Source organism: Rosa chinensis, chromosome 5 (genome assembly GCF_002994745.2).
Source record: "Rosa chinensis cultivar Old Blush chromosome 5, RchiOBHm-V2, whole genome shotgun sequence".
Classification (NCBI taxonomy): Eukaryota; Viridiplantae; Streptophyta; class Magnoliopsida; order Rosales; family Rosaceae; genus Rosa; species Rosa chinensis.
The window spans coordinates 1,474,871-1,544,608 of NC_037092.1; the positions used below are offsets into that span (position 1 = coordinate 1,474,871).

General features: G+C 39.0%; 9 protein-coding genes and 1 non-coding gene across 10 annotated transcripts; 4 read left to right on the forward strand and 6 right to left on the reverse strand.

The window, feature by feature from the left end:
* Window positions 1-1,893: 1,893 nt before the first annotated feature.
* Window positions 1,894-3,552, forward strand: LOC112167916 (putative pectate lyase 2). The gene is made up of 4 exons (XM_024305015.2): window positions 1,894-2,609; window positions 2,716-2,819; window positions 2,929-3,067; window positions 3,187-3,552. Exons 1-4 carry the CDS (start codon window positions 1,914-1,916, stop codon window positions 3,403-3,405), a joined length of 1,158 nt encoding a protein of 385 aa, XP_024160783.1. The 5' UTR covers window positions 1,894-1,913; the 3' UTR covers window positions 3,406-3,552.
* Window positions 3,553-4,124: 572 nt separating this feature from the next.
* On the reverse strand, window positions 4,125-5,462 carry LOC112167155. Its single transcript, XM_024304124.2, has 3 exons — window positions 4,606-5,462; window positions 4,482-4,523; window positions 4,125-4,382 (listed from the first exon to the last, which is right to left on the reverse strand). Exons 1-3 carry the CDS (start codon window positions 5,411-5,413, stop codon window positions 4,255-4,257), a joined length of 978 nt encoding a protein of 325 aa, XP_024159892.1. The 5' UTR covers window positions 5,414-5,462; the 3' UTR covers window positions 4,125-4,254.
* Window positions 5,463-5,820: 358 nt separating this feature from the next.
* On the reverse strand, window positions 5,821-5,900 carry TRNAL-UAG. Its single transcript has one exon. It is a non-coding gene; the product is annotated as a tRNA-Leu (tRNA).
* A 6,914-nt stretch (window positions 5,901-12,814) lies between these two features.
* LOC112165207 (probable WRKY transcription factor 31) lies at window positions 12,815-15,656 on the forward strand. The gene is made up of 6 exons (XM_024301657.2): window positions 12,815-13,305; window positions 13,412-13,516; window positions 13,627-13,803; window positions 13,925-14,269; window positions 14,445-14,558; window positions 14,664-15,656. Exons 1-6 carry the CDS (start codon window positions 12,997-12,999, stop codon window positions 15,363-15,365), a joined length of 1,752 nt encoding a protein of 583 aa, XP_024157425.1. The 5' UTR covers window positions 12,815-12,996; the 3' UTR covers window positions 15,366-15,656.
* Window positions 15,657-18,492: 2,836 nt separating this feature from the next.
* Window positions 18,493-22,600, forward strand: LOC112165703 (aspartic proteinase). The gene is made up of 14 exons (XM_024302313.2): window positions 18,493-18,584; window positions 18,931-19,320; window positions 19,409-19,469; window positions 19,804-19,898; window positions 19,999-20,111; window positions 20,205-20,373; window positions 20,491-20,530; window positions 20,676-20,740; window positions 21,091-21,204; window positions 21,291-21,355; window positions 21,533-21,689; window positions 21,780-21,899; window positions 22,123-22,211; window positions 22,328-22,600. The coding sequence occupies exons 2-14, from the start codon at window positions 18,937-18,939 to the stop codon at window positions 22,410-22,412; spliced, it is 1,557 nt and encodes a 518-aa protein (XP_024158081.1). The 5' UTR covers window positions 18,493-18,584; window positions 18,931-18,936; the 3' UTR covers window positions 22,413-22,600.
* A 3,127-nt stretch (window positions 22,601-25,727) lies between these two features.
* LOC112165981 (mitogen-activated protein kinase kinase kinase 18) lies at window positions 25,728-27,088 on the forward strand. Its single transcript, XM_024302721.2, has one exon. It carries the CDS (start codon window positions 25,805-25,807, stop codon window positions 27,071-27,073), a length of 1,269 nt encoding a protein of 422 aa, XP_024158489.2. The 5' UTR covers window positions 25,728-25,804; the 3' UTR covers window positions 27,074-27,088.
* Window positions 27,089-28,548: 1,460 nt separating this feature from the next.
* On the reverse strand, window positions 28,549-29,759 carry LOC112202665. The gene is made up of 2 exons (XM_024343667.2): window positions 29,530-29,759; window positions 28,549-29,061 (listed from the first exon to the last, which is right to left on the reverse strand). The coding sequence occupies exons 1-2, from the start codon at window positions 29,708-29,710 to the stop codon at window positions 28,565-28,567; spliced, it is 678 nt and encodes a 225-aa protein (XP_024199435.1). The 5' UTR covers window positions 29,711-29,759; the 3' UTR covers window positions 28,549-28,564.
* A 2,518-nt stretch (window positions 29,760-32,277) lies between these two features.
* Window positions 32,278-32,703, reverse strand: LOC112201433. The gene has a single exon (XM_024342310.1). The coding sequence runs from the start codon at window positions 32,701-32,703 to the stop codon at window positions 32,278-32,280; it is 426 nt and encodes a 141-aa protein (XP_024198078.1).
* Window positions 32,704-47,424: 14,721 nt separating this feature from the next.
* Window positions 47,425-59,526, reverse strand: LOC112201447 (filamin A-interacting protein 1-like). Its single transcript, XM_024342324.1, has 3 exons — window positions 59,400-59,526; window positions 58,529-58,984; window positions 47,425-48,410 (listed from the first exon to the last, which is right to left on the reverse strand). Exons 1-3 carry the CDS (start codon window positions 59,524-59,526, stop codon window positions 47,425-47,427), a joined length of 1,569 nt encoding a protein of 522 aa, XP_024198092.1.
* Window positions 59,527-66,898: 7,372 nt separating this feature from the next.
* LOC112202061 (B-cell receptor-associated protein 31) lies at window positions 66,899-69,113 on the reverse strand. Its single transcript, XM_024342962.2, has 2 exons — window positions 68,480-69,113; window positions 66,899-67,562 (listed from the first exon to the last, which is right to left on the reverse strand). Exons 1-2 carry the CDS (start codon window positions 68,772-68,774, stop codon window positions 67,192-67,194), a joined length of 666 nt encoding a protein of 221 aa, XP_024198730.1. The 5' UTR covers window positions 68,775-69,113; the 3' UTR covers window positions 66,899-67,191.
* Between the last annotated feature and the right edge of the window lie 625 nt (window positions 69,114-69,738).

The window sequence follows — 69,738 nt, forward strand, 5'->3', positions numbered from 1 at the left end:
GGTCTACAAAACAGACCCTTGTTGCTACTTCCTCAAATCATGCAGAGATTATTGCTCTACATGAAGCTGTACGTGAATGTGTATGGCTAAGGTCCGTAATTCGACACATTCAAGGAAGTTGTGGTTTGAAGTCTACCACAAATGAACCTACATGCATTTATGAGGATAATGCAGCTTGTATTGAACAAATGAAGTTAGGTTTCATCAAGGGCGACAACACCAAGCATATATCGCCTAAGTTCTTTTATAATCAGCAACAACAATCACTTCTAAAGATTGAAGTGAATCAAATCCGATCAGAGGATAATGTAGCGGACTTATTCACTAAGTCGTTACCTAAATCCACCTTCGAGAAACATGTGAAGAGCATCGGATTGAGAAAGTTATCCGAACTCCCACGATTATAGCAATTAGGGGGAGATATCGACATCAGGGGGAGTTATGATGTCTACATGTTCGATCTCGAAGAGTGAAGGACGTGTTGTGCTCTTTTTGTCCTTCGACCAGGGTTATTTTTATCCCACAGGGTTTTTGTTACCTGGCAAGGTTTTTAACGAGGCAACGGATGAAGCGTCACCACCAAGTTTGAAGCGGCACAAGGGGGAGTGTTGAAGGAATATCGATTTAGTGTGCCTTATCAAACTAGGAGTAGCAATAGGAGAGAAGGTTCTAGATTTCCCAATCCTACACGGATTAGTATTCCTTGTAACATTAGAACTAGCACTTTGTAATCCCTATATATAGGGCTCCTATTCTCAATAATAAGTACACATCTCTCTCATCAATCTCTCTCAAATACATTATACTTAAACATTAAGCAATGAAAAACAATATTGAATGAGTAAAACAAAGTAAGTTATTCGACAAATTCTCTATAAAAAAAAAATCAAGTCAAGAATAATCCGGTAAGAATTTGTGATTCACATAATTCTGATTGCTTATAGTTATGGAGGCAAGATATTTGTTAAAATGTATCAAGAAGACATGAGCAATAAAAAGATGTGTTGAATGAGTACGTAAAGAAAAGTAAGATAGTTGAAGTTCTATTCTCTATAATTAAAACCAAGATAATCACAATTGGTAAGAATTTTTGTCATCCACCTAACTCCGTCGATTGACCGATTCTCTACGGAAAAATCAATTTTTTTTTTTTTTTGGATGAACCTTGACAAAACGAGGATTATTTATTGAATAAAAAATTAATACAGAGAGGAGGAACTATACCAAACCTCTCAACAACATCAACGTACAGAAATGGAAATTAGAAAGACTCATTTGGTCCTGATTACAAAAACTATCATCCCACCAAACTAAATCTAAGGAAGTAGTTCCAAAATTTGCCAGTGCTTCTGCGATTTAATTCCATTCACGAAATGTATGAGTAGAAGTGTAGAACGAAATTGCATTTGAGAAATACAATGCAAACAATTCGATGTTGTACTTGTATAATTCTGTTTGTGCTCGACTTTTGCTTATTTTGGATTCTCTCCAAAAGCTTAATTAGTACTTCTTCTTACCCAACCATATCCACTGTATAGTTCTTATCTTAAAATGAACCTTGTGACTCGGAGAGAAATCTATATATTATATTTCTTGTAAGCCTCTTAAGAAGCATTCTTCGCTTTCTGTTCAAAAAGAAGCATTCTTCGCTTTTGATTATAAAACTGGGTGAGATATACAGGCATTACAAAATATTCAGTAAGTCAACCAAACCGGCCTATTTGCTCGTGCAACCACGTTTTGTGTTACTGTTGCCCCAAAGATCTTAGGCCAATCAACTAAATTAACAGAAACAAAATTCACCCCTAAATCGTGTGCACCATCTTCTCTAATCAGGCATTACCTACTTAATTCTCTATATATAGAAATAGATCATCCTTGTATCATAATTCTCTACCTTCACTCTACAAGCCATGGCCAACATATCCCTTCTCTTACTGCTTCTCTGTATACTAGCCTACAATGCTCCAACGTTACAAGCAGCCTATGCCTCAAGCTACTCCTACGACACCAAACCCACAACAAAGAATGTAGTCGACTCATGCTGGCGCAGCAATACCAATTGGGCAAGAAATCGCCAAGCCTTGGCTAACTGCGCAGTAGGCTTCGGCAAAGATGCCATTGGAGGAAAATATGGGCGTATTTACGTAGTCACCACCTCGTTTGATGACCCCATAAACCCTAAACCGGGCACCCTCCGGTATGGTGTGATCCAAACGCAGCCGTTGTGGATCGTTTTTGCCAAAGACATGGTTATCACCCTCAAGAATGAGCTCATTATGAATAGTTTCAAGACCATAGACGGTAGAGGGGCTAAAGTAGAGATTGCATATGGACCATGCATAACTGTGCAGGGTATTAGTCATGTCATTATCCATGGAATAAGTATTCATGATTGTAAGCCGGGGAAGTCCGGCGTGGTTAGGAGCACTCCTACACATGTCGGGCGGCGCCTAGGGTGCGACGGTGATTCCATTAGTATCTTTGCTTCTTCGCATGTTTGGGTTGACCATTGCTTTTTGGCACATGGCGCTGATGGCCTCATTGATATCACCCATGCTTCCACGGCAGTCACCGTCACTAACAACTATTTCTCCCAGCACGACAAGGTAAGCAATGAACTAGCATTTGCTATAGTAGCTAGTATTTCACTCCGGTATGATATAACCATGTGATTTATTTTCATTTCTGTAACCAAGTGGTGCCAATTTTCAGGTGATGCTGCTTGGACACAATGATAAATTTACTGCAGATAAAATTATGAAGGTCACAATAGCCTTTAACCGTTTTGGGGCAGGCCTAATTGAAAGGATGCCAAGGTGAGAGGGACTACTAGATGATTGATCGTAGTTACCGACACTAATTATCTACTTCACGTACTGTTTGATAGAGATTAGTCTTACTGGTGTGATTGCTTTGAAATAACAGGGTCAGATTTGGCTATGCCCATGTTGCCAACAATAGATATGATGAGTGGAAGATGTACGCCATTGGTGGCAGTGCTAATCCAACCATTTTCAGTGAAGGCAACTACTTCATAGCTCCTGAAAATCATGATGCCAAACAGGTATATTATCTATCACAAGTTCACTACAATAGGTAGTTTTTGCTTACCAGTGATGAGTACTAGTACATGAACATTTGATTTGCATGTCGAATCATATACGTTATGTTTCCGCGTTACAGGTTACGAAAAGAGAGGCCTACGATGGTTGGAAGAGTTGGAAATGGAGATCTTCTAATGATGTGCTTCAAAATGGTGCTTATTTTATTCAATCTGGATGGGGAAGTTGTTATCCAATGTACACTCGAACACAGAAGTTCAAGGTCTCTCCAGGATCGATGGTTCCTGCTTTGACTTCAAATGCAGGTCCACTGCACTGCATTGTTGGTAAAGCATGTTGATTTTGCTTTCTAGCTCCCAACTCGGCCGTTTATGTTTTCTGTAACTGAAGCTCTTTGTACATTGGCTTCTTGGATGTAAGAAACATGTTTTGTACATGTAGCACTTGACAGCAGTGAGAACAACAACTTGTATCTACTGATCTATTATCAATACTGACTTGATGAATGATGGTACTAACTATAGGGTCATGTGTCACACCGATATTGTCTCCACTTAACCATATTTTAGGTAATCTTAAAATGTTTTTGTCAATTAAGGAAAGCTTCCGCTTAATACTGATAAAGTAATCTGGGGTTCACATCCAAAACCAATTGGCAATGGATGGAGTGGCCCAAACCCTTATAAACACATAGGCAAGGTCTCATTTTTCCCATGTGGAATGTATATATTCTCAACACGCCCCCGCACGTGTGGCGAATTTTCAAGCCATACACGTGGACCACGTGGACAATTTTTGGGTGACGTGGAGCCCGTGTGGCTGTTAGGCATGTACACGTGGGTAACCTGGCTTTGATACCATGATAAAGTAATCTGGGGTTCACATCCAAAACCAATTGGCAATAGATGGAGTGGCCCAAACCCTTATAAACACATAGGCAAGGTCCCATTTTTCCCATATGGAATGTATATATTCTCAACAAATACATCTCACGAGTCATGATAGACAACCATTCTCTGATGTGGAACAATTGTGTTTTATCCACATCCTAACAATTAATACTATTCAAAACACTAGTAATAAATTAAACAAAAGAAAGCAGAGAATCATGTCGATGTGCAAAAAGAAACTAAATAAATCAGAGAAGATAAAGAAAGAAGCTGTATGATTCACTATGTTTTAGCGTCTTTTAGAAAAGCCTATTCTCATTGCTTTGAACCCCACATGTGACTGGTGCTTTAGCTCTAATTTTCCTGAAGTACCAAATTCCTGCCCCAATTCCAAAGGCTCCTGCTACTGAAACACCAGCAACTGTCCCTGCAACAAAGTGAAACATCCATCCAAGTTGGCACCTAAAATTCAACTTGTCAATGAAATCTGAAAACTTATAACAAATAAAATGATCAAATTAATCACCTGCAATTACTCCGTTCCTCGTATGCTTAGAAATGCTATCATCTGCACAATGGGAGATAAATTATCGACCGGTCTACTGTGAATCACAAAACATTAAGAATTGATACAAATGCCTCATACTTACCATTACAATAAGTAGTCACATTTCCTCTCTCACATAGGCACAAGAAACTCTGTGTTTTGGTGTCGAATCCACAAGTTCCACCACCTTTGGATGTGTCCTGGCAGTGAAGGCAACGTGTGGTAACTGGAATATCAAAATCCACCCGAATCCCATATTCGGGGACTTGATCATCAGGCTGTGTTTCACCGGTGTTTCTCCAATGCACACTAGTATAACTAGCACAGTACTTCAACATCAACCTTAGGGATTCAGTGGCTTTGGGATAGTAAGAACAGCAAGTACTTCTTTTCAATGCTGAGGCACACTCAGGTAAGTGCCTGCAAAGATAACTAGAACTGTCACATGATGAGTCACACTTTTCGGGGTACCTTTCACAGAACATAGGCTTTGGCTGAACGATCACATTTTCTTCACTACAATTGAAGAAAAGGTAGTCATTTTGAGAAGAGAGTGACAAATGTGTACTAGTGTCAAGGCTGAAAGGCCTAGTTGGTCGAAAACTGTCACCGTCTAGGCAATTCCACATGAAAGGATCGGTGACAAGAATGTGAGGATCGGAGTAGCTTATGCTCTTGACAGGGTACCTGCCAGAAGGTGTTCGGAGCTCAAGTTTACCCGGCTCAGAGCAGACAAGAAGGTGACTGTAATAAGGGCTGCCACAGCCTTCATCAATGCCGAAAGGGTAGTTAATCGGAATGTTACCACAAAAAGGTCTGCATGGGCTGGCTTGAGCTGCTGTGAGGCTGAGAAATTGAAAGGAAATGATTAAAATGAATTTGTAGGTGAAGGGAGAAGCCATTAGAGACATGAAGAGCTAGATAGGCTTAGTGATGGTCTCCCAACTTCCCCAGTAATAATTTGGGAGTTTAAGCAAAGGAGTTAGATGAGTAAAGCGATAGGTGTTCACTTTAATATCTTTCTCTTTTGCCCTTTTACTTTTGCTCCTCTGTTAAGAATTCTTTTTCAGTTGTTAATTGCTTTGTGCTTTTGCTTTGTGAAAATATTGGTAGAACAAATGGAACTAGTAATGATGGGCCGGGCCAGCGTGTGTGTTCAGGAAAGGACTGACTTGAGAAGTCCCAACCCATGATTTGATACTTTCTTGGGCTGGGTCTATGAGAAACAGCATTAGGCCCTTGTTAGAAATTTCTGTTTGGTAAATGTGATGGAAAAAAATAATAAATAAATAAATAAATAAAATCAAAAATAATTGTTTGACAGCTGTGGGATTTGAACCCACGCCCTTTCGGACCAGAGCCTAAATCTGGCGCCTTAGACCACTCGGCCAAACTGTCTTGCTGTATACGGAATACAACTTATTTAACTAAAACGAAAGACATACATGCATTAGTTCTTAGAGATTTGTGTATATTTGTCCCAAAAAAAAAAAAAAGCATGTTGTTGTGACTTGTGACTGATTCATGAAGGTGAAATTGTTGAAGGATCCTGGAACAATAGAGTAAACGGAACTGATTATAGCAATGCATGCCATTATGAAAGTTGTCACATCTTACATCTATGAGGTTAAGTAATTATAGAATGCCTTAAAAAACACGGTTGCGCCTTGTGGAAATGTAGAATACATCTTTCAATCTTTGGTTTTTCTCAGTCATTGAACAAAAAGTTTCATGATGTGTGTATTAGTTCTATTTTTTTCTATCACGTAAGTAACGTCATATGATAAAAAAAAATAAAATGAACATCCTTGTTTTTCATCTGATAAATGTATACGCACGCGGTTATACAAATTGTTTTTAGGTCAAGCAACTGGCTAGCGGTTACTATTAGGCAGACGCGGACAACTGTAATGGCATTGAAAAGTAGTGGTAAATTAGTCTAAATATGAATCGTATATATCATGGCGTAACCCCATGCATGCATCTAGAGACTTGAGACTGCTAGATCCATCTAGTAGCGTTATGATTGAATATACTTTAGTCTGCACATATGCTCCTCCGTCGTAGAAAATTCTGCCTAATTTTGCAGAAGAAAAAACTTTTGAGTAGAAATTTTTACACCGACGAAAGTATATAAACACAAAGTCCCAGTCTTCAAGTAGGAACGAATTGAAGAAGAAAGGGGGTCAAAAAGTTGGTCCTCGACTTTAAGAACATGTACCAGAATAATAATGGTACGTGTGAAAGGCATAATGGTAGTATCATCTAATGACTAGATAGAAAGCTAGTTGTGATATAAAGTCCACCGCCATTTGCCTAATTGTCTACACAAAGTCTACGTTCTTATTAGAAAGGTCCAACCAATACCCACTGGGGGTGTGGGATTCATGATCAAACTAATAATTCCCACTTTGCACCGATCTCATTGATAACGTACGTAATCGATCACTCAGTGATAAGTGCGTGAGTTTTGAACTTTAGTTGGAAAAAAATGGCCATTCGGATTGAGCCTTGAGTTAACTAGCTAGGATTAGTTAATTGGACAATCAAAGTGAATAGTCCATGCCAAAATGTTACCATTGGGCAATATTTTGATCACACTTTTTGCTACTGCAACTTAAGCTAAATACGTGAATAACTTGTATTGAGTGAAGTGAAGTACGTATGATCCGAATAGATTTCTGGTTGATAATCTAAAGTGGGCAAATTAAAGAGGTTATTTAAGACACTGTTGTTCCGGAATGAAATACAAGGCACCATTCTAGCTAGTTGTTCAGGTTTGTTGATTTGTCTGAAGGTTTATACTAGCAGCTGGGTTATAAAATTCCTCAGGACTTATGCATCTTTTGTATTCATATATAAGATGATTCACTGTGATGATCCCCCTCATGAAGTCGCCCTCCTTTGTTTCTAAATGTCCCCGGAAAACCCCAAAAGAAGACCTTAACATAAGTGAAACTCATACTCAATGGGGTTGAGTTTAGGTTACTCTAATTTAGTTTAGGTTATCCTAATTTTAACCTAGATATTGGATGTCAAACCAGAGAGGCAATAAACCAAAAATCCAGTCACGAACTTGTGAAACAGAAGAAATCTAGTTGAGCTGGTCGCTGTGACCACTGACCAGCTCCATAGCTATTTTTGCCCGAACCAAACTATATGTGACATGTACCTCATGGTTGACTGAACAAAGTTAATTTCAACTTGGAATATAGCTCAAAAATAGGTACCACGCTACTTGTAAGATATAGAGCCATGCCTATATTTATATTCTTAGGGTCAAATTAGATACTAAAAATAAATGAATCGATCTCTTTTGGGGTAAGATTTATCTATAGACATCGAAGTCCTTTTCTTCATTTTGATAAGATTTAAAACTGATGAATCCTCCACCAATAGTACCCCAAAGCTTGTTATCACTTTAAACAAAGGCCAAGGCCAGGTAAGTGGCTCTTCAATCAACCACATCTCTTTCAAGTATATATCTCTTTCAACTTCAAGCTAAAATTTCTTGATCAACTTGACCTCAACCTCATAATATAATTTGAATAAAGCCACCATATGACTAGCTAGTTGAAGATCCATTTTGGATTAGATCAGATTATACTATATATATATAACATCTAATTTAAGTAGCAAAGGTCTTTAATTATAAATTTCAAGCAAATCATTGAGGATATTTAGAAAATTACAGTAATTTTTTAATAACTGATGGAACACGACTCTATGAGTTGGGAGCTGCTAACGTCTACTGTACCTCTTAGCTCTAAACTCTGACAAATTAGTCTGTTGATTAGTAATTTGAGCAGAGTCTGGTGTTATGTAAAATAGCTTAATTTTTGGTAAAACAACTTTTCTGATTTCTTTCATAAGAAAGCATGGGTGTGGTGGCTGTGTCACGGGAAAAACTGATCATCTATGCTTGCACGTGCTCGATACTCCTGAAGACCAGTCCTCTTTCATAAGCTGAAAAACTGTAACCAGAAGCATGAAAAATGCCAAGAACAGTTCTTTCTTCTTCAAATTGCAACTTGCAAAACATCACTTGCATCATCAATGCAGGCATTTGACTCTAAATCGGGCAGCTTTCTCTAATTTTCCAAATTTTTCTTTTTCTTTCGGTGAAATTTCAATTTCTTATACATGTGCTGCTGACGATTGACGACTAAAATCAGAACTGTGTGCTTCTGATTAGTTGACAATGAAGGATGGGTTTTCTCTTCTTTATATTTTACCTGTACTATAATTTAATAATTAACGAAACCAATTATTTTGGTTGGTTTTATCGCAAACTATATAGCTGTAATTGTCATGGATTTGTCGGCCATAAATGGGTTTGAAATTTAAGAGAAATTTATTTGAACCTCTTTAGTAAACAAACAAAACTAAAATCAAAATCCAAGTGTAGTTGTTGCAAAAATAGACGTATATTACTTGCATGTCATATCAAGCACGAAGAAATATCAAGGTTATTTACCTAAGAAATCCTGGAAAACAAAACCCAGATATTCGAATCACTTGTGTGAAAATCATAATTGAATTATAATATGGCTTGCGCCAAATCGTTAAATTTTAACGATGTGCCGTTTATAGCATGGTTCTCAATAGCAAGTCTGCTTCTTCTATAAAATTTCTCTAAACCCTAGCTGTCCAGAGTCCAGACCTAACCATTCAACAAATTTCTACGTCATGGAAGTAAGCCACGTGGGAAGTATCGGATCGTCAACGCAAATCTTAGTCAACTCTGTCTTTTTCTTCAATGTTGATTTTGTTTTCCGATCGGTGTGAAAATATTTAAGTAATGTTTAGTTTATTGTAAGAAGGAAATGGGTATTTGACATTTGGAAAATGCCAGCTATTTTGGATCCTTACCTGCCATATGATGCAATCTTTTGTTTAATATTTCTCAATCGCTAATAATACATATCTAAATATCTAATCATATCTTTTCTATGTGGCTAACAAGAAAGGGGATTAGGGTAAACGCTCCAATAATTATACATCTAGTTTTCGATATACTGTCATCGAAATCACACCCATCTGAAAGAGAGTGTGTGGGGATTTAGTACTACTCAGACTAATCTTCATTCATTCGATACATTTCTATGATTGAACGAATTAGAATTAGTTGAAACTTTGCAAATACAATATATAAAAACAATAATTTTGATGGCAACAATACATTACAAAATGAAAAGGTTAAGTAGAGAAAGTTTGGACATGTACGCTTGAATCCAAATTGATATGAATTTCTGTATGTATTTTGCTATGGTCTTGACTCTGATTCCGCTTGTATATCTTTGTGTCGATGACCTAGCTTCTTAGTTTCCCATTGTATTATACATAGTTTCACACTTCCTATATATCTTTGTATTATTGTTGTACAATAACCTACGACTCACAAACCATCGATCAATTATAAATTTATAAAGTTGAAACTCGATGGCTGCAAACTCTACCAAAACAAAGAGAAATTAGGGCACGTACGTAGCGCGCTATAGAGAGAACCAAAAGTAATAGTACCATGTTTAAAACCTGTTAGCTACAACAACAAATATATATAATATAGAGATGACAACAAGTTATCAACTACCACCCTTGAATATATATGCAGTCTAGCTTTACTTCTTTCTTTGGGCGCCGTCTGTTTGAACTGGAACACCCTAAACCTAGTTACCTAGACCTTTCCTAATTAATACCCGACCCATGTAGAAGAGAAATTTTCCACGAATTCCTGAAGTTAGGCCAAACAGAAAGAATGCAATAAATGACATAATGAACAGTGAAAAGCCGAAAAGCGCATGCATGCATGGATCAAAAATCGAATAATCAATATTTTGGCCGACGACGAGGAAAGAAGAATCAGCTTTTCCACAAAGCCTACAGGAAAGGGAAGGGAAGGGAAGGCTAGGGTTTCAAAAGCTAGCTGGATGTTGAAGTTTCTTAATAACTTTCTTTAATTCTTCCCGAAAAGAAAGCGTACTGTGTTTGTCTGTTTGTCTCTCTCTCTCTCTCTGCGTGTTTAATTTCCACGGTCAAGGTAAGAGAAGGAAGCGGATCCCATTGGCCATCATGCTTATGTTTTTCTTTGTTGGGTATACGATGCGAAAACCCCAGCAGCTATAGTTTTCAAAGGAGACGTTAAGTAAATTAGCTAGAAAAAGAGTTGTGGAGACTGAAGCAAGAGAACGTCACAAGAAATTTGAAATTGGGTACACCGAGATAAAGTAAATGGATTAGGTGCACGAAAATTAATAATTGATTAATGAAAATGAGCTTGCTAGCCGTACTTGTAGGGGTGGTTTTTCTCAAGTTTCATTGATCACCAAAGAAATTTTCCAAGTCTACCATGCAATAATATTGAATAGATTACCCTACTCTAAGCACTTTAAATATATATAAATTTAATATTTATACACTATTTATGAGATCTTTTAAAATTGACATCCCGCAACTCTAGTCTGACAAGATTTTATCACATAAGTTTTTGAAGTATACATTTAAAATACGAAATTTATAAAATTTTGCTACTACCACAATACTATTTAAACAACAGGACAACATATTTTGGATGTCTCATAATTTTACCATAATTTATATAAAAACTTTTGATCTTGAACGAGATGGCTATGATTGAGAAGGAAGATGGTTATGATTGTTAAGTTTTGTTGGGTTTCCAACCATACTAATCTTAGGCTAAGTGATGAAGAAAAAAATGGGTTAGAGGTCTTAGTTTACGATATCACAATCTTTTTAACTCTCCAAAGGTTAGAATCAAACTAGCTAATCAAAGTTTCACAACTATAATCAAATACGTGAACTTTGAATTAATTGCAGGTATATGACTATGCATATTACGTCATTTCAAGTTCAGGTATTATTTACACGAGGAAAGTCAATTACAAGACAAAGTAAAATGAACTTATTTAAGCATGTTCTGAGTTCTAACCCTTATTAATAATGTAGTAATTAGTGGAAAAATTAAAGGAAGAAAATAATAAAGTCGAGTGACTCGGTCCCACCGGTAAACAGTCAAACATAGTTCCCGGGCGGATCTGAAACGTGGGGAGTAATGTCACGGCAGGTGGGCCCCGGAGAAGACTAGGCCACTGCCCCACCCGGTCAGCAGTCACCCCAAAGAAAAAGAGGAGTAAAGAGAAAGAGCCGGGCCGTCAAAAGCATTGACTTGGCTGTGGCCCCTTCCTAGAGTGGGCCCCGCTCTAGACGGAGCTATTTTTTAATTTATTTTAATAATTATTTTAGGGTTCGGATTATCTTATGTATTGTGACGTGGTAACCCGGATCAATAATATTACTCGATAATAATATTTAATTAGTTGGTAATTGATTAAAAAATTTATTTTTAATGGTTGGATGTAAATTTAACAGTAAATAACAAAATAACTCAACTTAAAAATAATATTTTTCACCATTCGATTTATATATGTATGTATATATATTTTTTTTGAATCGGAAAAAGTCAACCTGATTTTATAATTCAGCAAAAGTCGACAGTAAAGAGTTGCCATTTAGGACTTCCAGAGAACTTATTCTAAGCAAATTTCAAATCTAGAGTACACCTACCTTTTAGGAAATCCACGCACCATTATTTTAACAAAACCTAACTACTGAGAAACTGTTTAAATAAATATTTTATTTAAAAACACCATTGGATTTATATATGAATAATTAAACATAATTTCTTTGGTCAATTACTGACCAGGTGAACATTACTGTATCACTCGAATTTGGTGAGGTATCATTGCGGGGGGGGGGGGGGGGAGGATTCAGAGCACTGACATAAATTGATGATTAGATTATATTAAATACACTCTTAGGTTGTTAATAAAAATATTAATTATAAATTCAAGGGTTCAGATCATCTTATAAGTGTTGGGTCTTTTGTAACGTCAGTGCATAGAATAATTTTCATCATTGCGGGGTGAAAAAAAACAATTATACTAAGAGTTCTAATCATATTATGAAAAATTGAAGATAAAACTTTACCCCGAATCAGCAGATATACCATAATCGGACACCATAGAGGCATAGAATAATATTTCATTTTTCTTCCTTCCCTTTCTTATTTCATCACGTGGAACGCGCCGCACACTTCGGGGCGGTGGATTTTCTTAAAAGGAATGAGTCAAACTCTTTCTTGACGAAATGTGGACGAAACCCCACCCCAGTTCGGGTCCGGGTCGCCCCGACAGATGGCAGGGAAACCCTGACGCACCATCTGACGCAACACATCCAAATCTCCACCAGTACTAATAGTCATCCCTGTTGGGTCTACGTCCCAATAGTCCAGTCCTCCATACCCTTTTTATAGGCGAGCACATTGCACCGGTAAAAGACTTCACGGATAGACTCTCTCCACACCCTTTAAAATTCTCTCGCCCTTTTTCCTCTTCTTCAATCTCGCTCATCTCTCTCTCTCTCTCTCTCTCCCTCTCTGTGTCTGTAATCCTTGATTTCTGTTTGATTTGATTTTATGGACAAAGGATGGGGTCTAACCCTTGATTCCGACTCCCTCGGCTTCTTCCTCAACAAGCCTCCTCCTTCTGCTGATCCTCCTCCTAATAAGAGAACAAACCCGTTTGGCGGTGGTGATAGGATGTTTTCCGGTATTGAATTCCCAGTCAAGTCGAGGCCGGCCGATGAGAACCGCGTGGCCGTTGACGAGGTCGACTTCTTCTCTGACAAGAACAAGAACAAGAATGATGATCAAGAGTTGAAAGCCAGCAACAATACCAGTGTCAGTGTCAAGAAGGAGAACTGGTCTGGTTTGGACGCTGTAAACGTAAGCAGCCATGATTTTTTCAGTTTTGTCAATTTTTTTTTTTTTTTGCTATTTTTGGTGAAAATAATTTCTTATTGAGTGAAATTGATTTCGTCTCTTTTTATAGACTGTCTTGCACCTTGTTACTGTAAACACCGGAAGTGATCAATCGACGGTGGATGATGGGGTGTCATCTGATCAGGCGGATAATAAAAGAGCAAAGAATCATGAGGTAAATTAAGAACTTGGATATCATTGATGAAAATACCCAGAATTATTTGTATTTTTTTTGTTTTCATTTTTGGACTACATAAAGTTGACCCTTGAATTATTGATCATCAGCTGGCACAGTTGCAATTTGAGCTCCAGCGTATGAATGCTGAGAATCAGAGACTGAAGGAAATGCTTGGTCAAGTGACCGACAACTACAATGCTTTACAGATGCATCTTGTGGCAGTAATGCAGCAACAGCAGCAAAGCCAGGCCGCAGCTGATCAAACCTCACAGGATCATGATCAGGTATATGATTCTAGTTCATTTTCAGACGTTGATTATATTAACCAATAATAATATTAATGCTAGCTGTTGATAGAGTTCGATCAGTCAAAATCAATAGCTGACTCTTATTTTGTTTACTCAGAATATTGAAGGAAAGTCTGAGGAGAAGAGACATGAGATTGGATCATCAGGATCATTGGTGCCTAGGCAGTTTCTGAACTTGGGTCCAAGGGAAGAAACAAAAGCGGATAATGAGGTTTCGAATTCTTCATCCGAAGCCAGAACTCGATCAGCTTCACCTCAGAATAATGTTAGTACTAATGGCAAAAGGGTTGGTAGGGAAGAGAGTCCCGAGTCTGAAACACAAGGCTGCGTGCCTAACAAGGTAGCTAAGCACAACTCCCCACCTAAGCCGATTGATCAGGCCACCGAGGCCACCATGAGGAAAGCTCGAGTCTCAGTTCGAGCCAGATCGGAAGCTCCTATGGTAAGCAAGGATAATCAATTGAATTTTGTAACTTAACGATGAAAAGTAATCTGTACCTTGAGATAACAGCGAAATGTTCACATAACTATTCACAAATAGTGTGTCATATGGTAGATATTTTTTGTCAATTTTCATGAAATTGATAACTAATATGATATAAATTCAATTATTTCAGATCACTGATGGATGCCAATGGAGAAAATATGGACAAAAGATGGCGAAAGGAAACCCATGTCCTCGTGCTTATTATCGCTGTACCATGGCCGTTGGCTGTCCAGTTCGTAAACAGGTACGTTATTTTCAATTTTTCCCAATTTCTAACAAACGCTTATTTGTAACAAAATATTGATTTTGATGTGTATAAGCTAAACGAGAAGTGTTTATTATTCCACAGGTACAACGTTGCGCAGAAGACAGGACCATTTTGATCACAACTTACGAAGGCAACCACAACCACCCGCTGCCTCCTGCGGCAATGGCCATGGCATCCACCACTACTGCAGCGGCTAGCATGTTACTTTCGGGGTCCATGTCAAGTGCAGACGGGATCATGAACCCGAACAATTTGCTAGCACGTGCCATTCTTCCATGCTCATCAAGTGTGGCAACAATCTCAGCCTCAGCTCCATTCCCTACCGTCACATTAGACCTCACCACCAGTCCACCACTACAGTTCCAAAGACCACAACAAGGCCAGTTCCAGCTTCCTTTCCCAGGACAGCCCCAGAACTTCGGACCATCAGCCTCAAACCCTCAACTGCCCCAAGGTTTTGGACAAGCCCTATACAACCAGTCTAAATTCTCCGGGCTTCAACTCTCGCAGGAACTAATGAACTCGACCTTAGCGCACCAAACACAACAACAAAAGCAACAACAACCACAACAAGGTCAACCATCCTCGTTTGCTGACACAGTGAGTGCTGCCACAGCTGCCATCACTGCTGATCCGACCTTCACTGCCGCCCTAGCCGCCGCTATCACCTCCATTATCGGCGGGTCGTCTCATCCCAACAACAACAACAACTCCACAACCTCAAACAACAGCAATGGCGGCAACAATAACAACAACAAAATCAACAGCTTCCCGGGAAACTAAATTAGAATTAGTGGGGGATTTGTTTGTTCTTTTTTTCTTTTTGTTCAAAGTGTCAGTCTGGTTCTTTGGGGGGAGAAGGAGTTAACATGTTGATACCGTTTTGTTCTTTCTTGTGGGGAGGGTTAGATCGATCACTACAACTTCATTCTTTCTTATTTGTTTTGTTTTGAATAATTTGATTCAAAATTTTCAGTAAATACACACACAGAAAGAGAAATATTAGCTTATATAACTATGTATTTACCTATTTACTATCCTATATCAATGACAAGCAGTAGTTCTTTTGTGTTACTTTATTTTCTCCAACAGTTCATTACTTTTGTTCCCCTCATGCATACCGAACATTATCTCCTTGTTCACGGCAATCTTGTTTCCAAGAAACCGCATAAAATTCATGGGATATTCCGGTAAATTGTAGTTGGCGGTCAACGAAATCGGCCTCTTCGCATTTGACACGTAAAAAATGGTGTACTACACGATCGGCCGTGGACCTAACTAAAACGATAGACTTAGGAGAGACTTCCCGGCAACTACGTGTGTATTAAGGAAAAGCATGAATCTGAGGAGGAGGAGGAGGTCAAATTCGTACAAATAAAGAAAATTGGCTGCTGTTTTGTTGGGTAGTAAGTTTCGTGTATAGTTGGCGAATGCCTATTATTCAATTGGATACGTTGTTGACATTTTGTGCACTTAGTTTGACATCACGTCACTAGCATTGAATCCAATCCAATCCCATCAATCTTATCAATCATGTGATTACTTTAATATATGGTTGAGAAAGATAATTTTTTGTGCTGATCAAACGTGGAGCATTGTGGGCTGCACCGTACCTCATCCACCGTACAAGCATCTTTTACTCCTTGAGGACTGTATCGACATCTTCATCTTCCATGTTCTTCGATCCCTTGAAATCTTGAATCCCTGCTTGCATTTCGTATGCTTAGAGCTACAGGACTACAATATTCAATTTTAATTGTGTACAACACAAAGTTATGAATATATTTTTCAATAATCATGATAACGAATATGTTTATTTGGTCAGTAATTGGCCGAGAAAATTATTATTAATAAATCCAACAGTATAAATAATTATTTTTAAATTAAGTTATTTTGTTTTCAACTATTAAATTTACATATAAAGATGATTGAAGATGTTCTCTAGTTGCGTATTGTAATCAGGGGTTTTGGTTCATTGTCCTCCCCTTGTATTCGACAGTTTCATTAATGAAGGCTAGCTTGAGGGCATTCGTACCACCCTTTATTCAAAAAATAATAAATAATAAATAAATAAATAAAGATGATTGAACATATATAGATTTTTTTTGTCAATTTACAGACCAAATGAATACCACTGATCATGATAAAATTAAAAAGTCTTGTGAATCATAACTCTCAAACAAAAGGATATAGATGACGTCGGAATCTATGTCAATTCAATTTCGCTATAAGTGCGAATCTTTTATGAGATGTGGAATTTGTGAGCAAGACGACGAATCTCATATAGCTAGTCTCACCGTGTTTTCATTCTAGAATGACTTATTTTTCAATAGCTTGCAATCTTGTAAATGTACATTCTTAGACCGTAGACCTTTGATATGTTAATTCATCATGAAAATGAAATATTTTGACAAACGAGAAGTATGGAGATGACATGCCAACGGGCACTTTCATATTATTGATGGTAAGGTTTAGACAGAACATTTTTAGCAATGCTAGCCATTCTTGAGTTAAATTTTAGCAAAAGTAGCTAAAAAATCATTTTAGCTAGCCATTTTAGAAATACGTCTGCATCAATGCTCTCTATTTTAGCTAGTTTTGAATTTATATTATTTTTAAATGAGGATTAAATAGTTTAAATGTATTTATATATTACATAAAATAATTTAAAATGAATATTTTAAATTATAGAGAGCTTCATCTCGCTTTTTATATTTAAGAGCGAGATAGCTAAAAGTTATAACGGAGAGTCATTTAGGAATCCGGTGCAGGTACTAAAATAGATAAAAAGCTAAACATGCTCTCCAAAATAGCTAAAGAGCTAAATAGAGAGTTTTCTAAAGATGCTCTGACAACCTAAGCTTCAAAAAAGAAATTGTACGAAAGTATCAATCAAATTCCCAATATCTCATGATCTCATCACAGATATTAGATTCTCATGGTCATCATTATGGGAAGGCTGGTCATGATATTTTGAGGCCCTTGCGACAAAATAAAAGCTTGTTTAAATATCATATCATAAAATAGTTAACTTTCCTACTATCTTAAAGAGTTTTCTCATACGTACAAGAGCACCTTAAACGTAAATTTAACTCGAAAAAAACTGATTAAGAACTTAAAACGATTACCTCACTAATCATCTGATGTGGTAAAATTAGTTGAGTGTCCTAGCATGAAACTCTCATGTTCAACGTTCGAGTCCTAACTCCCACAAATTTGTGACTAGCAGAGCAGACTTGAGGGACCTTTGAGTTTGTGAACCTCCCGGGGGGGGATTTGTCTGGCTCTGCTAGGATACTCTCGTAGACCTCGATCTGAATATTGACGGGATAGCTTTGTTACCAACTTACTAACATAACCGAAATGACTTGCTAGCTCACCTTCAATAAAAAATAAAAATATACAATTTCCTCATTTGGTCTAGTTGTAAGTGGATCTTTAAGAGACTCTCCCTGAAATCCGTTTTCTGTTTTGGGCTCATGAATTCAGAGGCCCGTTCTATAACCTGTCCCTATGTTTCTCTCTCAGCCTTCTGGGCCTCTTCGTCATCGACACAAACCAAAAACAAAAAACAAAAAAACAAAAAAAAAAAGGAATAAAAGCACCTGACGGTGGGTCCCGAGCAAGTCTACGGCGCCAAGTAAGCGAGAGTAGGTGTCGCGTGTTCACACAACAAATATGCACAGATCGGCGTGACTCCATGACACGCAAGCATTCCGCTGTAACCCCCCCCCCCCCCAACCAAAACGCTAAATTCCCGCGTCGTTTTATCTGGGGGAACGCAACAACCCGAGACAAAATCCACCGTCCGATATCCCCTTTGAGCCGTTAAGCACCGTTGATTTCGTGAACCCACAACGAGACCTCCGTGCTTGTAACAAAATACACGCAAGACGAAAGCGGGGCCCCACTTGGTCTTGTTTCTTCTCCTTCTTCGCTTTATAAGTCAATCGCGTTTCTTCACCTCTCACCAACTTTCATCTTCGCCATAATAGAAAACTGGTATCTTGCTTTCTCTTCCTCTGAAAATTTTGCTTAATATTGTAGTATGCAATGGTTTGTATTGGGTTTAGTTTTATTCATTTTAGTTATTATGCTTCTGTTTTAATTGACTTGAAAACTTTATCAAGGTGTGTAGTTAGTATTTCGATACCTATTAAAATATGGTGTAAAATTTATATCTGTTTCTTCGATAGGATTAGAAGACATCAAGAGGAAAAAAAATGCTGTTTGATTCCATTAACTGAGCTGGAGTTATAACCTTTGTGTAGAGACAAAGTCATGTATATATATTTTCGCATTTCGGAATTAGTTGTTTATATTGGTTTTGATGAACGTGGAATTATAGGTAATTATGGGAACCAGCTTCCAAGGGGTTGTGTTGTCTCTGTTCGTTTCGAGCTTGTTGTTGTCTCTGGTGTCCTCTGCAGCCCCAGCCAGTGATGGGTTGTTTAGGATTGGACTGAAAAAGGTGAAGTTGGATGCGAATGAGCGGCTTGCTGCAGCGGTTGAATACAGGAATGGAGAGGAGTTGAGGGGTTCGATTAGGAAGTATGGTTTCCCTTCTAATCTGGGAGACGCTGAGGGGGAGGATATTGATATTGTCAAATTAAAGAACTACTTGGATGCTCAGTACTATGGTGAGATCGGTATTGGCACTCCCCCTCAGCCGTTCACTGTGATTTTCGACACTGGCAGCTCTAATCTGTGGGTTCCGTCGAACAAGTGTTATTTCTCGGTGAGTTACATTTATATTGCTGTACATGTAATGAAACGAAGCTTTTTGGATATGTGAAAGGCTTGATGGTTTTGCTTTTGCAATGCAGGTTGCGTGCTACTTCCATGCCAAGTACAAGTCGAGCCAATCGAGTACATACAAGAAGAATGGTTTGTTTTTGTGCTCATCCATAATTGTTTCTGAATGTTTGTTTTATCATGTCGTAGCGTTATTTAATTACTCTCGACTTTGGTTTGGAACAACTTTAGTCCTGTACGTATAATGATCCTGACTAGTTGAGGAAAGAGTCACAAATTTTCATTTGAAAGTTTTTAGAGACTTTAGGTTTCTAACATGAGCGGTTCAACACAGTGGTAAACCTTACGGTGGCTGTGGTAGTGTAATTATCATGTTGACTGAACTTTTTATTTTATTTTTGGTGCGGATGTATTCTGAAACTTTTTGTGTTAAATGTACACTGATTCATTGCCTGGTACTGTGCAGGGAAATCTGCTTCCATCCAGTATGGTACTGGAGCTATTTCAGGTTTCTTTAGTAATGACAATGTTAAAGTTGGGGACCTCGTTGTGAAAGACCAGGTAATCATATTTCTGAACACACTACCCCCACCCCTTCCCTCTCCTGGCTGGAGTCCAGTTACATCATTTAATCAGACGTGTTCCTCTTGATGGTTATCAGGAATTTATTGAAGCAACTAGTGAGCCTGGTCTAACATTTTTGGCTGCCAAGTTTGATGGGCTATTAGGCCTCGGATTTCAAGAGATTTCAGTTGGAAATGCTGTCCCAGTGTGGTATGCTCCTGTGTCTTTGATTATCTTTTCCATAAATGAATAATTCAATATTAAGTGTTTGAGATGGGATATTGAATGCTGACTGTCTTTTAGGTACAACATGATTAAGCAAGGGCTTATCAAGGAACCAGTGTTTTCTTTTTGGATGAACCGCAATGCAGCAGCACAAGAAGGTGGTGAACTTGTGTTTGGGGGAGTTGATCCCCATCACTTCAAGGGAAAGCACACATATGTTCCTGTAACACAGAAAGGCTATTGGCAGGTTGGTATTTGAAACAATTGTATATAAAATTTTGTGTGTGAGATAATTTTTTTTTTCTTTCAGCATATGCTTCTCTTTTTGTTGTCCACTTTGCTTACTCATATCTCTTTATGATAGTTCGACATGGGTGATGTTCTTATTGGTGATAAACCAACTGGTATGTACTCTCTTGATGCCTACTAAAATAACTTATCGAGTCAAAAGAGCTGCAATTGTGTTTTCCTCCCAGGAGAAAGGGAGGAGATAAGAATTTCATTCAGAATTTTCTCTTTTGGTTCTGATTTGAGCATACTGCTGTGCAGGATATTGTGCTGGTGGTTGTCATGCAATTGCAGATTCTGGAACTTCTCTTTTGGCTGGTCCAACGGTATGCACTTCCAGTTAGTTTGCTCTGCTGTTAGTTAGTTTTTGTTCGATTTATCTTCTGAGAATATAATTTATCCAGGGCTTCTTTAATAAGGTGGTTCCAGTTCACGTTTTAACTTCTGAGGCTGAATATTCTTATAGAAGCAGAAAATGAGAATCAAGTGGTTTTGATTTTGTAATCGAATAATTAAGTCCTAACCCTCTTTATCATCATAAACCTTGAAAATAAGAATTTACTTATTTTTTTCTGTCACTGCAGATAAAAAGTGCAATTTTGGCATAGTTTGCCATTACATTATTAATGATATGCTGTCGTTACTCTCTTTCTCCACTTCTTATATGATATTGCAGACAGTGGTTACATTGATAAATAAAGCCATTGGAGCCAATGGGGTTGTTAGCCAGGAATGCAAGGCTGTTGTTCAACAGTATGGTCAAACCATTATGGAGCTTCTCTTGGCTGAGGTAAAACTATCTTTCAGATAGATGTCTGTTAAATCATGGAATGGAGAGAATCATATTCACTCTGGCTTGCATAATTTCTCCAACAGGCTCAACCAAAGAAGATCTGCTCCCAAATTGGAGTGTGCACCTTTGATGGGAGTCGTAGTGTTAGGTCAGGATTTAAACTTGCTGATCTTGGCTTGTATTTTCTTTTCCGGCTTTATCAAATTCTTTATATATTTTTTCTTCTATTAGGGAGAAAAGTATGTGTGTCTGTCACTCTTGTCATTATGCAATAGGTTACTGGCTTACGCAATAAACTTATTGGTTGGCAATTGTGCATGTATAGTATGGGCATTGAGAGTGTGGTGGATAAGAACCGTGGAAAATCTTCTGGAGTTCTTCATGATGCTTCATGCTCTGTTTGTGAGATGGCAGTTGTCTGGATGCAAAACCAGCTTAAGCAGAATCAGACCCAGGATTATATTTTGAACTATGTTAATGAGGTAAAAGTAGTGTGGCGGTGTTTGATTCAACAGTTCTTATCGGCATTCTTTCTCTTGGTTTACTGATTCAACGGCGTTATACTTCTGCAGCTTTGTGATCAAATGCCAAGCCCAAATGGACAATCGGCTGTTGACTGCCAACATCTTTCTTCCATGCCTACCATTTCCTTCACCATTGGTGGTAAAGTTTTTCCGCTCACCCCAGAGGAGGTATGACAGCATTTCAACTTGTTTTTAGCTGTGTGTTTGAATTTCCCTTCAATCTTCTTTCATGTATGTTTCCTAGTTCCCTCAGATTTAATACAAAGGATGAGCTATCTCTCTTAAGACAAATTTTGAAGAAAAGAATGTGTTAAGAGTCCACTGTTTTCTGAACAACAATTTGCTGTACATTTTCATGACATTGCTATGCTCTCTTTCTATGTCTGAGCAGTATGTACTCAAGGTGGGCGAGGGTCCACAAGCCCAGTGCATAAGTGGCTTCACTAGTATGGACATTCCTCCTCCCCGGGGACCTCTCTGGTATAACCACATTATTTGATACTTAATTCTGTCTCGGATGTATTGTTTGCCATGTTTTTATTGACGGTGAAACGTTATCAGTTTGAATTTCAATTTACTGATCTAATGTGATGCAGGATCCTGGGAGACGTCTTCATGGGTCGCTACCACACTGTCTTTGATTATGGTAATATGAGAGTTGGATTTGCAAAGGCTGCATAAACAAAATACATTGGGACCCTTTTAATAGCTGATGTTCATCTTTATTTACTTGCTGTGTGCCTGGAATTGTGCCTCTCTGTAATGGAGCCAGTAGTTAAAACTTGGAAGTTTGGGGTGGTGTTGTCCTCGCTGTAAATAAACCGTTAGCAACCTTATATCCAATGTTAGGCTTCCGAGTATTTTTTGTTTGTTTTTGTTTTCTGAGACTAGGTGCCCAACCCCGATTCCTTTAAACGTTACAAACTAGACTAAGAAGCAATACAAAAGCAAACACGAGCTTCCCAACAACAGTCATGAGACTGGAAATGAAACGATCTCAAACCAATGTTTCACCAAAGTATTTACGATCCGGTTGTTGTCTTAGAAAACACATCAACTCGAAATTTAGGAGATGAGAACAATTATCCTACTCAACTCGAAATTTGCCGAAACTCGAAATTGCCGAAATAAAAAATGTGGACGGCAAAGCAAATTGAGCTCACCATAGCGATCATATAGGTTTCTAATCACAGATCTAAACGAACTAAATAATATATTCCCCGTGACTTTTGCTGAGCTATATCAAGATTAGATGGAAAAGCACCCCACCCTGGCATCACCAAAATACCTCTTGGAAGTTAAAATGTAATTGCTTGAGCTGTTAATAAGTTTTCATTTCATTTCAGGATTTTTTTTTTTAATTATAGACAACAATGTAACTCCCCACCCTGATGTAGTGGCAGAATCATGATACAAAAGTGGAGTGAGCTAATCTAAGGTTGCTTATAAGATTTTTTATTTTTTTTATCGATAATGTTTCTAAAAATTTTAAGACACTAAGAATTAAATAAGGAATTTATAAAAATTCTATACATAAACATTTATAGAAAATTTACAAAGCAATGAAAGAAAATAGTAACCAAGAAGAAGGAAGGGAGAAAAAAAATAGGGGAAAGAACAATTGAAACAAGAGAATAAAATATTGTAAGCAAAGAAGAAATGGAGAAGAAAGTGAGAAAATAGAAAACCAGAAAAAGAGGCAGAAAACACAAAAAATTGGACAAGTGGGGGATCGAGCTTGTCATAGAAAGGTTATACATACAAGAACTTGGCCAACTGAACCAACTGCAACTCCGTGTAAAGGAAAGTACATATACTATATAAAACATACAAATAAATTTGGGTTGGGCTATAGCTCAAACAACCTCTAACGTGGTTCCGCCAGTGCCCTAATGTCAATGAAATTTAAATTCATGACCTCCATAGTGTTAGTTAGGCTAGCTCACCCACCTTCATTTCAAGATTTACTACTCTAAGGTCCCATATGATCGATAATCAAACATGATTAGTCTTGCAACCCAATTTTGGTCACATTAATGTCATAGCTTTGCTTAGGTCTGTCATCCAAGCTAGGAAACGCTTTGCTAGCTGTTGACATGAAGCAGAATTCGGACCAAAAAACATGAAGCAGAATATGATGAGTTAAAACGGGAGCGTAGTCCACCTCTAATTGTATATAATATATTAATTCCAAGCCAAACTCAATAGTTTTAATAACCATTATCGCCTCCACTCTGACATATGGTGTTTCTAATCACAAATATTTCAAGCCAACTCAATAGCTTTAGTAAAGTCCGCTAAATCAGAGTTGGCATGGAAATATTAAGAGTCGGTGCCAAATCATCGATTGCTAAGCATCACGAGTTTTGCAGCCAAAATCTTCTTTCCAACAGAACTAAATTCGGTCACATTAGTCGCATGCGCATATATCTTTGCCTACCTCTGTCAAACAAAGTTAGGAGAAACAGTAGTTTGTTGTTAGCATGAAGAAGAAGAAAAAGAACGTGATGCATGCGGGTCCGAAAAGCTTTGCCGAAAGCTGTCACGTACATGATAACTTGGATGAAGAGGTGAGAAAGGCAAGGAATAAGGTAGGTGGCATGTGAGGAAAGGGTCTTGAATCATTGGCTACTTTGCTTATTACAGGGGACACAGCAGAAGGAAAATGAAGCTATATATTATACAAAGTGCAGACGTAAGTCCAAAGCTCACAGCTAGCTTGGAGAGCCAACCGTCCAAAGCAAACTAGGGTAACTGCATATCCAACTCACTTACTGTAACGACCAAACAAGATTGGTTGGTGGGAGATAAGCTTGAGAATGTGAGTTGGATTGGTTTGGTGGCTTTTGGCGGCTCTTACAACAGATTCCCAACTCACTAATCACTATAGAGACAAACTTTTTGGCCTTTTAGGAGTGGGTTGTTATCCAACCCTTTGCTTATCTTATTCCCTTTTCTCTTCTTGCTTTGCTTAATTAGGTGTATAAAACCCTATAAAGAAGTCATCTCTTGGCAAGCTAATGTTCATGCATGTAGAAAAAAAGATAAAATACTTTGGCAAATTTGGAGTTTTTAATCTTCCGTTGTGTATCTTGTTAACTTTTTGTGAATTCTGTTTCGATAATTAATTGATGAATGTAAATCTAACAATAGAGAATAATTAGCAAATAAACTTATTATAACTGTTTTATAGTTCTCCATTATTGGTTATTGAGCATAATAAAATAAGAAATCATTTAACTATCTGAAAATATCTAAATCTTATACTACACCATAATTATGTGTAGATAAAACAAATCATTAATTAATTAATTTCAAAAAATAGAAGTAGTTTTAAACTAAATCACAACTGGTTAGCTCACGTATGCTGCATGCTCATCTCAAGTCTAGCCCTAAATGCGTATTGGACAGCATGGTAGTAAAAAAGAAGAAGAAGAAGAAGAAGAAGAAGAAAATGGAGACTATAAACACTAATGAACTTCAATAATGCTAGTGGGTGAACTTAGACTATTGAAAGACCGAAGAGTCGCTAATATTTGAAGTCAATCGATCTACAATTAAACCTAATATAAATGGATCGGAATCAGAATATCCCATGAAGGTAATCCAATCCATTGTATCTACTAGCTTGTACAGTTGTACACTTGTACCAACTATGTACAGTTCATGCTTATTACCTCATTGTTGATCGAGTAAGGACAAAGGTAAGTAGACTTTGTATACTTAATCCCAAGCTCATGAACACCGCAACATACTCCACCACATGCCATCACGTGGACAGCATAATCCATCCAATTAACTTAATCATGTCTTTCCAATTCCCACCTAAATTAAGTAACCGCCGGCCAAAGTGAGTTTTTACCAGTTCCGTTTCCTCTCGCCACGTGGAATCCTCATACGAGAGATAGAAAGACGACGGCGGCCGTCCATTGGTAAAAGGCCGAAAGGTTTTTCAAAAGGAGCTAAAGCCAACCATGCCCTACACCTCTATATATATTCACCTTCCACCAAACAAAACAGTCCATTCTTCCCTTCAACTTCAAAATCATCATCAACCAAATCTTCAGAGAAAAATGAACTGGACCAGAGGCCGTACAATCGGCGTTGGCTCCTCGGCCACCGTCTCTATAGCCAGGTCTTGTGATTCAGGGGAGGTTTTCGCGGTGAAATCAGCAAGTCTCTCACATTCTCACTCCCTTCAGGTGGAGCAAGAGCTTCTGTCCACTTTGAGCTGCGCTCAAATAGTGTCGTACAAGGGCTGCAACATCTCCACCGAAAACGGCGGCGTTCTCTACAATCTCTGCCTAGAGTACGCACCGGGCGGCACGCTTTCCGATGAAGTTCGAAGGCAAAGCGGGTCGTTAAGCGAGTCCACGATGAGATCCTACACGAGGCAGATACTATTGGGGATGCAGTACCTACATGCTAATGGAATTGTACATTGTGACATTAAGGGTCACAATATTTTGGTGACGGAAGAGGGCGCGAAGTTGGCGGATTTGGGTTGTGCTCGACGCGTAAATGGTGATCATGGCTCCGCTACCATTAGTGGCACCCCTCTTTACTTGGCACCCGAGGCAGCGCGTGGAGAGCAACAAGGGTTCCCGGCCGATGTGTGGGCCCTAGGATGTACAATTATCGAGATGGCTACGGGGCAAGTCCCGTGGCCTAATGTTTCGGACCCGGTATCGGGTTTGTACCGGATCGGGTTTTCGGGTGATGTGCCCGAGATTCCAAACTCTATGTCAAAGCAAGGTAGGGAATTTGTGAGCAAGTGTTTGAAGAGAGACCCATTGGAGAGGTGGTCAGCTAGTGAGCTGCTCAAGCATTCTTTTCTTCTCGAGGAAGAGGAATCCTATTGTTGGAATAGTCCCACAACTGTGTTGGATCATGGTTTGTGGGACTTGGAGGAGTTTGATGATATGGAATGGGAACAAAGTACCTGTTCAAATTCAGCTAGGGAAAGAATTAGAAGGTTGAGTGAAAGGAATGCCGATACGACGTCGTTAGTCGGTGGAATGCTCAATTGGGCTTGTGATGGAGATTGGGTGACAGTGAGAAGCAACAAGGAGGTTAATATATTGCCAGAAGATGCCAATCAAGATCATGAAGATGAGGCAACAAATACAAATTCTAGTGCTAGTAGTAATGGGTTGGGTTTGGGCACTTGTAATGGTAGTTTTAGTTGTAGGGATAGGAAGTATTGGCCTTTGAAGGCCTCAAATTCCAAATGTAGCAAAAATGTGTTCTGTATAAACCAAAACTTTGATAATGAGGAATTTTGGTTTTTTGTGCATGACATACGTAATGTTGTCGATCTGTTTAAGGCCCTAGTTAATTAATAGGCAAAGCAATCAAAATAGCTAAATCCGAAAATTGTATAGTAGAGCATCTCTAACAGTAAAAGCTTTTCCTCCAGCAGAGTTAGCTAAACTAAAAAAATTGAACGTGGAGTGTTTAGCTTTTTGTTATTTTCTCTCTCCTCCCTAGCTAAATTTAGCTAGAGATTTTAGCAAAAGCCAAATTTGACTTTCATATACCTATTCTGCTGGAGTTCTAAACTATCTCAAATTAGTCAAATTTATAACTTTTTGTTGAAATAGCTAGTCTGTTGGAGATGCCCTTATCATGTCTTATATATCACTTCCACATCTTAATAAGGAGCACATGTTAATAAGGAGCAATAAACACCAAAAACCCACACACTCACACTCTTTATATTAAAGATAAATAAATTAATTAACCATAAGCAACTAACGATACAGATTAATATAGCTTAAAATATGAAAGTTATACCTAGTATGCAAGGCTAAGGGACATGTCAATGCAAGTGAGGCCAATGGACACACGCATGCAAGTGAGTTGAGTGAAATCCTAAAATGATGTCACAAACCCATTAGAACAGAGCCCGAAACTGTGTCAAAAGAAAAATAAAGTCTACAACCATTATTTCTCACCCAAAATGCGACACGCGTTCTTTCAGCTAAAATCGCATGTTCTTATTTTTTCAATCCCAACTTATATATGATTTTAAATAATTTTTGGAGTGACGGGACTCAAAAAACCTGACCTGATTTTTATTTATGATTTCCGAAATTTGAAACTTTGGAAAACCTAATTAAAAATGAGTTGAGATTTTAGTGTTCCGTCAAGAAGCTTTTAAAAATCATGTTTTACCAATGATGGACTTATGATGCAAGAGAAATTTAAGAAAAAAAATGTTGATAAGGTATGAGATGTTTCGGGATGTTAATTAGTTGTGCCCCAAGGACACTTCAAAATGTGCCAAACGATGTCTAGCATTTTTTCTTGAAATTTTTCGGTGCCATAATTTTATTATTGGTGGAGCATGATGTCTAGAATTCATAGAAATGCAAGAATTTCGATCTATTTGTTTTTTTAATGATTTTTCAGAGTTAAAAATCAATAAAATCATAATAATAATAAATTGCGCTCGAGACTCTCGAGATCCACTTTACTCTCCTTTTCTACTTTGTGGATTTCTTTTTTCTTTTCCAATACAATTTTTCTGAAGTTTATATGGTTACCAGGTAAAATGATAGTATATTTCATAATGTTAGTCTAAAAACCACTGCAAGTGGCATAGTGGTTCTTGCCTAGTTGGGTGTGCTCCCCAACCTAGGTTAGAACCCCGCTGCCAAAGTGGCGAGGTACTGTGCTGGAAAGCATAGTTGGAACATTTCATATGCGCCGAAGAGATTTATCTTGGGCCTAAGAAGCCTTTTGGTTCCCCTTAACAAAGTCAAAAAAAAAATAATAATAATAATGTTAGCCTAAAGGAAAGGGACATGTTATATTTTCAATTCCATTAGTTAAGACAAAGAATTACATGATTTCCTCTTGCTAGCTAAATGTGACAATCTCCAGTTCAAGGACATCACTTGATTTCTTAACATTTTGTTTTCCTTAATTAAACGATTACATTCGAGAAGAAAACCTTCACTTCGAGCAATCCTTTCCGCTTCTGCAGCATTAACAGCGTCTTTTGTCCTTCTCTCGTACTCATTTTCAAGCTGTAGTCTCATATCCGATGACTGCAACCGGTTCCTTAAAGTGTAGTTTTCTGCAAGTACCCGATCATACTCGAGACAAAACTCTACAAATTGTTTCTTTAGAGAAAGAATGTTGTCTTCTGCAGCATTAAGGTCTTTGGTTTCAATCTTGACTTCATACTCAAGCTGTTTGAGTCTTGAGTGCCACAACTGCAATTGGATGTCTTTTTTCTCAAGAAAAAGAAAGTACTCTTGTTTAAGGATTTTGATATACCGGTATAGTCTTTGTGTCATATGAAAAAGGACTAGGAAAAACCCTGCAAGTTGGACAACTCAAATGGGTTAGCAAATCAGTACGTGCTATAAAAAAGAACAAATCAGATAGCAAAGTACTATCAGATACAAACTAAAAATAAAATTTAACCGATCTATGAACCATGAACCTAGGTAAGAACTCCTCCAATTCCTAACCGGCCTACTCCAGTTTCGAAAAATGAGAATCCATAGTATATATTAATTAAACAACTGAACAAACCTCTATAGGTAGCTTCACCTTCAAAGGTAGAATTTTATCGTCCATAATTTTCCAGAACAATCCAAGCATGTACTCTTTAATCAAATATCACAAGAAAAAAGAAAAGGGAAAAAAAGGACGATGAAACAACAGCTAGTACACCCTAAAAAATCATGCATGGAGACAATCACAAATCAAAATCCCTGTAAGAAAATTAAAGAAAACGTACGAACTACAGAACTCAAAGTAAACCAATTGAATAGAACATTACCTATGAGAAGTAAATCAAAAACGTAGTTCCTAGCCCTAGCCTTGTCCATGATCCTAACAAATTGCACCAAGAAGACCATTCTGGCCTGATTCTTCACAAACTTGGAGGGGGTCTTGGACAATATTCTCACCGTTACAATGAGAGTTAAGAATATGAGAGAAGAAAGCAGCAGATCACTCATTATTATTATTCTTTGGGTGTGGAAGTTGAAAGCTTCAGAAAGCAGATCGGTGCTAGGTTAAAGGTCGGGAAAGGAATATAATTATGGAAAAGAAACACACGTATTACTCTTTCCCCTTCCCCGCGAAAAGAATGGAGTGCTGACTGAGCCTGCTGCTAGCTTTGGGCCTCTCTCGATTTGGGCTGGCTTGCCATTTTTTTTTTGAGAAGAACAGAAAATTCATTAATTCAAAAGATTACAACCAGCGGTTACAGATACCATGAGTCGATATGGGCTCAACTATAACCACAATCACCATTTCTTCCGGGCTACAGACGATGAACCTATCCCAGGAGTCCCGATACATCCTTAGTGCCCACCTCAAGAAGAGACTATCCCCTTCCAACTCCATATACCAAAACCGCCAGTATATGAGTAGGGGCATCTCCCCATTACATTGACAACAAGAAAACATCGACATTAAAACAACTAGTCCCTGGATATGACACCATAACAATGGCACAACCATGAAACCAAGACAGACAAACCCTCACTCAAATGATAAAGGACTTATTAGACCTAACCAAAAACCAAACGTTAAAAACCTAACAAAGAAAAGTAATAGATTGCCGCGAACCGTTTTCCTGTCCCTCATATTCAACTCCAGCATCCCGGAAACCGCCATATGAAGTCAGAAACCTGCAAGGTTGGCTATCTCGAAACCAGCTGCTTGTATGCCCAACGAGAACACCAAACCACGCTGCTCCAACAATTTCGTTACAGCCGACCACCGAGCAACATACGACTTTGTGGTTGACTCCAAGTCTTGGAACTCAGGTCGACAATGCCGTCCCCCACCGGCGTCGAGCCCCTGCGCATCTGCACTGCAGCCCCGCTCCACCATTGAACCGGTTTGAGAGAAAGAGAAAACCAGATACTGCAGCCATAAAACCGGACCACCAACTTTCGCCAACCAAACACCATCCCATCCGGCCACACCCATCATATACCGACGAGACTGGAAGCTGACGTCAGTGAGAGGGCGGCCCCCGGACAGGCACCGAAAACCCTTTTATTCCCAACCCTAATCTCCCCTGTTTTTACAGAGTTTCACATATATGGGGCTGGCTTGCCTTTTGTCAGAGACTTCTGTTTGAGAATTTATGATCAAATTGTTCAATTTGAGAGGTCGTTATTCGAATCCATTTCGATACTCGTTACGGAAAGTATACGTACAATTTTGGTAAGACGCCTTTCTAGCTGCTATGAAAAAGAAATATAAAATGATATATTTGTAATTGTATTTGAAGTTGTAAGCTAATTGATAACAGCTAGAGTGACCCAAGTAGGCAATGTCCTTATTTTTCCATGTGGGATCTATAATGTCAACATGCTCCCACACATTGTGGTGAATTTTCAATCCATATACATGGACAACTTATATTGGATGACGTGGAACCCATTGTTCGTAAGACATGCATACATGGGATAACCCGCTCTGATACTAACTAAACCAAATTGATGAGATTTGCTAAGCACAAATTCATTACAAAAGGAATTAAAGGAAATCTTTGAACCCGTCGAAGAACCTAAACGACCTAAAATAGACAACGAAGGATGACTAAGCGGTTGTGCAAGAGAGATGAGTGGACAGTGGCTAAGGCATGAGGGACAGTGGTGGAGGAAATGTTGGACAAGTGAAACAGATAGAGATCATCTTTACATGGGCCCCGAAACAAAATGGCCGATACGTAAGCAATAGATTTAATAAAAGTTAGGAGCAAAAAGAAAGAAGACATGATTATCTTTAGTGAAGCGAGCAACAGAGAGATAGAAGATTTTTGTGAATCTAAGGACTGCAAAAAGTATTGAGTAGAGAAAAGTGAGAGTTGCCCAAAGAAAGGGGAAGGTTACCATATGGGAAATTGGCATTGAGTCCATTACCCATATAAACATTAGGTTGATAATTGTAAAGAGGCATAGAGGTCGTCTGATGTGTGGCGCCGGTGTCTGGCTACCAATGTGGGGCATTGAGCCTGCCCATGTTGATTTGAATGGTAGTTAGAGCACCATTGAGGTGCTGGGCTGGGCCTAAAAGGCCTTGTGGACAAGTGGGCCGTAGTCCCCAAACAGGCTGCTGCTGTGGATACAAATTTTGCTGTTGAAAGGAAGGCGCTTGTGAGTGATTCTGGGACCGATTTTGATGACAGCGATTTCTACCACCACCGGAGCTAGGAATTTCAACCACTATTATAAGAGTTCCGAGCCTCGGAACGGTTCTCACGATAATCACGACGGCCATTAGTGTCCATCCATGTTTAATATCATTGAGTGATAATTTTGTCCAAACAATTTACCATAACAAGAAGGTGACTAGTACAGATTCAAAAGCAATTTAATTATGAACAAAACATACCAAATGTTTCAAGAAAATACCTAGTACTTGAAGAAAAAAACATTCACATGTAGCTGGCATAAGTTAGAAACTATGATATATAGAAAAAGAAAAAAAATAAGTGAAACACTAAATCTCAGAAGGTGCAATTGTCACCCAATATCAAAGGTAAATTTCTTCAATAATTGTATCCCTAATCTGTATCTGCAGATGTGACCATCTCCCAATCCAATTGGTTTTTCAAATTTTTGTTCTCCTTCAGTAAACGATCATAGTCAAGAACGATCATAGTCAATATCAAGGTTACTTTCTTAACCATAGTAGCATTGGTTTCTGCAGCATTAACTTGTTCTGTCATTGTCCCAACTTCAGATCCCAACTGGTTGTTTTCCTGAAGTAAACGATCTTTATCGAGAGCCAATTCTTCAGATAGTTCCTTTAGATTTTTGGCTCTTCTTTCCAATGACTGCAACTGATTCCTTAAAATTGGGTTTTCCTCAAGTAAACGATCATTATCAAGAGCCAATTCTCCACATAGTTCCTTTAGATTTTTGGCTCTTCTTTCCAGTGACTGCAACTGATTACGAAGTTGTTTAATATAGATATACAGTTCTTCCATCTTCGAAACAAAGATACAGAATAGCACTGCAAGTGGGCAACACAAAATCAATGAGTCTAAGTAATATCATATACAAGAAGAATACTAGCAACTTTCTTTAGTAGCTTTCCAAATCTTTTTCTGAATCAACAATGTATAGTTTCTCAATCAAAGCTGTTGTTATTATAGATACCAAGATTAAGATAATTGAGTCATAAAGTGATAAAACAATTACTTTTAACCTATTTTTGAACATTATGCATCCATTTATAATAGTTCAAAAATTGTTTGGAATTGTAATACTACGGAAAGAATTAGTTGATACCATTCTTGTGGAAGTAAACTGAAAACGTACCATATTCAATAGATCAATTAATCAACATGAAATAAAACAAAAAAGTACAGTTTTAACTCACTTAAGCCATGAGTACGTTTAGCTTTCACAATTAATCAAAATCCATAGTCTACCTATTTAATTAGTTCAAAAACCTTTGAACAACTACAACCTAACATCGAAGTTTTGCTAGAAACCCTAAAATCGAAGTTGTTATTCACACAGTACAAGGAACAATTAATAAGAACCAGGTGTTTGCGCTATGTATCCCTTAGAGTATGCTAGTGTAATCTAAACTTCAAAAATTAAAAAGAAAACTGAGAGTTTGTCTAGCTAGTACGTTAACTTAAAATCGTAAAAAGTTTCATTCTTAGCTAAGAAAAGTTTACCCATGAGAAGTATATCAAGAAGAGCAGTGTCAAATATGAGCTTGAAAGATGCCGTATATAAAAATATAAAGTCCGACGAGAAGAGAAGTCTGGCGTCGTTACCAACCACCACCTTTTTCGACCGGGTTTTTATGCACAACCGCACCCGCATCAGAGATGAAAATAGGAGAGAAAGCAGCCACAGATCGTTCATTATCACTATGAAAACTGAAGGCTCCATAATAAGAAAATATATGTATGTTAGGGTTTCTCGTTAAAGGATCGATGGAGTCAATGAATTAGTTAATATTGCAACAACGCTTCAAGGACGAGAGAGGGAATGTATGTTAGGGTTCACTATTACACGAAGAATTAGTCGTGTATATAATTAATTAATTATAAAGATGTACTTCCTTGACGGATAAGTATATAAATTGAGCGTCAGTTAGAATCGGAATTCGAAGATGATCGAAAAGGATTAGACGTGAATGAATGAAATTGTTTCCTAGTAGTTCCCTTTCCCGCGAAAATAATGGAACTGCATGCTAGCTTTGGGCTTAATTTGTGGATTGGGGCTCCTGATCTGTCGGTTGGGGTTTTAGGTTTTCAACATTGGAGGCTTTTTCTAAGTTCATTTGAAGGGATTGCAACTCGTCTCGAAGATCCAAATTATTCAATGTTGGCGTGTTAGGATTGTCAATATTGTGTATTATTATCCTATTCTGTTGTAATTAGTTTTCTAATAGGTCTTGATGTATCTTGTATATATACTCCATTTTTGGAGAAGGTAAAATATATCAGAAAATCACAAATCTCTTGTTCCTTTTTTCTTCTTGACTTGGTATCAGAGCCGAGATCCATTTGGACTCGGTTGTGCGATTCGGTTTCCGCTGCGAGAAAATTAGTTCGCTTTTGTTCTTTTGTCTCTTGTTTTTTGGGTTTGTTTGCTGGTTCTTTTGGTTCGATTGGTTCGATATTGCTGGTTCTTGTCCTTTTGGGAATTAGTCGCTGTCCATCTGGAAGAAAGAAGATGGTGGACTTGAAGATCACTGACTGGAAAAGTAGAGGATCCCAGGAGTCTGGAGAGATGAGTTTTGTGGCTTGTGAAGTCGTAACTATTCAGAATGTCACAGATAACTCAAGTTTTGGTGTCAAACTCAATGATACCAATTATCAGTTATGGCAGAGACTCATGAAGATTCATATTCAGGGGATTGGAAAGTGGAGTTATGTTACCCGGTAGTGCAGCAAGACCTGCTGCAGGACCAAAAGCTGATGAATGGGATACGGCAAATACTAATGTGATGGGAATTCTTCTCAAAGCTATGACTCCGGAGGTAATGAGATTATTTGTTAACTATGATTCTCCCAAAGCAATTTGGGATTCTGTTGCTGCTACATATTATGATGGGAGTGACTTTGCTCGTGTTCATGAATTGAATGTCAAAGCTTTCAAAATAACTCAGAGTGGACAGCCTGTTGCAACCTTTTATGCAAATTTGAAGACAATTTGGCAGGAGCTTGATCAGCGAAACCCTAATCCTATGACTTGTGAAGCTGATATTAATTCCTATCGGATTGAGCAGGATAAGATGCGTGTCCATATTTTTCTTGCTGGCTTGGATCCTCACTTTGAAGGGGTAAAGAATGAGTTATTGCGTCTTGCAACTCCACCTACATTGGAACAAGCTTTTGCCTATATCCGAAGAGATGAAGGTAATAAGGCTGCCGCTCAGAACCTTCATACTGAAATTTCTGGTTTAGCAATCCATGCTACACCTCCACCTCAACCTCAGACTAGGAATTCTACCCTAGATCCACCTCAGAGCCAGTATCAACCACAGAATAAGGGATATCAGCAGAATCAAAATTATAACCAATTGATTTGTAACTATTGTAAGGAAGTTGGCCATTTCAAGAATCAATGTCCCAAGCAGCGAAAGTTTCTGGTTGGAGGGGAGGCAATAATACTGGAGGATCTGGAGGACGTGGTGGTGGTCAAAGAAGCAAAGTAGCAGTCCAATTGGTGCCAGAACCTAACTTCTACAGCATTGCAGGGCAAGTTCCCTCAAAGGGTAATGTTTCCTTAACTCGAGGTAAAATTGGTGTTGCTTTACATGTTTCTGACTTTACTGGTAGTGATACATGGATAATTGATTCTGGTGCGTCTGACCATATGACCTATAATAAGTCCCTTTTTATGTCTATGTCATCTCCTTCTATATCCCATGTCTCTAATGCGAATGGTGTGTCTTTTCCTGTCTTAGGAATTGAGTCTGTTCAGGTTACACCATCCATTGTATTGCATGATGTGCTTTATGTACCCTCATTGTCTCATCATCTTTTGTCTGTATCCCAGTTTGGGTCACAAAATAAGTGCTCTGTAAACAAAAGAAAAGAATTAATTGTAAATATTGTTAAGTCCTTAATTGTTATAAGTGTGTAAAATCGTATGAGTAGATAAGGGCCCTTTTGTTAATATTGGCCTTAACCCTTCATTAGTGCCTTTCTAAGGTCTTTTGAAGTTGAGGGCGGCTTTTATTAACATTTAGAGAACTGTCTAACACATGAGTTCTTTTCAAGCTGAGTAAGGGGCATATAGGTGGTGTCTAGGTTGAGACCCTGGGTGATGGGTTCAAATTGGATCTCAGAGATACTATAGACTGTGCGTAAACCACAATGTGGGAGTAGCCAATAGGGGCCTAAACCTCAATGAGGGAGTAGCCTCCGTAGTGTCACCAAAATGAGTCATCCCTCTCACTTACTTCTTAATCTGGCCATCTAGCCTTCTGAAACAAAGGAAAGTGACTTATGTCTAGGCGACTATCCCTAAATCGTATCTCACCAATAGTAGTGGTTTCTATTGGGCTCGACTTACAACTTGTAATCAATTGAGATATTAACTTTATTTTGTAAAGATAATAAGACACTTGAACATAACCTCCACTTGTAAATTGTGTTGTTTTGTACATTTTATACTTGTATAAACTTCTTACGTGGTTTATTTGTGAAAAGATTGTGGATAGTTTGTAATTTATACTCTATTTATACTTGTATAAATCATAAATAGTAAATTCGTGAATAGGAACTTGTGAATAGTGACTCGTGAATAGTAAAGTTGATGTATAAATCACTAATTTGTAATTAACTCACTTTATACTTTGCTAACTTCTTTGAATTTTGATGATGTTCAGGATCCCTATGAATGACCGAGCCTTTTAGACCCTCCACAATAAAGGAAATTGAAGCGAGGCTCGCTCGTTTGAAGAATCCTTCACTTCTTGAGTACACAAGCCCTTCCCCTTCAACATACAAAGAGTACACATTCAACGAGCAAGGGAAGCGGACTTACTTTTCTGAGGAGTCTACATCACCTACACCGAGTCCATCTCCTCCTTCACGTTCACCTTCACCTGTGGTTTCGTCCAACTCTACACCACCTTCACCTCCACACGAAGAAGTCGAGGAAGAGAGAATGGCATCTATTAGGGAACTCTCCACCGCAACTGTTGAAGGAGGACCTCCTACAGGCATAGTATACCCTGCCCCTGCAGCTGGAAGACAAGCAGAGTTTGAGCTTAAGAGTGGACTGTTGCACAAGCTCCCTATCTTCCATGGACTTAATATGGAGGATGCTAATAAGCACGTACGAGAATTCCAATCTGTTTGTGCAAACATGCAACCACAAGGGGCAGATGAAAACCTTCTTAAGATGAGAGCATTTCCATTCTCTCTAGCTGATAGAGCCAAGGATTGGCTATATGAACTTCCTGCAGGACGTATCACATCATGGGAAACAATGAGAAAGGCCTTCTTGGAGAAATACTTCCCAGCTTCAAAGGTCATCACACTTAGGAAGAAGCTTAGTGGAATAGAGCAAGCCCATGATGAGTCCTATGCTGCCTACTATGAGAGGTTCAACTCCCTACTTGCATAGTGTCCTCAACATCAGATGAAGGATGAGACCCTACTTACATGTTTCTACGAAGGACTCTTACCCTTGGAAAGGCAAATGCTTGATGCTGCAGCTGGAGGAGCTTTTGTGGATAAGTCACCTGCGGTTGGGAAGGAACTTATAGCTAATCGTGCCCTAAACTCTCAACAATATGAGGGGGTAGGACACTCTACTCGTAGGGTGCATGAGATGAGCAAGAATACTGCCATTGAAGATCAACTAAATAAGCTTACCCTCCTCATGAACCAAGTGGTAAGTTCCAAGGGACCAAGTGCAACAATAGCTTGTGGGGTATGCTCTATGCAAGGGCATGTTACAGATCAGTGCCCCCAACTTAATGAAAATGGAGGATGGGAATCTGCGAATGCTATTGGAGGATATCAAGGAGGACCTCAACGTCCAAGACATGACCCTTACTCCAATACTTACAACCCAGGATGGAGGGACCATCCCAACTTCAAGTGGACCAACAATGATAACGTTCAGAATCCTCTTGGAGGGAATTTCCAACGTCCACAAGGGCCTTCATTCCAAGGATCATCTTTTCGAAGGCCTTACATGCCTCCTCCTCAACAGAACTCAGGACCTTCAATGTCTCACTATGACAAAACGTTGGAAGCCTTGACTAGTTCTACCCAAGCCTTGACAAACTCTACACAGGCTTTGATTCAAGGACAACAGACCCACACCAAGGACATTGCAGAGCTCAAGAAGCAAATGGGTCAAGTTGTGGATTTCATGAGCAAGATCCACGAAACTGGCAAGCTCCCTAGTAATACAATACCTAACCCTAATGTGGAGAATGCATCAGTTGTGACTACAAGGAGTGGAAGACCATTTGTGGATCAACCGAAGCAACCCAAGAAGGCTCAAGTGAGCATAGAGATTGAGGAAGACCAAGAACCCACCAAGTTGGGTATTGAGAAGGACCCTGCAACGTCCAAGGAAGAGACCAAGGCGTCCTCACCATTAAAGGCAAAACCGGAAATTCAAGGTAGTAATTCTAACTTATCAAATTCGGTTGTTGCTAACCCTTCTTCTTCTTGCATGCCCTTCCCACGCAGGTTCGCCCAATCTAAGAAGGATGAAAGTGACCAAGCTATCTTGGAAACTTTCAAGAAGGTGCAAGTAAACTTACCCCTCCTAGAGGCCATCAAGCAAGTCCCTAAGTATGCCAAGTTCCTCAAAGAGCTTTGCACTACTAGGAGAGTAAACCGTGAAAAGGAGGTGGTAAAGGTAAGTGAGAATGTCTCTGCATTGATTTAGAGGAAAATTCCTCCAAAGTGTAAGGATCCTGGAAGTTTTACTATTCCGTGTACTATTGGTAATTCTAGATTTAAGAATGCCATGCTAGACCTAGGTGCATCTGTTAATGTTATGCCCTATTCTGTTTATGAAACCCTAGGTCTAGGGGAACTTAAGTCTGACAATGTTATCATTCAGTTGGCTGACAGATCCAATGCATACCCTAGAGGTTTGTTGGAGGATGTGCTTGTACAGGTTAACCATCTTATCTTCCCAGCTGATTTTTATGTGTTAGAAATGGAGGATTCCCCTGTGAGTTCCACTCCATTGCTTTTGGGACGTCCTTTCTTAAGGACAGCTAGGACGAAGATTGATGTGTATGCAGGCTCTCTCACAATGGAGTTCGATGGTGACATTATTGGCTTTAACATCTTTGAAGCCATGAGGTATCCCCTAGAGGTTCATGATTGTTTTTCTACTGATATTTTGGATGAACTTGCGCAGAAAATGTTTGATATTATGCATGAGGATACCTTAGTCACTACACTTGAGAGTGGGGTAGGCTATACCAAGGAAGGAATCATCATCTCAGAGGACAAGTTGAAAGACACTTGTGAGGAGAAAATCATTGAAAACGTCTCCTTCCTTGAGGCATCACCCTATATAGGTAAGTCTATCTCTCCTTTGTCCATTCAGTTATCTGCTAACAAGACTTTACCTTCAGTGGTCCAGGCCCCAGAACTTGGGCTAAAACCTCTTCCAGACCATTTGAAGTATGTCTACTTAGGGGACAAGGAGACCTTACCAGTGATTGTGTCCTCTGCACTGACGATTCCACAAGAAGAGAAGTTGGTGGAAATGCTAAAGCAACACAAGACCGCCATAGGATGGACATTGGCAGATATCAAGGGAATCAACCCTACAACTTGCGTCCATAGGATACTTCTAGAGGAGGGGTCTAAACCCACTAGAGAGGCTCAACGTCGTCTCAACCCTCCAATGATGGAAGTAGTGAAGAAGGAGGTTATCAAACTCCTTGATTGTGGGGTAATCTACCCCATTTCAGACTCCAAGTGGGTCTCTCCAGTTCAGGTCGTGCCCAAGAAATCTGGGATCACTGTGGTGAAGAATGCTGATAACGAACTGGTGCCTCAAAGGACAGTCACAGGCCACAGAGTTTGCATTGACTATAGGAGGCTCAACGCAACTACAAGGAAAGACCACTTTCCTCTGCCATTCATTGATCAGATGCTTGAACGCCTAGCTGGACATGACTACTACTGCTTCCTGGATGGATACTCTGGTTACAACCAGATTGCAATTGCAAATGAAGATCAAGAGAAGACAACCTTCACTTGCCCCTTTGGAACGTTTGCCTATAGACGTATGCCCTTCGGACTTTGCAACGCTCCAGGTACCTTTCAGAGGTGTATGGTAAGTATCTTTTCAGATTATATTGAGAAAATCATAGAGGTATTCAGGGATGACTTTTCAGTTTTTGGAAAGAATTTTGATGATTGTCTTAATAATCTGGAGATAATTTTGAAACGTTGCATGGAAACTAACCTTGTACTTAATTGGGAAAAATGTCATTTTATGGTTAAGCAAGGAATAGTTCTAGGACATATTGTCTCTGCTAGGGGTATAGAGGTTGATAAAGCCAAGGTTGATATTGTGCGTCACTTACCCTCTCCCACTTCTGTGAGAGAGATTCGTTCTTTCCTTGGCCATGCAGGTTTTTACAGGAGGTTCATCAAGGACTTCTCCAAGATTTCGAGACCTTTATGTCAACTACTCCAGAAGGATGTGCCATTTCACTTTGACAAGGAGTGTCAAGAAGCTTTTGACAAGCTTAAGGAGTTGTTGACATCTGCCCCTATCATGTTACCTCCAGACTGGTCCTTGCCCTTTGAGTTGATGTGTGATGCCTCTGACTATGCAGTTGGAGCTGTTTTGCGGCAAAGGAAGGACAAGCTACCCTATGCCATCTACTACGCCTCAAGAACTCTCAATGATGCACAAATGAACTATTCAACCACAGAGAAAGAGCTCCTTGCAGTTGTCTTTGCCCTTGAGAAGTTTCGCTCTTACTTACTTGGTACCAAAGTTACTATCTTTACTGACCATGCAGCCTTGAAATACTTGATGACCAAGAAGGAGGCGAAACCAAGGCTCATCAGATGGATCCTACTCTTGCAAGAATTTGACGTGGAAATCAAGGACAAGAAGGGTAGTGAAAACGTGGTCGCTGACCACTTGAGTCGCTTGGTGCATGCAGAAGATCATCTCCCTCTGGTGGAGACATTTCCAGATGAGCAACTCTTTGGACTTCAGGTAAGTGAACCATGGTATGCAGATATTGTGAACTATATTGTGTCTAGAAAGATTCCTGATACCATGTCACGTGCTCATAGAGATAGGCTTAAGAAAACTGTCAAGCAATATGTTTGGGATGAACCTTATCTATGGAAATATTGTTCTGATCAATTGATTAGAAGATGTGTGCCTGAACATGAACATAATGCTATACTTTCGTTTTGCCACTCTAAAGCATGTGGGGGTCACTTTGGGTCAAAGAAAACTGCATTAAAAGTGTTAGAGTCTGGGTTCTATTGGCCAACATTGTTTAGGGATGCACATGCCTATTGTTTAACTTGTGATAAGTGCCAAAGAACAGGAAACCTAGGTCCTAGAGATCAAATGCCCTTGACTAATATCATAACTGTTGAAATCTTTGATGTCTGGGGTATAGATTTCATGGGACCTTTCCCATCATCTTTTGGGTTTATATATGTCTTACTTGCAGTGGACTATGTTTCCAAATGGGTGGAAGCAAAGGCCACTAGAACTAATGACTCTAAGGTTGTTGCAGATTTTATCAAGTCTAACATCTTTAGCAGGTTTGGAATGCCTAGAGTTCTCATTAGTGATGGTGGATCCCATTTTTGCAATAGGACGATTGAGGCCCTCTTGAAGAGATATGATGTGACACATAAGGTTTCTACACCTTATCACACCCAAACTAGTGGGCAGGCGGAGGTCTCTAATCGTCAGATCAAGGGGATATTGGAGAAGACTGTGAACCCTAATAGGAAAGATTGGTCCTTGCGTCTAGAGGACGCTTTGTGGGCCTACAGAACTGCATACAAAACTCCCATAGGTATGTCCCCATATCAAATAGTCTATGGCAAACCTTGCCATTTACCTGTGGAGTTGGAGCATAGAGCTTGGTGGGCTGTGAAGCAGTTCAACATGGATATTGATGAAGCTGGGCTTCATAGGAAGTTGCAATTGCAAGAGTTAGAGGAGATTAGGAATGATGCCTTCGAAAGTGCTAAGATTTACAAGGATAAGACTAAGGCATTCCATGATAAAATGATTCGAAGGAAGACTTTTGTTGTGGGCCAAAAAGTTCTTCTCTTCCATTCTCGTCTCAAACTCTTCCCAGGTAAACTTCGTTCTCGTTGGATTGGGCCTTTTGTTATCACTAATGTGTTTTCTCATGGAGCTGTGCAGATAAAGAGTGAACAAACAGGTAACGAGTTCAAAGTGAATGGCCATCGCTTGAAGCCTTACTATGAGGCATTTGTGGAACATGAAGTGGAGGTTGTACCCCTCCAAAACGTTCCAAACCCTGAGGATTAAATGGAGGTACAAGTCTAGGCTGAAAGACTATAAACATTAAGCGCTGCTTGGGAGGCAACCCAATTCAGAAGTAGCTGTGGAGGAGTCATCAACGCAGATTTGTTTTATCTCTCCCTTTTACTTCTCCAATTTTTCTTTATTTTGGTAGTCATTTTCGTAATTCTCTACCCTATATGCTTAAGTGTTTCATTGCATGCTTATTCTTGATTACATTGAGGACAATGCAATATTTAAGTGTGGGGGAAGGGATTTACACTTTTGTTTTGAGTCATATATATTGAAAAATACAAAAAAAAAATTTGAAAAATGTCAAAAATTTAAAAATTTTCGTTGCTTTTGTTTTTGAGTCTTAGGATGCCCTTTCAACTGTCTAGGATGATTCTATATCTCTGAAATCATGACTAAAAGAGGATCACAAAATTGAGATGATTTAAACACGGTATTCTTTGGTTAATTGAGATATATGAAAAATATGTGCCTTGTAGTGGATATGGATTTCGAAACTTTGGTACAGAATATGAGCATGTTATAAGATGAGTTTTGATTCATAAAGCCCCTGTGAGATAATTGAGCCATGTCCCTTTTTCTTGGAGTGAAATGAAAAATATATTCTTATTTTCTTGGCGATGTTTTGATGATCTCACTATTCTTTCATCTTGATTAACTACTTGCCATAGATTAAGTTTGATGGACTAGAGAATGCTAGAATTCGCTCTTGTGCTTGTTGAGACGTATATCAATACATGGCCCTGATTCTGGAAAGGATAGAGGCACCCTAGGAATTACCACCATTGCCAAATGAACTTGTGTCCCCAATTGTGCCCGTCGTGGGACCCCCCTAGATAAGCCCCTTTGAGCCTTAGCCCCATTACAACCATTGATAAGACCTTCTTGATCCTTAAGATGGGACAGCCCTTGATGTGGAGATGAGTTGCAAGAGTTGAACCTATGGCTTGGGTCCATCTGTGCAAGTAGTTGATATCCTTCATGAGATTTAAAAAAAAAAAAAAAAATATGTGAAAGCCGTGAAAAATGAAAAGAAAAGAAAATTGTGTACGGCATAAAAAGAAAAGAAAGAAATATTTATGGATTTTAGTCCCCCATACTTAGTGATTTTGGAGTCTGCTTTGAAATGAAGGCCCACTAAAGAAAAATTTGGCCTTTGTCCATTCACTATATTTCAGGGGAAGTTTACAATGAAGGTTGGGCCCAACACGAAGACATTAGGCCTTTTTTTTTTTTTTTTTTTTTTTTTTTTTTTTTTTACGAAAATACTTACAAAAAAAAATTGTTTTTCTTCCTTTTCTTTACAATTATTTTCAACACTTAGGTACGGGAACAGGGATTCTCGATGTGCAATGGGACTGAAACAGCTACCCTTTTCAAGACTATGTTTAATCCAATATACCTTAGTGAATCACAATATTTTCATTTGTTATATATATCATTGATTTCAAATTCAATTCCAAGCGGTAAATCAAGAGGACGTGCGGCCCAAGTATAGTCGTCTAGACACAAAGTCCCTCCTACATCATTTGGGCAACCTTACTGAAATGGCCAGGTAGGGGAGGGCGACCACGAGAGGTAGAATCCATTTTGGCATGAGCTACTCCATTTTTTAGAATCTGTGTACTAGGGTGATCATGGGCAAGGGAGACCTGAGGAGGAAACTGTTTCACTTGGATTGCATGTACGCAGAGCCAACACAAGCACAGGAACAACCTTGACATTGAATTCTAACAGATTGAGTGATCTATGGTTGTGGCACAGGCGTTTGAGTCATCCATCTTTTGGAGTTATGAAGAAGTCCATGCCTTCATTGTTTCTGGGAGTTAGTGAGTCTAGCCTACATTGTGAAACTTGTGCTTTGGCTAAGAGTCATAGGTCTAGTTATCCTTGAGTTTTCATTCTAGTACTATGCCTTTTGAGTTAATTCATTCAGATGTATGGGGTCCTTCTAAACATTCTACCCTTTCTGGAATGCGATATTTTGTGTTATTCATTGACAACTTTACTCGATTATCTTGGGTGGTTTTACTTAAGTCCAAAGATTTTGTTTTCTCTGCTTTTAGAATATTCCATAAGCTTGTTCGTACTCAATATGATGCTCATGTTAAGGTCTTTCAGTCCGATAATGGGGGTGAGTTTGTCAATCATTCCTTTCATGAATATTTCCAACACCATGGCATAATACATCAAGCTTCATGTCCATAGACACCTGAGCAAAATGGGGTGTCTGAACGGAAAAATCGTCATCTTCTGGACATGGCTCGGTCTCTTCTACTTAGTGCTAAAATGCCTAAGTATCTTCGGGGAGAGGCTGTTTTGTGTGCTTCTCATCTAATCAATCGTCTTCCGTCTGCCCCTCTTCAAGGTCGTGTCCCATTTAAGATCCTGTCTAACTACGTTTCTATTCCATCTTCTAATACTTTCCTGCTTATGTCTTTGGTTGTATTGCTTATGTTCATCTGTATAAGAATCAGAGGTCAAAGTTGGATGCTAGAGCCCTTAAGTGTGTGTTTGTGGGGTATGGTTCTCATCAAAAAGGTTACAAATGTTATCATCCTCAATCCTAGAAGTTTTATTTCACCATGGATGTTACGTTCAGTGAAGATGCATGTTATTTTTTACCTCCTGTGACTCCTCGTCAGGGGGAAAAGTCTTGTTATTATGAAGATTTGTTTAGTGGGCAAGATGTGAGACCGGCATCCGAATTCTCAAGGCTGGAGTGTTTGGGAACGGAACTTGAAAAAGTGGATAGTAGCCTGCCGACAGGAGAAGAGAATTTGGACAGTCAGCTACCGACCAGTCGACCGGATCAGTCTGACCGGTTTGCCGGAGAGGAAATTCCCGATAATGTTTTAGATGAAATTCCTGATGCCGCCAATGCTGTTTCGAACAGTTCTCACGTCTCTCCCTCTCCTTCAGCGGTCTCACCTGCTCAATCATAACCCGAGGTATGTTCTAATTCTTCTTTATCTAATACTCCTTCTGTGTCAGCTAGTGTTCCTTCTTCTATGTCAGATATTGTTCCTACCAAAACTCTGCCTAGTCGTTTCACCCGTGGTCAGCCCCCGAAACACTATGAACCTACTCTAAGTGCAAAAGCTAAGTACTCCGTTGCTAATTATGTATGCCCATAGACTGTCTAAACCGTATATAGCCTTTGTAAATCAATTATCTTTTGTGTCTCTCCCTAGTAAAGTGCATGATGCAATGAAGGATGAGAAGTGGATGCAAGCAATGACAGTCGAAATGGATGCTCTTGAGAAGAATTGTACGTGCGTATTAGTATCATTACCACCCGGGAAGAAGACAGTTGGTTGTCGGTGGGTGTATACCGTGAAACATAATTTGATGGATCGGTGGACAGGCACAAGGCAAGACTAGGGCTAAAGGCTATGCTCAGAAGTATGGAGTGGATTATGATGAGACATTTGCACCAATGGCCAGAATTAACACAATTCGGGTATTTCTTTCGTTAACTGCTAATCTTGATTGGCCGTTACAACAGTTTGATGTTAAGAATGCATTCTTACATGGTGATCTGCATGAAGAGGTTTATATGGATTTGCCTCATGGATATGGTACTTCTACTGGAGAGCAGGTGGTGTGCAAATTGAAAAAATCTCTTTATGGTTTGAAGCAGTCTCCCTGGGCTTGGTTTGGCAGGTTCACCAAGTTCATGAAGAAAATTGGGTACCGGCATAGCAATTCAGATCACACCTTGTTCCTTAAACATCAGTGTGGTAAAGTGACTACCTTGATTATTTATGTTGATGACATGGTTGTGACAGGTGATGACTTTGAGGAGATTCAAAGGTTACAAGGTCAATTATCTTCTGAATTTGAGATGAAAGATTTGGGTAATTTGAAATATTTCTTAGGAATTGAAATTGCTCGTGGGAAGGATTGTATTGTGTTGAGTCAGAGGAAGTTTGTTCTCGACTTGCTGGCAGAAACAGTTATGCTTGACTGTCAACCTGTTGATACTCCTATTGAGTAGAACCATAGGTTAGCAGAGTATTTGGATCAAGTGCCTACGAATAAAGCAAGATACCAGAGGTTAGTTGGTTGGTTGATTTATTTATCCCACACCAGACCAGATCTAGCCTATGCAGTTAGTGTGGTGAGTCAGTTTATGCATAATCCCAGTAAGACTCGTATGGATGCTGTATTTCGTATTTTGCGGTATTTAAAGTCTGCTCCAGGGAAGGATTACTCTTTTCAAAACACAGTCACTTGGATGTTTTCGGGTACACAGACGCAGACTGAGCAGGTAATATTACAGACCGCAAGTCTACTTCAGGTTACTTCATGTTTGTGGGTGGTAACTTGGTTACTTGGAAAAGCAAGAAACAGAAGGTGGTGGCTTGTTCTAGTGTAGAAACAGAGTATAGAGGAATGACCCGAGGACTGTGTGAGATGTTGTGGTTGATAAATTTGTTGAGGGATTTGGGGTTCAGGTAGAAAAAGGCTATGCCGATTTATTGTGATAATAAGGCTGCAATTGAAATTGCTCACAATCATGTTCAGCATGATCGCACGAAGCATGTGGAGGTAGATCGGCACTTCATTAAAGAGAATCTGGATGGACAGGTCATTATGTTTCCCTTCGTTCCTACTGAAGATCAGTTGGCGAATATTCTTACAAAGGCTCTCTCGAGTAAAGCTTTCTGTGACTCACTTGACAAGTTGGGCATCCGTGATTTATATGCACCAACTTGAGGGAGAGTGCTGGTGTGAGTCATGTCATGTAATTAGGATTGTGAATATTGTGTATTATTAGGATTATTCTGTTGTAATTAGTTTCCTAATAGGTCTTGATGTATCTTGTATATATACTCCGTTCTTGGAGAAGGTAAAATATATCAGAAAATCCCAAATCTCTTGTTCCTTTGTTCTTCTTGACTTTTAAGTTTTCTTTTATAACTAGAAATCATTTATGTATCAATGAGAGTTTAAAACTCTCATAGCGATGAATTTGAACAAAAATCGATCAAATCCCTTGTGGCTCTACATCTATCCAAATATGTAAACAAAGGATTTCAAAAATTAAACCATTCTCCTCAAGTAAACAATAAGATACACCCAAAGCCATACTCATACGCGTGCCTTTTTAAATTGTCTATGTACCTTGGCTTCTACTGTACTAACAGTTTTTGTCCTTGCCTCAAGTTCATATTCTATCTCTTTTAAGTTGTCTCCAATGACCGCAACTGGTTCTTCAAATCATCATTTTCCTTATTTAGAGCAACAATATTGGATTTTACAACACAAACTTCTTGTGTCTTGGTCCCAAGTTTTGATTCTGTTTGTCTAAGTCTTGTGTGTGACAACTGCAGCTGGTTCCTTAAAGTTTGGTTGTTCCCAAGCAAACAATCGTGTTGAAGAGAGAGCTCTTCAACTTGGTTTTTTAGATCAGTAATTTTGGCTTCATATGCACTGATACTTCTTTTCCTTGTGTTAAGTTCAGATTCTATGATTTCTATGTGTCTCAGTTTTGTGCCCCATGCCTGCAACCGCTCCTCCAAAGTTTTCTTATCCTTCCCTAAAGTAATATCATTGGCTTCAGCAGCTTCCAAGTCTCTTGTCTTAGCCAAAACTTCATATTCTAGCCGTACGATTTTGCTCCCTGATGACTGCAACTGGTTGTTTAAAGTATCGTTCTTCTCAAGTAAGCTAAGGTGCTCAAGGAAGAGCTCATCAAATTGCTTCTTTGTATCTTTATTCTGGGCATCTGCAGCAGTAACCTCTTTTTTCTTGGTCTCAAGCATACAATGGTGCTCTAGGAGGAACTCATGAAGTTGCTTTCTTAGAGAAACATTCTTGGCTTCTACATCATTAACCGTTTTCTTCTTGATCTCAAGTTCACATTCTACCTGTTCAACTCTTGTGCTCAACGACCGCAATTGGTTCTTTAAAATTTGGTTTTGCTTGACCAAGAGATCATACTCAAGATGGAACTCTTCAGAGTGTTTGATTAGAACAATAGAGTTGACTTCTGCAGAAATTACGTCTTCTGTCTTTGTCTCGAGATCAGATTCTAGCTTGTCGAGTCCTGTGTCCAATGACTGCAACCGGTTCTTTAAGATTTGATTTTCGTCAAGAAGACCATTATTTTCAGAAAGGGACTTGGCTTCTGCAGCATGAATGACTCTTACGAGGAGTATGAGTACACCTGCAAGTTGGAAATGCAGTGAGTAAATCAGATCAGTCAAGCGGAATATGAGATACAAACAGAAACGAAAGGTCAATCAACCAATGACACATAAAGAGTAAAGACCCGAACTACAGAGTACAACTAACAAATAAGAATCAAATTTGGGCTTCTTGGAGTTTTTTTCTTGTTCTTTTTCTCTGTTCGAAAGATGGAAAATTTATTTCTTTTCCACCTTTTATTTCTTTCTTTGGTCTGTAGTTTTGGGGTTTGGTTTTTGTTCTCCCTTCTCTTTTTTGTATTTTTCTTTATTATTAATATAAAAAAAATAAGGGGACAGGCGGTGGGCTCCCAAAGTGTGGTAGACCCTTCACCTTCGGGTTTGAGGGTGGGACTTGCTCCCTAAATCATCTACTTCCGAGGAGCTAATATAGTCTCATCCCTTATTTTAGTTATAAAAAAAAAATCCAAAAAGACTATTGGAATTTTGAATTGCATACTAGTATATATTCAAGGTGAAAACCCTAAATACCCAAATCAAATTGCACATAAAGCAAAAAAAAAAAAAAAAATTACCAACACCCAGCAAATCTATCATCATCAAACACCATCAAAGTTGAATCACAGACCAAAAAATTTCTGAGAAAGTTACTCTTACTCTAAATAGAAAAGCCATGAGAAAAGTAAATAAAATTTACCACTGAAAAGTAAATCAAGACAGTTGCTAGGCGTCTGGATCATCCTAACAAAGTTCACAAGGAAGAGCAATCCTAAAACGATATTCTCTGCATTGAGCCAATCTCTTCCCTTGAACGCATCCAGGCACTTCATCACTGCCTTCTTCAAAGCTATCGAAGCCGAAAATGCAAGCATCATCGATCTTATCACTCATTATAACAAGTAAACAACATTGGGTTTTTTTTATGATACAGAAGCTTGTATAGTGTGTATATATCCACTTAGGACTTGAGCCTTAGGGAAAGTTTGTTGCTTGACGGCTAAGTAACTCGGCTAAAAGAATGGAGCTGACTGGCGGGGGTTGGTTTTTTGCCTTCTCGATTGATTAGGGTTAGGGGATTAGGGTATTCTAAAAAAAAAGGGGTTAGGGGATTAGGGCTGCTTATCTATTGGGTACATGCATGTTCTTGTGGACTAATAGATGTTTCGGGCCTTGGGCCCCACTAAGTATTTAGGCAAAAATATGTGAAAGAAACTTTGGTTTTGTAACTTATAAACTGATACAATGCCAACCGAGGCACGTTCCAACATCTAAAATAGGTTTTTAAGTTCATCATGTTTGTTCACCCATGTTTTGAGTCAAATATAATTTTCAATAAAATAACTAGACATAGTTTCACTAACCACACCAGATAAAATCTTCTATCTTTCATACTAGTTATTTCTATTCAAGAAGACGGTAAAGCAAGCTTTTGACAATGAAGAGGACAAACAACGCTTGTAATTGAGCCAAGTTCGTCCCTCATCCTTTAGAAAACGCGTGCAGCGATCATACCATCCTTGGTTAGCAACATAAGGACATTGGATTTCATAGACGGCACTACCCCACTACGTGTATAGCGATTTTCATCATTCAACTTCTGCTTTCTCCATGAGACCCGATGTACAAATTAAAATGTAACAAGTACATATATATCTTAGACTCCCATACAATCAAAACAGTTTCCTATGAATATTTATTGCTATCTCAATGTGACAATCTCCAGGGTAACGACCTCAATTGATTTTTCAGAGTTTCGTTACCATCAAGTAGGCTATCAAACTCAGCAAGGGACCCTTCTAATTGATTCTTCTGATTAAAACTATTGACTCTTGCAGCATTAAGTATATATTCTCGTTCTTTGAGTCTTACAATTGATGTAGCATCCTCTTTTGTCTCTCTCTCACGTTCAAAATCTAGTTGTTCGAGTCTCGCGCCAAGAACATTAGTCTCGTTTGCCTTTGTCTCAAGTTCGGATTCTAGCTGTTTCACTCTTGTTCCCAGTATGGTAATCTCTTTTGTCTTTGACTCCAGTTGTGACTCAAGCTGTTTGATTTTTCTGCACAATGTAGTCGCCTCCTTCGTTTTTGTCCCGAGTTCAGATTCTTGCTGTTTAATTCTCTTGCACAATGTAATGGTCTCTCTTGCCCTTGTCCCAAGTTCAGATTCTAGGTCGTTGACTCTTGCACGCACTAAGCCCAATTGGTGTTTTAAACATTGATTTTCTTCAAGTAATTTTTTACTTTGAGCAATAGTATTAGCCTCTGCATCATTAACTTCTTTTCTTTCTGATTCTAGCTGTTTGATCCTTTTATCCGCCATACACAACCCTTTTCTTCGTACACAAAGCTCTCCAACATAGTGTTGTAGCCTGTCGATCATAATAGCGAGGAACAGGATGACCCCTGCAAGTCAAGTAGGCAAATCAAACGAGTTTAGGGTTTACGGTATTAATATTTCTTGCTAGCTTTCAGTGAAACAGAAATAAGGGAATTTAATTAATTAAATGAATATTACCTGTGAGAGTTGCTTCAAAAAGGTGGTTCTCGTCCGTATTCGGGATCAACACAATGTTGTAAAAACAAGGCATGATCATCAGCAAGAAGATGGACAAGAGAAGTAAGATGACTACTCTTGCGAAGGTCTTCATAAACACATCCCGTACGTTTATCACCACCTCCATCAATGTGGTCTCGAACAACAGTATCACCATGATCAGAGTGATCTCTAAGAATATGAAAGAAAATAGCAGCTGAATCATCACTGTTATGCGTGTAGAAGTTGCAATTGAGCCGGAAATCAAAGGGAACCATGTAGGTTTTTTTATTGAATGGTATGAATATATTGATTGGGTCTCAAGAAACTCGAAGAATTGGAGAGCTTAAGGAGGCTATAAATATATGGGTGTTGAAGGAAAACCTAATTTGTGTTTAGCCCAAACTCTAGGTTACTTGACCTAGTGGTAATAGGATTTAATTAGAAGGATCTAGAATCCTAATCAATGTAGAATTACTTTCCTTGTATGATTGAGATTCTATGCATTGTAATCCTCTATATAAAGAGGCCCCTATTATTAATGAGAACACACAGCAAATTCCTCCCAAATTCAGTTTCTCTAAAACACGTTATCAGCACGAAGCCCTAACCCTGAAATAAATAGCCAAACCCTGCTTCAAGAAGCTAAAAACCTTGAATCCGAATACAAAACCTTGAAGTCTTTCTTTCCTCCACCTCACACCTTGAAGAACTCTTTCCCAGGAGTCCAGAACCGGCAGCCCCACCTCAAGAACCGGCCGGAAAACCACCGAACCGGCCAACGGAAGCTCTATACACCTAGCAGCAAATATTCCACCGGTTCACCATCTTCCGGACCTCCGATTTCCACCAAATTTTGGTCGCAGAAGCCTCTCAAGTCAAAGATACTGGAACCGAAAGAAAAAGTGAGAAAACCGGCCTAAAAGTGAGTGAACCGGCCAACTAAATATCCTGCAGAAAACCGGCAGAAAAGAAAGAAAAGAAAAGAAAAAAAAAAAAAAAGGAAAGGAAGCCCAGAAGCCCAAGAAGCAGAAGCCCAAGCCCATGGTAGAGGCCCACTGACGCAGGCCCACTTCCACTGCCACATCAGCACTGCCACGTCAGCACACTGACCCACTGCCACATCAGCAAACAGGGACCCACTGCCACGTCAGCAGGTCAACGGTCAGAGGTCAACGATCAACAGTCAATTGTCAAAGGTCAACAGTCAACTCCAGTCAACTATTTTCCGGTGACTTTTCCGGCGAATTTTCCGGCCAACTTCTGGCGACTTTTCCGGCAGCTACAGTAACTTTCCGGTAGCTGCAGTGAATTTCCGGCAACCACTTTTCGGCATCTTTTTAAGGTAAACTTTTCTAAAAGTTCCCATTTTTGTGAAGTTTTTCAATTTCTTCATCTTTCCTCGGGGACTTCCAAAATCTCTTCTCCTACCCCCCTTTCTTCTTCATAGGGGAGACCAATAGCCGAACTGTGGGGGTCACTCCAAGCTTGGAGCTTGTAAAGTCCTCCAAACTCAGAGTTTGTTGAGAAGAAAACGATCGACCACATATATCGTTGTTTCGATCTAATCCAAAATCCCTCTTGGAATCGGATTTTCTTAGAAGCGACTACGCTCAGAAAATTCCTAATTTCTTGGAAGCGACTACGCTCAGAGATTTAATAGTTTTTCGTGGTAGCATTTTCGCTCCGAAACTAACCCTAATCTTGTGTTGTTTTTCAGGATGAGTAACCTGAACAAGTTGAACTTCGTTCCACTAGAAACAACTGGCGCATGATACCATAGGTGGGTCCGAGATGTGCGCCAACATCTTAAGGCTGATGGACTTCTGGGAGCCATCCAAGAGCCTGGTCAGAACGTGCTCTCCATTGAGCAAGCTACTGCTTTTGAAGCAAAACAAGCTAAAGCCATAATTCTCATGACAAGGCACATGAATGACGCGCTCCAAAATGAATACCTCAATGAGGAAGACCCAAGAAAGCTATGGGTAGAACTTGAGCAGCGATTTGGCAACGTTCGTGACTCCCTGCTTCCTGATTTAGAAGTGCGATGGCATAGCCTCCGCTTTTGTGATTTCAAGTCTGTGCTTGATTATAACTCGGAAGCTCTTCGTATCAAGTCTCTGATGGAGTTTTGTGGCCAAGCCATAACTAATACGATGTTGATCGAGAAGACTCTCTCTACCTTCCCCGTCTCTGCACTGATGATTTCAAAGAATTATTGATGTAAATGCAGGACGTATCACAAGGTTTCATGAGCTCATTGGCGCCATGAACGTAGCTGAAAAGCACGACAATATCCTTGTGAAGAACTATAATGCTAGACCCGTGGGAACTAAGCCTATTCCGGAGTCTAACTATAGTCGTGCCCCTAATAGAGGACGTAAGGAGCGAAACCCTAAGGATAGGGACAATTCTGGACATTCTGGTCCATATGTTCGCCCTAAAGAGGAAGGAAATCGCCAAGAGAGGCGTGCACGGAACCGTGGAGGTCAACGTGTGAAGAGAGAGAGAGACGGAGCCTCCGACCATGGTGGTAACGCCACCAAGAGGATAGGTCGTCCAAATTGCGCCCCAATGGCGCCTCGATCAAGGGAGCCTGACCATAATGATGTTTGTTTTCGATGTGGATCAACTGAACATTGGGCCAAATCATGTACCGCACCCCAGAATGTTGCAAACGCATACAAGAGGTATCGTGAAGCAAGGGAAGCGAATTACATGGCACAAGAAGATCAAGATGGCGATCTAGATCTAAGGGAGGAAGACTACAAGGATCAAGACCCAGAAACTGGCGATTTTGATTAAGTCTTTTTATTTTCCAAGAGTTGTAGGTGATTGCCATATTACTTTTTATTGGATTAGATTTTCTTTGATCATAGAAACAATGATGTATTCCGTTGGCTTATGAATAAAATTTCGAGTCATTTTCATTATGACTCAATTTTGATTCTGAACATATGACTTTGTGACTACGATGGCTAGACCATCAATATTAATTCAAGGACATGGAATAGCCCAAGTTCCACTTACCAAATGGCACCTTGATTACAGTTGTCACAGAAACTCTCTACGCTCTTAGGGCAAATACTACCCTATGAATAGCCAACGAATTCCATGCGAAAATGCATGTAGAGAACGGAGATGAGTTCCTTTGCATTACCTCTAATGATTGCGAACAAAGACGCATCTTAGAGAAGTTTATGTGTCTCTCTAGTGGACTTTATGTCACTATTCGAGCTATTAAATCCAATAAAGTTATGAGAGAAGATCTCTTGGATTTAGACACATATTGGCTTTATCACGACAGGATAGATCATCCTAGTCATGATATGATGATCCGTCTACAAAAGACTTCACATGGACATCATTTCTTTCGAGCGAAAGGAAGCATGAATCACAAGTTGATTTCTAGACTAAGTGTGACCGACGCTGCTGCCTAGGGCACCGCCTCCGTCCACCACCAGCCTAGGGCTGGCGTAGTCCCTATCCATGACTCCATGGATGGCGTCCATCATGGTGATGGCGCCCTAGGTGATGCTGCAATCACCAACTTGCTTCAAAATAGCGTTTCAGACGCTCAGGCCTAACCAAAATTCTCATTGGTTGCTTCTAAAGCCTCTCGCTCGTTTTACTAAAGCCTGTTCCTTAGGGAAATTAGGACTGAGACCGTCCTATGCAAAGGATATGACATTACTCATTGTGTTCTTACAAAGAATCCTTAGGGATTTTGTGGATTGATTCAACCAACTTGCGGACGTTTAAATATCTCATGATGTTGGTTGACACGCAAACACACTGGTCACGTGTTGTGCCATTGTCCACTTGTAATGCTGCTTATGCTACACTCCTAGCACATATCATACAACAACGGGCTCACTCCCCGAATCATCCTATTTAGTCAATTGGATTTGACTATGCTAGAGAGTTTACATCGAAAGACTTTCGATGGATATTGCAATGGGCTTGATGTTGGACATCACATTCCCAGGAACACACCCAAATGGTCTCACGGAAATGACTACGATGGTAGTCTGAACATTGGTAATGCGCACCAATCTTCTTACATTCGCTTGGGGTGATGCAATATCGTATGCAGCTATGCTAATTCGTCTACGACCTAATGCCACTCAATGTACCTCTGCGTTACAGCTAGTGACTGGGTACACGTCTTTTGTACTTACGCACATTTGAGTGAGCCATTTTTGTGCCAATTGCGCCGTCACAACGCTCTATGATGGGTCCTTACAGACGAATGGGCAACTACGTTGGATTTGAGACTTCCAACAATCGTCCGCCACTTAAATGCCCTTGCTAGGCGATCTCCTTACTGCTAGATTTGCGGATGTCACTTTGATGAGACAGTCTTCCCGTCGTTAGGGGGAGATAAGAACACGAATGTTCAAAAGGAACGACAGGAATTGTCGTAGTCTGTCCCCACTATGTCTCATCTTGATCCCTATTAAAGTGACGAGATCACACAAATATGCTGCAAACATGCCTGCAAGGAAGGACGTCCCTACGAGAGGACGTAGCGCCACCCTACACGGAGGTAGGCATGGCGCCAAAGCCAAAGAGGGTGGCACTCTGGCGTTACAGGCCATGGCCCCAGCTAGGATGCGTGGGAGGCACGTGGGTTCGAAGGATACTTTGGCACATTCCAATCCTTTGATCATCAAGACTCAAAATCCGTCTCATGAGTATCTTCCGGGTTATGGTTATCGTTGGGGGACGCCTCAACGTTAGAACCTATTCCTGAGAATATAGAGCTCTATGGAACTTACACTAGTGTACATGAGACGTGGGATAGAACTCCATCAGAATTGATGATGTAGTTGCGTATTTTGTTGCGCATGAGTTTGTTGAGTCAGATGATATCGAACCATGCTCCGTTGATGAATGAATGCCAACGTAGAAAGTTTTTGGCCTAAATGGAAAGATGCGATCCAGGTTAAGATGGATTCTCTAACGAAGAGGAAGGTTTTCGAGCTAGAGATGCTAACACCTCCTAATATAAAACCTGTTAACTAATGGGTCTTCGTTAGAAAGCGTAGTGAGAAAAAGAGATGGTAATCTCGCCTTATGGCGCAAGGTTTCTCACAAAACGCCCTGGAATCGACTACGATGAGACATATTCTCTCGTAATGGATGTCATTGCACTCCACTACCCTGTCAGTTTGGTAGTTTCCGAATAACTGAACATGCAGCTTACAAATGTGGTCACTACGTATCTCTATAGGGATCTAGATACGGAATATACATGAAGGTTCATGGCGAACTTCATTTACCCAAGTCAAGTGGCTCTAGACCATGGAGCGCGTTTACAAAGAGGTTGAAACACTCACTAAAGTGACTACTTGATTGGGAAGGGATATGCCCACGCGTTTCTATGAGAAGTTTTGGATTCTATCGCGGTTCATGATGGACATGATCTTCATTAGAAGCCCTTAAAGAGTTAAGGGAAACCGCTGAACACTTGAAATCCGTAGTTTGAGATGAAGGATTTTGGGAGAACACGATTATGGCTCGGTTTGGAACTTGAGCATCGTGTCGATAGATGCTTAGGCATTTTGACAAGGTCAAGCCTTCGAGCACCCCCATGATCGTCCGTAGTCTTGATCCTGAAAAGGATCATCTTCGTCGAAAGGATGATGACGAAGATGTGCTAGAGGCAAAAGTGTCTTACTTAGTACAATAGGCGCATTATTGTACTTATCTCAATGCACAAGACCGGACATCTCATATGTTATGAACTTGTTAGCTAGATATAGCTCTGCGCCAACGCGACGCCATTGGATTGGTGTAAAAGATATCTTTCGATACTTGAGATGTATGAATGATATGGGCTTGTTCTATCCCTATAAAGAGATGATGGATTCGGACCCATCACACACCAGAAACGCCGCCAACGCTGGCCTGCGTTCTCTATCCCCATCCCAAAACGACATGTGTTTTGGAAGGTTTTGCTGATGTTGGGTATCTCTCTGACCCACACAATGGTCATTCCCAAACTGGTTAAGTGTTCACCATGGGAAAAGATCGTGATATCTTGGAGGTCTACAGAACAGACCGTAGTCGCTATATCTTCGAACAATGCAGAGATCATTGCTCTTCACGAAGTGGTTCGTGAATGTATATGGATTGGATCCATAATTACGCATGTTCGAACAATTGTGGTTTGAAGTCTACCACAGATGAGCCTACGAGCATTTAGGATAATGCTACTTGTTTTGAACAAATGAGGCAAGGCTACATCAATAGCGATAACACCAAGCATAATCAGCAACAACAGACACTCCTCGAGATCAAAGTGAACTAGGTTCGATCTGAGGACAGTGAGGCAGACTTGTTTACTAAGTCATTGCCCAATACCACGTTCGAGAAACATGTGGCAAGAATTGGCTTGCGGAAATTATCTGAACTCCCATGATCGTAGTCATCAGGGGGAGGTGCAGACATCAGGGGGAGATGTCTACATGTTCGTCTCGAATCGTGAAGGGTGTGTTGTGCTCTTTTTCCCCTTCGACCGAGGTTATTTTTGTCCCACTGGGTTTTTGTTACTCGGCAAGGTTTTTAACGAGGCAACGAGAGAAGTACCGCGTTTGGGCAACACAAGGGGGAGTGTTGAAGGAAAACTTAATTTGTGTTTAGCTCAAACTCTAGGTTACTTGACCTAGTGGTAATAGGATTTAATTAGAAGGATCTAGAATCCTAATCAATGTAGAATTACTTTCCTTGTATGATTGAGATTCTATGCATTGTAATCCTCTATATAAAGAGGCCCCTATTATCAATGAGAACACACAGCAAATTCCTCCCAAATTCAGTTTCTCTAAAACAATGGGGAAATAATCAAAATAAAAAGTCTACATTTAAAAAAAAAAATTAAAAATTCCTCATTCAATTTGATTTCAGCAGCTTGCTTCCCGAAAAGAAGCCCATAGTGTCCCACGGATTTACGGATTTGCCATAATGGGATGGCATTGTTGTAGTTAAATAAACATTCCAGGACATTAACGAAACAAAAGCATTTTCTGGTTAAATTGTGGGGCATATGAGCTAGCGGATATACACGCTTTATTTCCAAAAGACCCTTAATATGACCGGCTGAATTACTGTATGTCATTACTTAATCTGGTGCGACAGCATTCTTGTAATTAAGGTCCAACTACCGAGGACATTAACGAGACAATAGTATTGTCCATACCCGCATCTAATTTGTGCTCCTATGGGTTATACCCAAACCCAAAAAGACTTGAAACAAATCAACTCAAAAAAAGAAAAGAAAAAGAGAGTTGTTTATCCAAACAAGAAACCAAATTCTGTGTTTAGCTCACTCAAGCAACTCAAAAATCACATTTTCGAATTACACAATCCATCCAATTCTATTTTAAACAACAACTTTTCAAGATATTATAGACTATAATATATTCCTAAGATAATCTCATGAATTTGTGATAACCATGTTCCCTCTCTTTTCTATATCATCCCACATTACTCTTGCGTTGACAAGAACACCCAAACAATGAACTAATAACGAGAACAATGTACAAGAATATATTGAAGTATCTTACATGGTGTGGGATTTCCTATAAATTTTTCTTGCTACCTGAATGAGACAACCTCCAATCACATACCCGCAATTGGTTTTTAACAAATTCATTCTCCTCAAGCAAACGATTATACTCATAAAGAAGCCCGTCACATTGTTTCCTTAGAGCAATACTATTGGCTTCTGCAGCACGAACGTCTTTTTTCTTCGTCTCAAGTTCAGATTCAAGTTGTTTGAGCCTTGTGTCCAATAGAATCCTCTCAGTCCTCTCTTTGGTCTCTTTCTCATGTCTAGAGACTAGGGTTCTGAGTCTTGTGGTCGCTACAGTCTTTTCTTTCAACTCCTTCTCAAGTTGAGATTCTACTTGTCTGAGCCTTCTGCGCAATGTAGTCGTTTCATACAACGTCGTTTCAACCTCTGGCTGTTTTCTTGTGTTCACCTTTCTTTGACTACTAAGTTCTTTTTTATAGTTGTGTACTTTGTCTATCAAGAGAACTAGGAATGCCAAGAAACCTGTAAGTTGGAAAATCAAATGAGCCAACATATATATGGATAACATGCAATGTCAGACAAAACACTAAAATAATCCATCAGTTTAATACATTCGGATGACTAAATTATGTTCAAGTAGATTGCAAAAAATGAAGACAATTTACAAATTGAAGCGTTCTAAATATGAAGGTGTAATTTAAGAGGAGATTCCACCATTTGAATTTAGAGGATTAGACTCGGTGCAAAATTAACTAGGTCAATTTGCAAGGCTTTGCAAACCATAAGAGCATTTTTATCGCTTAGCCGAACCATAAGGGCACATTAAAGGGGACAAATCCTAACAGTTCAATAGGTATTAATGTTCAAAAAAAAAAATTGTAGGTAAGGGTAAAACTAGTTGCACCAAATCCAAAAGATTATGAAAACAAAGCATTACCCATGAGAGTGAGTTCAAAGAGATAGTCGTGGATCTTCTGGATCATAATAACATTGTAAACGCAGGACATGATCATCAGTAAGACGAGGAACATGAGAAGCAGCAACACCTTTCTCACAGTCGCCATCGCCGCATGTGACTTGACCGGAACGCTTACGACTGATGGGATCTGATCATACAACATGATCATGACCACAGTGACCCCTACGAATATGAAAGAAAACAGCACCTGAATCGCTGTCATTGTGCTTGAGCTGTGAAAAAGAGATAATGAAACCGGAAAATAAGAAACACACTTAAGGGAAAGACCCATGTATACATACGTATACATATAGGCCTGTGTCCAATCAAAGTCAGGAGTATGAAAGCACTAACATTTTTCGGAAAAATTCCCCATAGCCTCATGAATAAACCCGAGTCCAGTCAATATTAGGAGTCTGAACATAAAAGGATAGTCGATAAAACCATCCCATTAGGACTCATGAAGAGGACAGGCCAGGGGAGAAAAACTACTGAAAAAGTGTGTTTATGATTATAGAAAATTACACACAAGTGATCTTTTGAAACTTTAATTAGTGATAAGGCCACTTAATTTTTCTTGTACACATAAGGCCACCTGCTTCCACAAATTAATTAATTCCTGACAATTTTACCCTCCCACTTAAGAAAACCAATTAATTCCATCAGCCTTACACAGTTACCCGTACCTCTCTCTTTCTTCTCTCTCTCTCTCTCTTTCTCCGATCACAGTTCTCTCTCTCTCCTCGACCACAGGTTTTTCACTTCTTTGGTCGCCGCCTCCGATTCCGGCGACCACCAGCACGACGCACTCTCTCCCCCCATCCGATTCCCGCTACCACCGCCTCCGATCTGGTGAGATTCGAATTGATCCAAGCTTGCAAAACCTAGAAACGGCGCCGGCACGCCTAAAGACGACGATGATGACGATGAAGCTCCGATCGGAGCTACCTCAGTGGAGTCCAACTCAGATCTCTTCGATTCTCTACTCGTCTCAGAAACCGAATACTCGCAGTGAGGCCTCTGGTTTCTCTGTGAACTCGACCTCGTGCTCATACTTCGGCGGCGAGATTTCACGCAAGTCAGGCAGATTCTCAGTTGGATCAGAGCTACCTCACTGGAGTCCAACTCAGATCTCTCCGAGAGAGTGGGTTCTTTCACCTCTTGCCGGCGGAGGAGGCTCTGTTTGTGGACGTGGAGGAGGTCAGGAAGGTGTGTTGTGTTGTGGTGATGAATGGGAAGCGTGGGTGTAGTGTGTTGGAGAGATAGGGAAGTAGAAGTTGGGCCGTTTTCGACCAGCCAGGTTGATCCAAGCGGTGCCGGAGAAAGTTTTCTCGGTGAGTTTGTAGCTCGGCTTGTAAATGGGTTGGTTGTGCCTGATGCTGCATTGCTTGTGAACTTGTTTGGGTCATTGACTGTGGGGCAAATTGGACCACCCAACTTGTTCTGTTCCTAATTGTTTTAGTTTTCATTTGAGCAGAGATGTTGGTTATAGCTGTAGCTTTGTTTAACAGCACAAAAGTGATGAGGGCATGTGAATTAGTACTAATTGCATTTTGACATGTTAGAATTGATTAAGCTTTGCACTTAATAGATAGAGGTGGTTAATGAAATTGGATCTTAATTTTACACCTCATTGTGCAATTTTGATGTTATGGTATTATCTATGTTTATGATGGTGTTTTATTCTGGTTTGTGTTTGTTTTTGTGGTTGAATTCCGGCAATATTTGTCTTGCACTGTCATCATTTCAAAAACAGAGCAAGTGAAGCGGTTTTCAATGTTGGTGAGAGTAGCTTTCGGAGTTGGTGAGAGTAGCTATCGATTTTGGTGAGAGTAGCGTTTTGTTGTTAGTGAGAAGAGTTTTTGATGTTGATGAGAGTGGTGATGATTGTAGCTTTTTGCGGTGGTGATAGTAGTTTTTAACGTTGGTGAGAGTAGTTTTTGTTGGTGGTGAAAATAGTTTTTTTGAGATGGTGATAGTAGCTTTTTGCATCGGTAAGAGTAACTTTTCTTGATGGTGAGAGTAGTTTTTGATACTGGAGTAGCTTTTGATACTGGAGTAGCTCTCTAATGTTAGTGAGGGTAGCTCACTGGTGTTGGTGAGAGTAACTTTTGTTGTTGGTGAAAGCAGCTTTTGCTGTTGGTGAGAATATTTTTCTGTTGCTTGTGAGAATAGCGTTTGTTGCTGGTGAGAGTAGCTTTTAGTGTTGGTAAGAGTAGCTTTTGGTGTTGGTGACAGTAGCTTTTGTTGGTGGAGATAGTAGCATCTGGTTTTGGAGATCATAGGTTTTTTTGGTTAGGAGTAACTTTTGTTGCTAGTAATAGTATCTTTTGTCACCTCACCGGAGGTTTCCGGAAATTTCACCAGAGTAGCTTTCGTTTTGTTGGTAACAGTAGCTTTTGTTACTTGTGACAGTAGCTTTTGTGACCTCGCTGGAGGTTACCGGAAATCTCATCAGAGTAGCTTTTGTTGCTTGTGACAGTAGCTTTTGGTGTTAGTGACAGTAGCTTTTGTGGTCGCCTGAAGTTGGCCGGAGACCCGCCGGAGTTCGCCGGAGATCCGCCGGAAGTTGACCGGAGGTCGGCCGAAGTTGACCGGAGGTCGGCCGGAGTTGACCGGAGACCTCACCGGAGATGAGAGAGAATGATTGTTGACTTTTTACTCTAATGGCATTTATGTAAATATATTGGCTTTTATATCCAAAATATAACTCCCTTTTTAATCTAGTGGCCTTATGAGGGAAAAAATTAGTTAGTGGCCTTATGGCTAAAAAAAAGTTCAAATATGCACTTACATGTAATTAACCCTTATGATTATCATTCTGATCAATTAAATCAAATTTTCACTTTAATGCGGGAAAGGAATTAAGGGCAAATAATAATACTAATAGTCAATCAAATCAAATTTTCACTTTAATGCGGGAAAGTAATTGATGGCAAATAATAATAATAATAGTTAATCTGATCGAGGATTCCATGAATCAAGCCAGTAATAATAATAATAATAATAGTTAATCTGATAGAGGATTCCATGACGAGTTTTTTTATTGGAACCTCTAAATTTGCTCACTTGACCTCTATGCTTTTTACACATCTTTTCAAATTTTCAAATACTAAATTTACTCACTAAACTTCCTTAAATAACCTCACTCATATAATTTGTAAACAAATTATTAATTATCTTTAAAATAAAAAATTTAGTCATTTCAATGATTTAATCACTCTATAAATCTTAACTAAATATACATTTCTTAATCAAACTTGAGTTTCAAAAATTAAAGTCTAATCAATAAGAAAATGCCATGAACTATTATGTTTTTTTTTTCTATTTTAGCTGTGCAAAAAAAAAAATGAAGAAATCATTTTTTTTTATTCTAAAAAAAAAAAATCATTTGTTTTTTAATGTTTATTTTTTTCTGTATTTTTTGTACCACATGATTAATTATTTAAATATTTTTATTATTATTATTTTTCCAAAATATAATGGATTGACTTAGATTTATGTTATAAATCATAAGAGGATTTATTTTGTTTCCCCTCACCAATATGCGTTCAACATATATATCATACATTTTTATGTCACATGATCCTAATCATATTTTTAATTCTTATTAAATATATATGAATGCTTTAATGAGTATGTAGTGAAATTGGAAAATGAAAATATATAAGGAAAATAATAAGGAATACAATCTAATATTATTGAATTGGAAAGTCTACATAAAATCAATATAATATTTTTTGGTATAATTATTATCCTTAATAGTCATTTTATAGTAGGTTATATATGTCATTTAATAATTCATAATAGAGTGAGGTCAAGTGAGCAGATTTGGAGGTCCCAATAGAAACTCTCTTCCATGACAGTTTTGAGTCTGACTGATACAGTAAGAGTTTTTCTATTGGAACCTCCAAATTTACTCACTTGAGCTCTATGCTTTTTACACCTCCTATCAAATTTTCAAATGCTAAATTTACTCATTAAACCTCACTAAAGTTCCTCAAATAACCTCACTCATATAAATCATATTTTCACTTTAATGCGGGAAAGGAATTAAGGGCAAATAATAATAATAATAGTCAATCAAATCAAATTTTCACTTTAATGCGGGAAAGGAATTGATGACAAATAATAATAATAATAGTTAATCTGATCGAGGATTCCATGAATCAAGCCAGTAATAATAATAATAATAATAATAATAATAGTTAATCTGATCGAGGATTCCATGACAGTTTTGAGTCTGACTGATACAGTAAGAGTTTTTCTATTGGAACATTCAAATTTACTCACTTGACCTCTATGCTTTTTACATCTCCTATCAAATTTTCAAATACTAAATTTACTCATTAAACCCCACTAAAGTTCCTCAAATAACCTCACTCATATAATTTACAAACAAACTAAGATCTTTATAATAAAAAACTTAGTTATTTCAATGATTTAATTACTTTATAAATCTTAATTACATCTCCATTCCTTAATCAGACAACATAAATCTCTTATCCAATAAAAAAAATCAAACACAAGGTATTGAGTTTTAAAAATTAATAAAAATAAAATAACATGAACTATTATGTGATTTTTCTTTTTCTTTTTCTTTTTTAGCTGTGCAAAAAAAAAAAAAGTTTAATCATTTTTACTTAATGTTTCTCTATTTTTTGTACCTCATGATTAATTATTTAAATATTTATTTATTTATTTTTATTTGCTAGCTCTATTTTTTTCTTCTTCTTTTTGCAAATATAATGGATAGATTTAGATTTAGGTCATAATACAATTTATTTTGTTCTCCCTGACCAATATGCGTTCAATAGGAGAGGCTTCCTCGTTCTCCTGGAGGAGTATTTTAAATGGTCGACCCATACTAAAAGCAGGGGTTCAGTGGAGAGTGGGCAATGGAAATCATATTAATATGTGGCATGATAAGTGGATTCCGGATTGTCACCAGTATCTAGTGCAAAAACTGGCAGGATGTGCTCTTACCAACGTCTCAGACCTGATTGATAGCTCCACAAAGCAATGGAATGTGTCTTTGGTCAGATCTGTTTTTACTGCTCCGGTAGCTGATAGGATCCTATGCATTCCCCTTAGTAGTCAGGGGATGGAAGATAGAATTTGTTGGCATCCTGAGCGTAGGGGTTTTTACTCTGTTCGTACGGCATACTGGATTGCCAGAGCTATGGTGCTTGATAATTGTTTGGCCTCTCCTTCTAGGGGCGATCCTTATGCGGAGCTGTGGAAACGATTATGGCGAGCACAAGTGCCAGGAAAGGTTCAAATATGCCTGTGGCGTGCATGCAATGATTTACTACCAACTCGTGCAAAACTGACTACCAAGGGAACACTGGAGATTTAAGTTGTGTATTGTGTTCACATCGCTATGAGGACTGCAGTCATATATTCTGTAAGTGCCCCATTGCCAACTCCATTCTCTCGGCTCCACCGTTTAATGTGAGTGAAAGTCTTCTTCCAAATATCCAGTTCAAGGAATGGATGTTGGAAAGGGCCCTGCACCTTCCAGCTGATATTTTTGAAAAATTGGTCATCATCTTGTGGGCAATTTGGAAGAATAGAAACAACCAATTATGGAATGGCACTTGTCAGTCAGCAAGTGATTTGGTGTTGGGAGCCCTCACATGGTTGGAGGAGTTTCAGAAGGCTAGACAAACAGATGCAAAGCCGAAAAAACCTCGTCCAAACCAAAGATGGGTCCCAGCTGCAGATGGAAAGTGGAAACTGAATGTCGATGGCAGTTTTTTGCCTACAAATACCGTGGGTGGAGTGGGGGCTGTGCTACGTGATGATACTGGCCTGTTTCGCGCTGCTCTAGCATCCCCGATTACATATGTTTCATCTCCAAAGCAGGTTGAGCTAAATGCTATAAAGCAGGGTCTGTTATTCCTACAACAAATGCACGTTGAAGAGGCCATTATGGAAACAGATTGTCTCCAAGCCACTTTGGACGTCACTGATGTGCATTATACCAGATTGCCTGACAGGGGTTTATTGGATGATATACGACAGCTCCTCAATCACATGCCAAGGGTGTCAATTGAATATGCCCCTAGAACGTGCAATTATGTACAATTTTTTTGGTATAATTATTGTCCTTAATAGTCATTTTATAGTAGGTTATATATGTCATTTAATAATTCATAATAGAGTGAGGTCAAGTGAGCAGATTTGGAGGTCCCAATAGAAACTCTCATAAAGTAATCTGAAGTTCACATTCAAAATTAATTGACAATGGATGGAGTGGGTCAAACCCTTATAAACACATAGGCAATGTCTCATTTTTCCCATGTGGGATCTATATATTCTCAATACGCCCCCGCACGTGTGACGAATTTTCAAGTCATACACGTAGACGACTATGGGTGTCGTGGAGTCCGTGAGGCACAAGTGGGATAACCCGCTCTAATACCATGAAGATAGTCAAACAGCTGTTAAGCAAGAGTTCTAAATGAATATAATTTTTTTTTTTTTTTTGTAGATAAATGAAAATTTTCTTGTAGGAGCAGAGGAGGGAGTGAGAGAGCAAATGAACCAAGGAATGTGGTCACTATTCTCCAAACAACAATTTAAGCGTAATGGAAGGAAGTTACGGAGGAAAACGGTTGTTGGGATTTGATTAGGAATTGAAACATGGTGCTTCTGCCATGATAATTGAGAATGAAAAACTAAAGTGAAAAACGAAATAATAGGTATCCAACCAGAAGGACTAGGAATCCAGATATGATTTTCAAGGCCAGGGATGTTCTTAAATTGTTGTCACTCGGTGCTCCGGCTGTTGAGGCCATATATAAGAATGCTGGAAAACGATAGGCTGATAGGCAAATGGAGATCATCAAGATTGGGGCCAAGAAGAAGCAATACATTAAACGGCATAAACTTCTTCATTTAGAGGTACGGGCAATATCAGACCTCATGGGCAGTTTGGTCTCACTTAAGGGAGACATTTTTATTGCTGTGAGCTCAATTCTAGGATTGAAGGTACTCAGAAAGCTTGTGGAAGACTGCACTGCTCATAAAACTCGCCCTTCTGGGATTCTCAAGTGATAGCTCCAGGCATTCTGCCTCTGAATCCCGCTCCAATTCATATTAAGCTTAGTTCATAAACCTCATGAGCATGCCTTTGAAGTTTGAACAGATTAAAAAGGTTCCGCAATTATGAATTTTCATCTTTTCTAGTAACTGGAAAACAGAGACGTTCATGTTTCCTATTAATAAAAATCATCAGTGTTTTTACCTAGTTCTAATTGGAAGCTTTGTAACTATAGTCATACACTGTATGCTGTACTCTGTTTAACCAGAACGCTGCTACTAACCAAAGTGTACGCAATCAAAACAATTTATCCAAAATCATTCATTACCAAGCAACATTTATTTGTATCTCTTCCCCTAAATCCAAAATAGTTACACGCTGCTTGCAAGAAAATCGACCATATTTGCAAAAGACAAAAAAGAATCTAGTGAAAACTCTGATATTAGTTTATTACCTTCAAACTATATCATCATTTTTCAAGACAAAATTGCTTCATTCTACTTCAACAATCAACTTCTTTTTAACAACAAGTAATGAGCCTGCTTACTTTGTTTCCTTTTTCCTTTTCACTTTTCTTTTTCTATCCCATTTTCTCCACACTGACGATGTATATATGACAACAATGTAATAAATAAATCCATCCTGAAACTCCCAAACATCTAGTATATGAAGAATTAGAAATCTGAAGAAATAAATAAAAATTCTCATAAGATGGCCAATTCCTTATGAATCTTTCTTGCTACCGGAATGTGCCAACGACTGCAATTGGTTCTTTAAATTTTGGTTTTCTTCAACTAAACGATCATACTCAAGAAGGAAGCCTTCAGATTGTTTCCTTAGAGTAACAACATTGGCTTCTGCAGCCTGAGCTTCTTTCGTCTTTGTCTCAATGTCAGATTCTAGTTGTTTGAGTCTTGAGCGCGATGTATTCATCTCATTCTCCAAGGCCTTGATCTCGTCCAAACCACCAGCTTTCCCATCCTCAGATCCTCGGCTCTGTTTCTTTATGGCCTCCATGGTCTTTCTTCGTACACGAAGCTCTCTAATGTAGTGGTGTATTCTGTCTATCATAAGGACAAGGAATAAGAAGAAACCTGCAGCAAATGGTAACTCAAATGGGTGAATCAGTGGCTAACAAGAATATCAGTGAGCAGTATCAGATACCAACTGTTAACTCAATAAACATTAACATGAAACACTGTAGAGTTTCTACTGAAATGAAGAAAACTGGTGACTAATAAGAATAACGAATGAAGACAGCAATGCAAGCTGTCAGACAGGACGGAAAGAGATAGACAGTGCAGAAAAAAACAAAGAAGTCAACAAACATTAGTTACAAGTACAAGAAACTCGCATACATTTTGTTTCCTTAACTGGTTGCATGTTATATCAAAGTATCAAACCATTTTACTAATGGCACAATGAAAACTGAAAATGCATTGTTGACAAACATAAGGCATGCAAGAGTCTAAGCACATTCTAATCCTTCCACTGAGTTTAAAAGAAGAGTTTGATTTGCTACTCTAAAGGGTTGTCTGGTGGTAAATAGGCTAATGACATGATTGGCATCACAGTCTTAACACGCACATCTCATATTTCACCATCCAGTGAAACAAAATGGTGTCCTTAGTACTCTGACTCTGTATCAACAAACTAAATAGTGTTCGGATAATTGAAGTTTTCGTATCCAATCATCGGGTGACCATTGTAGAATTTGAAGCTGTCTGAGTGCATATGATTGTGAACAGACAGTAAACATAATAAATATGAAACCACCAACACAGCAATTCAGATTCAATCATATTCCTATGGCAACAAAACGAGCTAAAATGTCACCGACTCAACACGATCCAGAAAACACATCAATTTTCACTTCCAAGTTAATATCATCAATATCAAAGTTGCATTCTTTAACATCCATATCATTCCCAAACACATCAAAGCAATCAAATTTCAATACCAAATGAGCCCAAATGTCACCAATTCCAAAAAACTAGAATTACCGACGTACCCATTAGAGTGACTTCAAGGAGGTGCTTGAACATGAGGATCTGATCCGTGGGACTAAGAATCCCTACCGCATCGGTTCCAGTCATCCCACTCTTCTTGATCGTCATCACACCGTAGAGGCTGGTCAACAACACCACAAACACCGTTCCCGCCACCGTCTTCACCACCACAGGCCCACGTCCTCGCTTGATCTGATCCAGGCCCATTATCACAAGCTTCCTCAATGGGGTCTTGAACAAACACGCCAGAATCAGAGCCATCTCTGAGATGATCACTATGAACAGTAGCTGAATCATCTTGAACAAAAACAAGAGTATGTATCAATGTTTGTGTCTCAAAGCTGAATCAGAATGACAAAACTGTTTGTGGGTTTTTGATGTTCAAGGATGGACTGTACGGATTCTACGGAATTAATCAAAGAGATGGAGTGTGAGGAAAGAAAAGAGAAAACAACTAAGCCTCCATGTTCATTTTTAGATGAACAAGTGATGTGGTGGTGGTGCTATAGTAATTGTGATGATAAGTAAGGATAGTAGTAGTAATACTATCTTATCGTTTATATTAAAACCCCTCCCAGTTGCCATTTGGAGTCATCATGTAGACCACGTTAGGCCAGGTCTAGGTTCTTCTTCTTCTTTCTTCTGCTTTTTTATTTACTGGATCACTTTTCACACATTAGTTGGTGTGGGTAACCCAGAACCATCATAAAGGCGCAGTTGGCAAGCAAAGAAAGCGCTAATGCTTTCGGCCTTTTAGAGATGCATGTGTCACTGGTAGTAGAATATGCATAGGTTGGTGACAGAATTACCATCTTTTTATAGGTACACCCTTTTAAATGTACACGCTTATTATCATTAAGTTTCTTACCGGCTTGGATTGGGACTACTAATTTGGGGAATGAGCATGATTGGCGTTTTAGAGCTATAATTGGCCCCAAGGAAAAGCACAATAACCAAAAGTAAGATCATGCAAAGTAATACAATATTATTAATATAACGTGGTTATACACATGTTTCCAAAGGAGACTTGCAGATATTTTTAGTTTTAAAATTTTTAATAGGCTCGTTTTCTGAACTAAATCCACATTTTTCACAGATATTTTCATCTTCTTTAGTTCAAGCATTTTAACGAATTTTGATCCTAACATATAGTTTAAGTTTCTTTTTAATTCTCAAGTATTGAAAATAAGATATCATATGATAAATAATAATGTTGAATATATTATTTCTATTGCAATTTCGGACTTTTAGTCCAAGAATA

Coding starts and splice junctions, on each gene's coding strand:
- LOC112201433 (XM_024342310.1), bottom strand. CDS start 32,703: ATGGAAGAACTGTATATCTATATTAAACAACTTCGTAATCAGTTGCAG.
- LOC112165703 (XM_024302313.2), top strand. CDS start 18,937: ATGGGAACCAGCTTCCAAGGGGTTGTGTTGTCTCTGTTCGTTTCGAGC. Junction 19,321..19,408: donor CGAACAAGTGTTATTTCTCG/GTGAGTTACATT, acceptor TTTGCAATGCAG/GTTGCGTGCTACTTCCATGC. Junction 21,356..21,532: donor GATGGGAGTCGTAGTGTTAG/GTCAGGATTTAA, acceptor GTGCATGTATAG/TATGGGCATTGAGAGTGTGG.
- LOC112165207 (XM_024301657.2), top strand. CDS start 12,997: ATGGACAAAGGATGGGGTCTAACCCTTGATTCCGACTCCCTCGGCTTC. Junction 13,804..13,924: donor CCTCACAGGATCATGATCAG/GTATATGATTCT, acceptor TTGTTTACTCAG/AATATTGAAGGAAAGTCTGA. Junction 14,559..14,663: donor GCTGTCCAGTTCGTAAACAG/GTACGTTATTTT, acceptor ATTATTCCACAG/GTACAACGTTGCGCAGAAGA.
- LOC112202665 (XM_024343667.2), bottom strand. CDS start 29,710: ATGAGTGATCTGCTGCTTTCTTCTCTCATATTCTTAACTCTCATTGTA. Junction 29,062..29,529: donor TTTTGATTTACTTCTCATAG/GTAATGTTCTAT, acceptor TCCAACTTGCAG/GGTTTTTCCTAGTCCTTTTT.
- LOC112167155 (XM_024304124.2), bottom strand. CDS start 5,413: ATGTCTCTAATGGCTTCTCCCTTCACCTACAAATTCATTTTAATCATT. Junction 4,524..4,605: donor TGTGACTACTTATTGTAATG/GTAAGTATGAGG, acceptor CCCATTGTGCAG/ATGATAGCATTTCTAAGCAT. Junction 4,383..4,481: donor GAGGAACGGAGTAATTGCAG/GTGATTAATTTG, acceptor ACTTTGTTGCAG/GGACAGTTGCTGGTGTTTCA.
- LOC112202061 (XM_024342962.2), bottom strand. CDS start 68,774: ATGATTCAGCTACTGTTCATAGTGATCATCTCAGAGATGGCTCTGATT. Junction 67,563..68,479: donor CCTTGAAGTCACTCTAATGG/GTACGTCGGTAA, acceptor CATTTGCTGCAG/GTTTCTTCTTATTCCTTGTC.
- LOC112165981 (XM_024302721.2), top strand. CDS start 25,805: ATGAACTGGACCAGAGGCCGTACAATCGGCGTTGGCTCCTCGGCCACC.
- LOC112167916 (XM_024305015.2), top strand. CDS start 1,914: ATGGCCAACATATCCCTTCTCTTACTGCTTCTCTGTATACTAGCCTAC. Junction 2,610..2,715: donor ATTTCTCCCAGCACGACAAG/GTAAGCAATGAA, acceptor GCCAATTTTCAG/GTGATGCTGCTTGGACACAA. Junction 2,820..2,928: donor CTAATTGAAAGGATGCCAAG/GTGAGAGGGACT, acceptor TTGAAATAACAG/GGTCAGATTTGGCTATGCCC.
- LOC112201447 (XM_024342324.1), bottom strand. CDS start 59,526: ATGGCGACTGTGAGAAAGGTGTTGCTGCTTCTCATGTTCCTCGTCTTA. Junction 58,985..59,399: donor CTTTGAACTCACTCTCATGG/GTAATGCTTTGT, acceptor TCCAACTTACAG/GTTTCTTGGCATTCCTAGTT. Junction 48,411..58,528: donor TTGGAGGTTGTCTCATTCAG/GTAGCAAGAAAA, acceptor TCCAACTTGCAG/GTGTACTCATACTCCTCGTA.